The 72,089-nt window shown below is 37.4% G+C and overlaps 5 protein-coding genes and 2 non-coding genes across 7 annotated transcripts; 5 read left to right on the plus strand and 2 right to left on the minus strand.

Annotated features, from left to right (window-relative positions):
* The first annotated feature begins 5,064 nt into the window (after nt 1-5,064).
* Nucleotides 5,065-5,173, plus strand: LOC130937964 (small nucleolar RNA R71). The gene has a single exon (XR_009069151.1). It is a non-coding gene; the product is annotated as a small nucleolar RNA R71 (small nucleolar RNA).
* Nucleotides 5,174-14,469: 9,296 nt separating this feature from the next.
* LOC130934116 (uncharacterized) lies at nt 14,470-15,423 on the plus strand. Its single transcript, XM_057863706.1, has one exon. The coding sequence runs from the start codon at nt 14,470-14,472 to the stop codon at nt 15,421-15,423; it is 954 nt and encodes a 317-aa protein (XP_057719689.1).
* An 11,525-nt stretch (nt 15,424-26,948) lies between these two features.
* On the minus strand, nt 26,949-30,177 carry LOC130934118 (uncharacterized). Its single transcript, XM_057863707.1, has 7 exons — nt 30,099-30,177; nt 29,745-29,852; nt 29,527-29,659; nt 27,958-28,087; nt 27,549-27,872; nt 27,380-27,481; nt 26,949-27,305 (listed from the first exon to the last, which is right to left on the minus strand). Exons 1-7 carry the CDS (start codon nt 30,175-30,177, stop codon nt 26,949-26,951), a joined length of 1,233 nt encoding a protein of 410 aa, XP_057719690.1.
* A 4,853-nt stretch (nt 30,178-35,030) lies between these two features.
* Nucleotides 35,031-38,423, minus strand: LOC130934119 (uncharacterized). The gene is made up of 3 exons (XM_057863708.1): nt 36,070-38,423; nt 35,881-35,980; nt 35,031-35,786 (listed from the first exon to the last, which is right to left on the minus strand). Exons 1-3 carry the CDS (start codon nt 38,421-38,423, stop codon nt 35,031-35,033), a joined length of 3,210 nt encoding a protein of 1,069 aa, XP_057719691.1.
* Nucleotides 38,424-43,478: 5,055 nt separating this feature from the next.
* On the plus strand, nt 43,479-44,620 carry LOC130934120 (uncharacterized). Its single transcript, XM_057863710.1, has 2 exons — nt 43,479-43,588; nt 44,134-44,620. Exons 1-2 carry the CDS (start codon nt 43,479-43,481, stop codon nt 44,618-44,620), a joined length of 597 nt encoding a protein of 198 aa, XP_057719693.1.
* Nucleotides 44,621-50,321: 5,701 nt separating this feature from the next.
* On the plus strand, nt 50,322-51,428 carry LOC130934121 (uncharacterized). The gene is made up of 2 exons (XM_057863711.1): nt 50,322-50,960; nt 51,066-51,428. The coding sequence occupies exons 1-2, from the start codon at nt 50,322-50,324 to the stop codon at nt 51,426-51,428; spliced, it is 1,002 nt and encodes a 333-aa protein (XP_057719694.1).
* Nucleotides 51,429-65,071: 13,643 nt separating this feature from the next.
* Nucleotides 65,072-65,179, plus strand: LOC130938395 (small nucleolar RNA R71). The gene has a single exon (XR_009069562.1). It is a non-coding gene; the product is annotated as a small nucleolar RNA R71 (small nucleolar RNA).
* The last annotated feature ends 6,910 nt before the right edge of the window (nt 65,180-72,089 follow it).

Below are 72,089 nucleotides of genomic sequence, written 5' to 3' on the forward strand. Positions count from 1 at the left end.
CGTTGTCAATGGCTATATCCCATCCTCTCAATAAAAATGGTCCAAATGCTCTATCACAGCATGGCTAATCATCTGTCGGTTCTCGATCATGTCGGAATAGAATCCATTGATTCTTTTGTGTTTGTCATCACACCCAACAATCGCAAGTTTGAAGCTCGTCACAGTCATTCAATCCCTGAATCCTACTCGGAATACCACAGACAAGGTTTAGAATTTTTGGATTCTCATGAATGCCACCATCAATTCTAGCTTATACCACGAAGATTCTGATTAAGGAATCCAAGAGATATGCGCCCGGTCTAAGGTAAAACGGAAGTGGTTGTCAGTCACGCATTCATAGGTGAGAATGATGATGAGTGTCACGGATCATCACATTCATCATGTTGAAGTGCAACGAATATCTTAGAATAGGAATAAACTGAATTGAATAGAAGATAGTAGTAATTGCATTAAAACTCGAGGTACAGCAGAGCTCCACACCCTTAATCTATGGTGTGTAGAAACTCCACCGTTGAAAATACATAAGTGATGAAGGTCCAGGCATGACCGAACGGCCAGCCCCCTTGAATGTGATCAATAGTCTCCTAAAATGAATAATAGATTAAAATTGAGACCAAAGATGTCTAATATAATAGTATAATGTCCTATTTATACTAGAATAGCTACTAGGGTTTACAAAAGTAAGTAATTGATGCAAAAATCCACTTTCGGGGCCCACTTGGTGTGTGCTTGGGATGAGCTTGAGCTTTACACGTGAAGAGGCTTCTCTTGGAGTTGAACACCACATTGTAATGTGTTTTTGGCGTTCAACTCTGGTTCGTGACGTGTTTCTGGCGTTTGACTCCAGAATGCAGCATAGAACTGGGTTTGAGCGCCAGTTTACATCGTCTAATATCGAATAAAGTATAGACTATTATATATTGCTGGAAAGCTCTGGATATCTACTTTCCAACGCCGTTAAGAGCGCTCCATTTGGAGTTCTGTAGCTCCAGAAAAGCCATTTCGATTGCAGGGAGGTCAAAGTCCAACAGCATCAGCATTCCTTTGTCAGCCTTCTATCAGAGTTTTGCTCAGGTCCCTCAATTTCAGCCAGAAATTATCTGAAATCATAGAAAAACACACAAACTCATAGTAAAGTTCAGAAATATGAATTTTACATAAAAACTAATAAAAACATCCCTAAAAGTAGCTATATCCTACTAAAAACTATCTAAAAACAATGCCAAAAAGCGTTTAAATTATCCGCTCATCACAACGCCAAACTTAATTTATTGCTTGTCCCCAAGCAACTGAAAATCAAATAGGATAAAAAGAAGAGAACATACTATAAATCTCAGAATATCAATGAATATTAGTTCTAATTAGATGAGCGAAACCTATAGCTTTTTGCTTCTGTATAATTTTGGCATCTCACTTTATCCTTTGAAGTTTAGAATGATTGGCATCTATGGGAACTTAGAATTTCAGATAGTGTTATTGATTCTCCTAGTTAAGTATGTTGATTCTTGAACACAGCTACTTTTATGAGTCTTGGCCGTGGCCCTAAGCATTTTGTTTTCCAATATTACCACCGGATACATAAATGCCACAGACACATGACTGGGTGAACCTTTTCAGATTGTGACTCAACTTTGCTATAGTCCCCAGTTAGAGGTGTCCAGAGTTCTTAAGCACACTCTTTTTGCTTTGGACCTGCATGCCACAATCACATGGTTAGGGACAGCTTGATTTAGTCGCTTAAGCCTGAATTTTATTTCCTTGGGCCCTCCTATCCATTGATGCTCAAAGCCTTGGATCCTTTTTACCCTTGCCTTTTGGTTTTAAGGGCTATTGGCTTTTTCTGCTTGCTTTTTCTTTTTCTTTCTCTCTCTTTTTTTTCGCAAATTTTTTTTCGCAAGCTTTAGCTATTCACTACTTTTTCTTGCTTCAAGAATAAAATTTATAATTTCAAGCATTCATTCAGAAAACAAAAAAGTATTGTCACCATATCAATATAATTAAACTAATTTCAAGGATGAATTTGAAATTCATGTACTTCTTGTTCTTTTGAATTAGAAACATTTTTCATTTAAAAGAGGTGAAGGATTTATAGAATTATTCATAGCCTTAAGACATAGTTACTAAACACTAATGATCATGTGGAAAAAGACTCAAGACATAGATAAACATGTAGCATAAAATCGAAAAACAGAGAATTAAGAACAAGGAAGTTAGGGAATGAGTCCACCTTAGTGAGGGTGGCACCTTTTGAAGGACCAATGGTGCTTTTTGAGCTCCTCTATGTCTCTTCCTTGCCTTTGTTGCCTGATCCCTAGTGATTTTGGTGCTCCTATCCTTAGTTGCTCCTAATAATTATGTGGAGGAACATGTATCCCCTGAGGTATCTCAGGGATTTCATGATGAGGGAATTCCTCATGCTCTTTTGATGTGCAGTCAAATGCTCTATTACTGAGCTATAAACCCTTGAGATAAATCTCTCCATCTCTCATGACTCGGAGGTGGAAGCTTTTGTCTTCCCTTTCCTCTTTCTAGAGGTTTTTCCGGCTTTAGGTGCCATAAATGGTTATGGAAAAACAAAAAGCTATGCTTTTACCACACCAAACTTAGAATATTGCTCGCCATCGAGCAGAGAAGAAAGAATAGATGAAGAAGATATGGAGGAGAGGGAGAGAGGTTAGTGTTTCGGCCAAGGAGGAGAAGAGAGGGTTATGTTGTGTGAAAATGAAGAAGAATGGAGGGTTTTATATAGTGGAGTGTAGGGGTTAAGGTTCGGCCATATTGGATGGGTTTGGGTGGGAAAGAAATTTGAATTTGAAGGTAGGTGGGGTTTATGGGGAAGAGTGGATAGATGTGAGTGGTGAAGAGGTGATGGGGAAGAGAGATTGATGTGATTGGTGAAGGGTTTTAAGGAAAGAGTGTTATTGGATTGTGTGAAGAGGAGAGAAGGTGAGTTGAGGTAGGTGGGGATCCTGTGGGGTCCACAGATCCTGAGGTGTCAAGGATTATCATCCCTACACCAATGAAGCATGTAAAATGCCCTCTGCATGCAATCCTAGTGTTCAATGCCAGATTGATGCTTGTTTTTGGCGTTAAACGCCAGTTCTCTGCTTGTTTTGGGCGTTCAACGCCAGTCTACAGCATGTTTCTGGCGTTGAACGCCAGCTTTCCTCAGTGTGCAATCCTGGCGTTTAAACGCCAGATTGATGGATGTTTCTGGCGTTTAATGCCAGATCCATTCACTGTTCTGGCGTTGAACGCCAGCCAGATGCTCCTTACTGGCGTTTAAACACCAGTAAGTCCTTCCTCCAGGGTGTGCTATTTCTTCTGCTGTTTTTTATTTTGTTTTTAATTTTTGTATTTGTTTTGTGACTCCACATGATCATGAACCTAATAAAACATAAAAGAACAATAAAAGAAAAATAAAATTAGATAAATAAAAATTGGGTTGCCTCCCAATAAGCGCTTCTTTAATGTCAATAGCTTGACAGTGGGCTCTCATGGAGCCTCACAGGTGATCAAGTCAATATTGTAGACTCCCAACACCAAACTTAGAGTTTGGATGTGGGGATTCAACACCAAACTTTGAGTTTGGCTGTGGCCTCCCATCACCAAACTTAGAGTTTGATTGTGGGGGCTCTGTTTGACTCTGTACTGAGAGAAGCTTTTCATGCTTCCTCTCCATGTATAAAGAAGAACACCCTTGAGTCTTAAACACAAGGTGGTCCCCATTCAATTGAAGGACTAATTCTCCTCTGTTAACATCTATCCCAGTTCCTACTGTGGCTAGGAAATGTCTTCCAAGGATAATGCATTCATCCTCCTCCTTCCTAGTGTCTAAGATTATGAAATCAGCAAGGATGTAAAGGCCTTCAACCTTCACTCCAGGTCACACAGAGCTTTTTCAAAGGTCATGGTGCCTATGGTACAGTGTATCAAGAATTTGCCAGGATCTTGTCTCTTTTGAGGTAAGGTTTGCTGAACCCATGTATCTAGTTCACTAATGAGCAAGGGGGGTTCTCCTTCCTAAGTTTCATTACCAAACAATTTGGCATTCAGCTTCTTGATGGCTCCTAGATATTGAGCAACTTGCTCTCTAGTTACATCTTCATCCTCATCAGAGGAAGAATAGTCTTCAGAGCTCATGAATGGCGGAAAGAGGTTTAATGGGATCTATATGGTCTCTATATGACCTTCAGATCCCTTTGGGTCCTCAATAGGGAGCTCCTTCTTGCTTGAGAGATGTCCCATGAGGTCTTCCTCATTGGGATTCACGTCCTCTCCTTCCTCCCTAGGTTCGGCCATGTTGATTATGTCTATGGCCTTGCACTCTCTTTTTGGATTTTCTTCAGTATTGCTTGGGAGAGTACTAGGAGGAGTTTCAATGATTTTCTTACTCAGCTGGCCCACTTGTGCCTCCAAATTTCTAATGGAGGACCTTGTTTCACTCATGAAACTTAAAGTGGCCTTACACAGATCAAAGATTAAGTTTGCTAAATTAGAAGTGCCCTGCTTAGAATTTTCTGTATGTTGCTGAGAAGATGATGGATAAGGCTTGCTATTGCTGAGCCTATTTTTTTCATCATTATTAAAGCCTTGTTGAGGCTTTTGTTGATCCTTCCATGAGAAATTTGGATGATTTCTCCATTATGAATTATAGGTGTTTCCATAAGGTTCACCCATATAATTTACCTCTGCTATTGCAGGGTTCTCAGGATCATAAGCTTCTTCTTCAGAAGATGCCTCTTTAGTACTATTGGATGCATTTTGCCATCCATTCAGACTTTGAGAAATCATGTTGACTTGGTGAGTCAACATTTTGTTCTGAGCCAATATGGCATTCAGAGCATCAATTTTAAGAACTCCCTTCCTTTGAGGCGTTCCATTATTCACGTAATTCCTCTCAGACGAATACATGAATTGGTTATTTGCAACCATGTCAATAAGTTCTTGAGCTTCTGCAGGGGTTTTCTTTAGGTGAATGGATCCACCTGCAGAATGGTCCAGTGACATCTTAGAAAACTCAGATAGACCATAATAGAATATATCTAGAATGGTCCACTCTGAAAGCATGTCAGAAGGACACCTTTTGGTCATCTCACTTGTATCTTTCCCAAGCTTCATAGAGGGATTCACCATCTTTTTGTTTGAAAGTTTGAACATCCACTCTAAGCTTGCTCAACTTTTGAGGAGGAAAGAACTTAGCCAAGAAGGCCACGACTTGCTTATCCCAGGAGTCCAGGCTATCTTTAGGTTGTGAATCCAACCATATTCTAGCTCTGTCTCTTACAGCAAAGGGGAAAAGCATGAGCCTGTAGACTTCAGGATCTACTCCATTAGTCTTAACAGTTTCACAGATCTGCAAGAACTCAGTTAAAAACTGATAGGGATCTTCTGATGGAAGTCCATGGAACTTGCAGTTCTGTTGCAGTAGAGCAACTAGTTGAGGTTTCAGCTCAAAATTATTTGCTCTATTGGCAGGGATTGAGATGCTTCTTCCATCAAATTTGGCAGTAGGTGTTGTATAATCACCAAGCATCCACCTTGCATTATTATTTTCGGCTGCCATCTCCTCTTCCTTTTTGAAAATTTCTATAAGGTTGTCTCTGGATTATTGTAATTTAGCTTCTCTTAGTTTCCTCTTCAGAGTCCTTTCAGGTTCAGGATATGTTTCAACAAGAATATTCTTATCCTTGCTCCTGCTCATATGAAAAAGAAGGGAATAGAAAATAATAATAGGGATCTTCTTTACCACAGTAGAGAGATTCCTCTATGTTAGTAGAAGAAAAAGAGAATAGAAGAAGGAAAAGGTAAGAATCCAAACACACGGGTGAAGATAGATTCAGATTCTTGAGATGAAGAGAAGTGTTAGTAAATAAATAAATAAATAAATTGAAGAAGATGAGAAGGAGAGAATTCGAAAATTAATTTTAAAAAAAGGGTTAGTGATTTTCGAAAATTAAAGGAAGAAATAAAATTAGAATTAAAATTTGAAACAATTAATTAATAAAAAAAGAATTTTAAAAAAGGGGTGAGAAATTTTCAAAAATTAGAGAAGGAAAAGTAGTTAGGTGGTTTTGAAAAAGACAAGAAACAAACAAAAAGTCAATTAGTTAGTTGAAAAAGATTTGAAAATCAATTTTGAAAAGATAAGAAGATAAGAAGTTAGAAGGGATATTTTGAAATCAAATTTTTGAAAAAGATAAAAAGATATGATGGAAAAGATATTAAAAAAAAAAGATTTGATTTTTAAAATTAAAATTTGATTACTTGACTAACAAGAAACTAAAAGATATGATTCTAGAATTTAAAGATTGAACCGTTCCTAACAAGAAAGTAGCAAACTTCACATTTTTGAATCAATCACATTACTTGTTAGTTAAGTTTCGAAAATTTGAAATAAAATTAAGAAAATAATTTTGAAAAATGTTTTCAAATTTTCGAAAGCCATAAAAAAATGAAAAAGATTTGATTTTTGAAAAAGTTTTTTGAAAAGATAAGATTTTTAAAATTGAAAATTTGACTTGACTTATAAGAAATAGCTAAGTTTTAAAAATTTTTGACTAAGTCAACTCAAATTTTTGAAATTTTGAGTGAAATAAGGAAAAGATATTTTTTGATTTTTGAATTTTTAATGACGAGAGATAAAAACATGAAAATGACTCACAACATGAAAATTATGAATCAAAACACATGATGCATGCAAGAACACTATGAATGTCAAGATGAACACCAAGAACACTTTGAAGATCATGATGAATATCAAGAACATATTTTCGAAAAACTTTTTATGCAAAGAAAACATGCAAGACACCAAACTTAGAAATCTTTCATGTTTAGACACTATGAATACAAAAATGCACATGAAAAACATCATACAACACAAAACAAGAAAATTTAAAGATCAAACAAGAAGACTTACCAAGAACAACTTGAAGATCATAAAGAACACTATGAATGCATGAATTTTCGAAAGATGCAAGAACAAGATGAATATGCAATTGACACCAAACTTAAAACATGACACTAGACTCAAACAAGAAATACAAAATATTTTTTTGATTTTATGATTTTCCAAAATTTTTTTATATTTTATTTTATTTTTTCGAAAACATATAGGAACAAGGAAGTAATGAATTCAAAGTCCTCAATCAAAATTCCAGGAATCATACCAGGTTAGTCTAAAGCTTGATGGCCAGGCAAGCTTCAGCATACTATTTTGATACTCTAGAATTCATTCTTAAAAACTCTGGAAAATTTTTCGAAAACAGAGGGAGAAAAATTTTTTGAAAAATTTTTGAAATTTGTTTTTTGAAAACAAATGAAAAGAAAATTACCTAATCTGAGCAACAAGATGAACCGTCAGTTGTCCAAACTCGAACAATCCCCGGCAACGGCGCCAAAAACTTGATAGGCAAAATTGTGATTTCTGATAATGGCATTCATGTTCGTTCTCTCCCTGGTAATGGCGCCAAAAAGTTGTTGCACAATACCATGGTCCAAACATAACTTCACAACTTCGCACAATTAACCAGCAAGTGCATTGGGTTGTCCAAGTAATAAACCATACGTGAGTAAGGGTCGATCCCACGGAGATTGTTGGTATCAAGCAAGCTATGGTAATCTAGTAAATCTCAGTTAGGCGGATGATAAATGGTTATGGAGTTTTTGAATAAAAACAATAAATAAACAGAAAATAAAGATAGAAATACTTATGTAAATCATTGATGGGAATTTCAAATAGGCGTATGAAGATGCTGTACTCCTTTTGAATCTCTGCTTTCCTACTGCCTTCATCCAATCCTTCTTACTCCTTTCCATGGCAAGCTGTATATAGGGAATCACCGTTGTCAATGGCTACATCTCATCCTCTCAGTGAAAATGGTCCAAATGCTCTGTCACAACACGGCTAATCATCTGTTGGTTCTCGATCGTGTCGGAAAAGAATCCATTGATTCTTTTGGGTTTGTCATCATGCCCAACAATCGCGAGTTTGAAGCTCGTCACAGTCATTCAATCCCTGAATCCTACTCGGAATACCACAAACAAGGTTTAGACTTTCCGGATTCTCATGAATGCCGCCATCAATTCTAGCTTATACCACGAAGATTCTGATTAAGAAATCCAAGAGATATGCGCCCGGTCTAAGGTAGAACGGAAGTGGTTGTCAGTCACGCATTCATAGGTGAGAATGATGATGAGTGTCACGGATCATCATATTCATCATGTTGAAGTGCAACGAATATCTTAGAATAGGAATAAACTGAATTGAATAGAATATAGTAGTAATTGCATTAAAACTCGAGGTACAGCAGAGCTCCACACCCTTAATCTATGGTGTGTAGAAACTCCACCGTTGAAAATACATAAGTGATGAAGGTCCAGGCATGGCCGAATGGCCAGCCCCCCTGAATGTGATCAATAGTCTCCTAAAATGAATAATAGATTAAAACTGAGACCGAAGATGTCTAATACAATAGTAAAATATCCTATTTATACTAGACTAGCTATTAGGGTTTACACAAGTAAGTAATTGATGCAAAAATCCACTTCTGGTGCCCACTTGGTATGTGCGTGGGCTGAGCTTGAGCTTTACACGTGCAGAGGCTTCTCTTGGAGCTGAACGCCACGTTGTAACATGTTTTTGGCGTTCAACTCTGGTTCGTGACGTGTTTCTGGCATTTCACTCTAGAATGCAGCATGGAACTGGCGTTGAGCGCCAGTTTACGTCATTTAATCTCGAATAAAGTATGGACTATTATATATTGCTGGAAAACTCTGGATGTCTACTTTCCAACGCCGTTGAGAGCGCTCCATTTAGAGTTCTGTTGCTCCAGAAAATGCATTTCGAGTGCAGGGAGGTCAGAATCCAACAGCATTAGTAGTCCTTTGTCAGCCTTCTATCAGAGTTTTGCTCAGGTCCCTCAATTTCAGCCAGAAATTACCTGAAATCACAGAAAAACACAAAAACTCATAGTAAAGTCCAGAAATATGAATTTTACATAAAAACTAATAAAAACATCCCTAAAAGTAGCTAGATCCTACTAAAAACTATCTAAAAACAATGCCAAAAAGCGTTTAAATTATCTGCTCATCACCTTCCCTTTCCTCCTTCTAGAGGTTTCTCTGGCCTTAGCTGCCATAAATTGTTATGGAAAAATAAAAAGAAATGCTTTTACCACACCAAACATAAAATGTTTGCTCGTCCTCGAGCAAAGGAAGAAAGAAAGAAGGGGAAGAAGAAGAAAATAGGGGAGATGGAGGGAGAGATAGGTTCGGCCAAGGGGGTAGGAGAGTGGTTGTGATGTGTGAAAGGGGAGAGAGAGAGGTGGGGTAGGTGGGGATCCTGTGGGGTCCACAAATCCTGAGGAGTTAAGGACTTCTCATCCCTGCTCTATTTAGGCGTGCAAATATGCACTTAGAGTGCAATTCTGACGTTTAACGCCAGACTGCTGCTTGTTTCTGGTGTTAAACACCAGCTTTTATACCTTTCCTGGCATTTAATGCCAAGCTGTGCCTGTTTCTGGCATTTAACGTCATCTTGTTGCTTCTTTCTGGTGTTAAACGCCAACCTGGTGCCCATTTCTGGCGTTTAAATGCCAGTAAGTTCCTCCTCCGAGGTGTGCTATTTTTAATGCTGTTTTTGATTTTGCTTTAATTTTTGCAGTTGTTTTTATGACTCCACATGATCATCAACCTAAAGAAAACATGAAATAACATAGATAAATAAAATTGGGTTGCCTCCCAATAAGCGCTTCTTTAAAGTCAATAGCTTGACAGTGAGGTCTCCTGGAGCTTTCACAGATGTTCAGAGCATGGTTAGGGCCTCCCAACGCCAAACTTAGAGTTTGAATGTAGGGATTTTGTTTGACTCTGTATTGGGAGAAGCTTTTCATGCTTCTTCTCCGTGTGTATAGAAGGAGAACCTTGAGTCTTGAATACAAGGTAGTCCTCATTCAATTGAAGGACCAACTCTCCTTTGTCAACATCAATCACAGCTTTTGACGTGGCTAGGAAAGGTCTGCCAAGGATGATGGATTCATCCTTATCTTTCCCAATGTCTAGGATTATGAAATCAGCAGGGATGTAAAGGCCTTCAACCTTCACTAGCACGTCCTCTACAAGTTGATGCCAGGGCATCTAGGCCAGTTTTACTGACCTTTTCTTTACTATTTTAGGGTAGTTTCATGCATTTTCTTAGTGAATGAGGCAAGTTTTGGATGAAAATGCACTTACACCTTGATTCAAGCAACTATTATGAATTTTACATGATTTCATAAGGATTTTGCTAGGATTGAATGACAAATTGATGATGCATAATCTTATGACTTGGGCTAGAGCTTTGATGCACTTTATTTGCTTGATTTCAGGACAAAGGAAGCAAGGAAGAACCACGTTAATCTAGTTAACGTGACCACTAACGTGGAATGGAAATGAGCTTGCAACGTTAATGAGAAAAATGGTCACCAATAACGCCTGCGAAGCCATCATAAGCCCACGTTAATTGCCATGTTAACTAGGTTAACGTGGTAGTTAACGTGGAGATAACGAGAGCTCCAGCGTAAGTGGTAAACGTGAACACCACTAATGCTCCAAGAATTGCCAACGAGCCACGTAAAGAGTCACGTTAACTTAGTTAACGTGAACTCTAACGTGGAAGAGAGGAATAATGCCAATGTTAGTGACGCTCACCTTTGTCACTAACGTAGGATCAAGCTAGCATTGCCCACGTTAGTGGTCACATTAAGACCACTAACGTGAAAGTTAACGTGGAGCTAAGATTGATGAGCCAACGTTAGTGACACTCACCTTTGTCACTAACATTAGAGATGGCATTCACTACCACATTAGTGGCCACGTTAACTTAGTTAACGTGAGCTCTAACGTGGAGAGTAGGGGCGTTTGGAGCGTTAGTGACAAAGGTAAGTGTCACTAACGCTCTCGAAGATAGGCATGCCCACGTTAAGAGTCACGTTAGTTGAACTAACGTGAACTCTAACGTAGGGAAAGAGGGGCACAAGGCAACGTTATTGGGAAAGGTGAGTCCCAATAACGCTTGCGAAGATGAGACATAACTATGTTAAGAGCCACGTTAACTTAGTTAATGTGAGCTCTAACGTGGGGGCTAGGGGCACAAGGCAACGTTATTGGGAAAGGTGAGTCCTAATAACGCTTGTGAAGGTTTGTAAGGCAACGTTAGTGGTCACGTTAGTACCACTAACGTTGGAGTTAACGTGGCCCATGTGGTGGGAACGTTAGTAAGAAAAGTGATTGCCCCCTAACGTTCTCGAACCCACAATGTCACTCAGTGTTAACGCCACTAACGCCCCAATCCAAAGTCCATGCTTACATCACTTTCTCTCTACAAATAAAGCAGAGCCCACTGAAGATTCCCAACTGCTTCAACTTAAGATCAAAGGCCCATATCCAAGACTTGCAGAATTAACAAGAAGACCAAGAAGAGTAGTATATATAGGAGTAGTTTTGAACTAGAAGAGAGGTTGGCATATTGGAGAAAACTACACTCTGTATATTTTACTTTTCTGCAACTTCTAGAGTTAGAATGTATCTTTCTTCTTCTTCATTTCCATTTTCCAAAGCTATGAACAACTAAACCCCTTTCATTGGATTAAGGAGCTCTGTTGTAATTTGATTGATCAATCATAGTTTTCATTGTTCTTCTTCTTTCTTTTCTCTTGATCTTACTAGAAAGCTTTCGATCTTCATCTAATTGGATTGTTATCTTGGGAAAGAAACTCTCCATAATTGGATCTCCTCTGAGCCTTGGAAAAGGGATGAGGAGATCATGCTAGAAATGCTTTCTCATGTTGGACCAAATTGGGGTTTGGATGGGTATAGTGACATATAACCCTACCAACACTTTGATTTAAAAATACATGTGGTATAATCAGTGACCATACCTCATCTCTTCTCATGAGCAATTAAATCAAGGAATTGGGCAATTGTTCAAGTTTAGAGAGATTGGATTGCCAAGGAATTGGGATTCAATCACTTAAGATTGCCAAGGAGATCAATGAATGCATTGATTGAGGAAGAGATGAGAATGAACTTGATCCGGAGAATGCAATACCTCCTGAACCAAATGATTTCCCCATTTCTGATCTTACCCATTCTCTTTACTTTCTGTCATTTACTTTCATGCTAATCACCCTAATTCCTCATTTAAGATTCTGCACTTTATTTTCTATCATTTACTTTCCCGCCATTTAATTTTCTGCAATTCTATATCCACTTTTTTCTTAGCTCAATTAGAGCATTCTTCCAATTAAAATTGCTTGACCAATCAATCCCTGTGGGATTTGACCTCACTCTATTGTCAGTTTTTACTTGACGACCATTCGGTATACTTGCCGAAGGAAATTTGTTGAGAGACAAATTCCCATGCATCAAGTTTATGACGCCGTTGCCGGAGATTGATTTTGAATCAACAATGATTAAGTTGGAAGATCACTAGATTGAGGATTTTTTTCTTTTGTTCATTTTGTTTAGCTGTTTACTTTTAGTTACAATTACTTCTTCCCTTTCCTTATCTCCCCTTTTATTTTCCCGCATTATTTACAATTCTGTTCACTAACCCACTAACTGTTTGACAATTTGCACCACTCACACTAACAACCACTTTAACCATTATAATTTCTGCAATTTCTTTCTTGCTGTGAGCTGTGCTAGTTGTATGACAGGTAGAAGAAGCGGAGCTTCAACACCCTTTGATTCTGAACCTGAGAGGACCCTCCTTAGAAAAAGGAGGGAAGCAAGAGGCAAAAGAGTTGTTGGAGCAGAGGAAGAGGAGGATTTCTTCGAAATAATCATGGAGGATAACCATGAAGGAGCAACTCATAATCATGCCAGAGATGGCCATGTGAATCATGCTGAGCCAGGAAGAAGGGTTCTAGGATCTTACATCAACTCAGACCCAGGCAACTGTGGAAGCAGCATCCAAAAGCCAACAATACATGCTAACAACTTTGAGCTAAAACCCCAGCTCATCACCCTTGTTCAGAACAACTGTTCATTCGGAGGAAGTGCCCAAGAAGACCCAAATCAACATTTAACCACCTTCCTAAGGATATGTGACACTGTGAAGTCTAATGGCATCGACCCAGATGTTTACAGATTGCTCTTCTTCCCCTTTTTCACTCAGGAACAAGGCGTCTAAATGGAGTCTTTCCCAAAGGAGAGTTTAACAGCATGAGAAGATGTAGTGAACAAATTCTTGGCAAGGTTCTATCCTCTTCAAAGGATCAACAGGCTAAGAGCTGATGTACAAACTTTTAGGCAACAAGATGGTGAGACTCTCTACGAAGCATGGGAGAGGTTTAAGGATTTGACAAGAAGGTGCCCACCGGACATGTTCAATAAATGGGTACAGCTGCATATTTTCTATGAGGGACTCTCGTATGAATCAAAGAAGACAGTGGATCACTCATCTGGAGGATCTTTGAACAAGAAGAAGACCATTGAAGAAGCCATAGATGTCATTGAGATTGTAGCTGAGAATGACTACTTCTATGCTTCTGAGAGGAGCAACACTCGAGGTGTAATGGAACTGAACCATGTTGATGCACTACTAGCTCAGAACAAGATGATTGCCAAGCAACTAGCTGACCTTACAAAGCAAATGGAGAAGAACCAAGTTGTAGTAGTCACCACATAGTCATCAACCCAAGAAGGAGTAAACACAGAGGAAGGAGGTGAATGGGAGCAAGCCAACTATGTTGGTAATTCACCAAGGCAAAATCATGATCCATACTCCAAAACATACAATCCAGGATGGAAGAACCACCCCAACTTTGGGTGGGGAAACCAACAAGACCAAGGCCAAGACCAGAGACGTCAAAATCACAATCCTAACAACCATGCTGGCCACCAACAATCATCATAAAGATCATATCAACAACCACCTAACCACACTCCTCAACACCCATACCAAAACCAGCATGATCACCCTCACCCTTATAACCCAAACCCACCATCATACCCTGAGGATAGACTCTCTAGGATTGAAACCTTACTTGAAGGTCTATACAAGGAAGTTAAAGATAGCAAGGCATTCCAAGAAGAAGTGAGATCTAATATGCAAAATTAAGATGCGGCCATCAAGAAACTCGAGGCACAAATCGGCTACCTGTTCAAGCAAATCCCTAGCCAAACCAACTGTCGTAACATTAATCCAAACCCAAGGGAGGAATGCCAAGCCATCACCCTCAGAAGTGGGAAGGAATTTAAGGAGACTTCCAAGATACCGCAAACAAAAGGGAAATAAAACAAAAAGAAGATCAAGTCATCCCTCCTAATACACATCGAGAAGAAGAGGTACTGAGGTCATATCCTCCAAAAGCCCCATATCCTCAACAATTGAAGAAGAAGGGAGATGATAGCCAATTTTCAAGATTCTTGGAAATCTTCAAAAGGTTACAAATCAACATACCATTTGCAGAAGCAATAGAGCAAATGCTGCTTTATGCTAAGTTCTTGAAGGAGTTGATGACTAAAAAGAGAAGTTGGAGAAACAACGAGACGGTGGTGTTAACCGAAGAATGTAGTGCCATCATTCAGCACAAGTTACCCCAAAAATTAAAGGATCCAGGGAGCTTCCAAATCCCTTGTATCATAGGGGAGATCACAGTGGAGAAGGCCTTGTGCGATCTAGGAGCCAGCATAAATCTGATGTCTTCAGCAATGATGAAAATAATGAAGATTGAGGAAGCCAAACCGACAAGGATGGCCCTACAATTGGTAGACCGATCATTCAAATTTCCCCAGGGAATAGTGGAGGATTTGTTGGTAAAGGTGGGAGACTTTATTTTTCCAGCAGACTTTGTAGTGCTAGACATGGAGGAGGAAGCTAAGGCATCCATCATTTTGGGAAGGCCATTCTTAGCCACTGCCGGAGCCATTATTGACATCCAGAAGGGTGAACTTACTCTTAGATTGCATGATGAGAAGATGATATTCAATGTGTTCAAGGCCATGAGTTACCCACAAGACTCATTAAGAGAGTGTATGAGGTTGGATTCAATGGAAGCTATATTACAAAAAACTCTGGAGGAGGAAGAAATTGAGGAGCTAATAGAAGAAGATGAATCAACATTGAGCGAAGAGGTAGGAACAGATGAGGTTCATGACCAAGGGACACTAGAAGGAAAGAATGAAGAGAAAGAAGCACCCAAACTTGAACTGAAGGAATTGCCACCGACCCTCAAATATGCATACCTGGGAGAAAATAGAAGCTTTCCAGTAATCATAAACTCAGCTCTCAGCCAAGAACAAGAGGAGGAATTACTCCAAGTGTTACAAAAGGATAAGGATGCCATTGAGTGGACTCTGGCTGACTTGAAGGGGATTAGTTTAGCCATATGCATGCACAAGATACTGCTGGAAGATGATTCTAAACCTTCCATTTAACCCCAAAGGAGATTAAATCCAGCCATAAAAGAGGTAGTGCAGAAGGAAGTCATGAAGCTGTGGCAAGCATAGGTAATCTACCCAATTTCTGATAGCCCATGGGTGAGTCCCGTTCAAGTAGTTCTGAAGAAAGGAGGAATCACAGTAATGCCTAACGAAAGGAATGAGCTCATACCTACAGGAACTGTCACGGGATGGAGAATATGCATTGACTACAGAAAACTCAACGCATCCACGAGAAAAGATCACTTCCCACTCCCCTTTATGGATCAGATGCTAGAAAGACTTGCAGGACATACTTACTACTGCTTCCTAGATGGTTATTCAGGATATAACCAAATACTGGTTGATCTAAGAGATCAGGAAAAAATATCATTTACTTGTCCATATGGAGTGTTTGCTTACAAGCGTATGCCATTTGGGCTATGCAATGTGCCTGCAACCTTTCAGTGCTGCATGCTTTCTATCTTCTCAGGTATGGTAGAAAAGTTCATAGAAGTCTTCATGGACGACTTTTCAGTGTTTGGGGATTCATTCCCTGATTGCCTGAATATCTCCGGCTTAGTATTAAAATGATGCCAAGAAACCAACTTAGTCCTAAACTGGGAAAAATGTCACTTCATGGTGACAGAAGGAATAGTTCTCGGTCATAAGGTTTCTAAACAAGGCATTGAGGTGGACAGAGCTAAAGTGGAACTAATTGAAAAACTACCTCCTGATAGTGTTTTTGTGGAACACGAATTTCCAACACACAAATCCAACCGGCAAGTATACCGGGTCGGATCAAGTAGTAATAACTCACAAGAGTGAGGTCGATCCCATAGGGATTGATGGATCAAGCAACTTTAGTGGGTGATTAGTTTAATCAAGCTAACATTGAATGAAATGTGTGAAGTTGAGCAACAGAATGTAAATTTGCAGGGAATTTAAATTGCAGAAAGTAAAGTGGCAGGAAACTTAAAGAGCAAGAAAAGTAGATTGACAAAATCTTAAATGACAAGAAATGTAAATTGCATCAAATGTAAAGGGGGCTGGGGTGCTGGAAATTAAATGAAAGCAGTAGATCTAAGCTTAGAACAATTGCAAGGAAATTAAATTGCAGGAAAAGTAAATTCAAGGTCATAGTAGCTTAAATGTAAATTGCAGAAGAACACAAGTGCAGGAAATTAAATTGGGAGCAATGAGATGCAACAAAGAGACATAGATCATTTCTCAAGTCTCAAAGTGAAACTAACAATTTCAATGAAACAGTAAAAACAGAAGGAAAGCCAAGAGCTTAATTGCTCACTTGATCAAGACAGAAACAAAATTCAACTCATTTGTGAAATTCAGAAAAGAAATTCAAGATCTCAGGGAATCAATGAGACTAGAGAACAAGTCTAGATCTCAAGCCCTTCCTTGATCAATTCAGAGAACAATTTGCAGAAGAAAAAGAAGATGAAAGACATAAATGAAAACTCAGATTCAATTCTTAATTTTCTGAAATTATGCAGAAGAAGAACAAGAGAGGTTGCAGATAGAGAATGAAAATAGAATTCCTTCCAATCTCAATCCAAGATTCAAAACAGAAATGAAAACTAAGAGAGAGAGCTCTCAAATCCTAATGCTACCTAGTGGAGCTAGCCTCTTTTTCTAATGGAGCTTCTTTTTCTGAAATGAGAGTGATGCCTTTATATAGGCTTTTTAAAAAATGAAAATAAAATGAAATTGAAATTAAAAACAAATTCACAAAATGAAATTCCTAATCTAGCTTCTCTGTGTGCCTTTGAGTCATGTTAAGTGGGCTTTTTGATTTGGTGGAGAATGGGTCTTGGATGGCCTTGGTTCAATTGGTGAAGATTTGAGTTCAAAGGGAATTTTAATTGAATTTTGGCCCATGGGTGTTCCCAGGAGGCTGCTCTGCTCTTGTGGAGGGCAGAGCAGTGAAGCTTTGTGTGGGGATGCATGTTGCGTGCCAAGTGTGGGAGGGGCATCAGGATGCTGCCCTGCCCTTGTGGAGAGCAGGGCAGTGTTGTCATGGTGCGTCCAAGCTGCGCGCCCAAGCTCTCTTGCTGTGCGCCAAGGATGCTCGTGTCATGCATGCCCATGTGCGTGCCAAGGGGAGTTCCCAAATTCGAACCTTGGTGAAAGCATTTGGGGGAGCAATTTTCCTTGATTTTTCACGAAGAGAAGCATGACATTGCCCTGCTCTCCAAGAGGGAAGAGAAGAATAATGAGCGCTACTTTGCTTTGGAGTGAGGCTCCAGCTTCGAACCTTGGTGGAAGCACTTTGGTTTATTTTCGCTTATTTTTGGCCCTTAAAGATGCCTTTCGCTCATGCCACAATTATATGCCAAATATGGATTGCCATATATCGTTAGAAAGCTCTGAATGTCGGCTTTCCAACGCAACTGGAAGCACATCAATCGGACGTCTGTAGCTCATGATATAGCCCTTTGAAGAAGGCATGGTCATGATATCGCCCAGATTTTAACTTAGCGAAAATTTGCTTCCAACCTCACTTTGTTTCATCATGATATTGCCCTGCTCTTGGCAAGGGCAGAGCAGTGTGCGTGCTGGTTGCTTCCTCCTTTAATTTGGTCATGGGCCACGCTTTTAAAAGCGTGGCCTAAGGCTCCAAGGTGTACCCCAACTTCAAAGTGTACCCCAAAGCTCTTTTTTTCTCCTTTTTAGCTTATTTTGTGCTTCTTTGCTTCTTTTTCTTCTTATTTCCTACAAGATTTATAAAATTAAAAGATCAAGAAAATATATCATTTAATCACAAAAGCATTCAATATTTAAGCACAAATCATCAATTTCTTGTATGAAAAAGCATAGAAAAATAGGTATATGATGACTTGTCATCACAACACCAAACTTAAACCTTGCTTGTCCCCAAGCAAGAAAAGAATCATGCAATAGAAATTGACAATCCAAGGTAAGAAGAGTTGCATGTTAATGTTCATGGCAAGCTAGTTTTCTATGCATACTACAATCACAAAAGAGATGTAAATGATTGATGCTTCTATCTAGCTCATTTTATGAAATCTTTTTCTTATAAGTCTTCCTTGAAACAAGCTTTTGATTTTTTTTTTTGCTTCTCCTTTTGGGTGCTTTGCCCCATGAGTTAATAACAAAGCTACGACTTCTAAATGCTTTGTTTTCAAGTATTACCACTTGATACATAAGCACCACAAGCATTTAATTAGAGGACTTCATTAAGCTCATTTTTCTTTTCTTTTCTTGACTCTCTAATCATTGATGCTCAGAGCCTTGAGCTTTGAGGGAGTGCTTTTGCACTTGAGCCTAGCCTTGACTTCTAAGTGTTTTGTTTTCAAGCATTTGGCTTGATACATAAACACCACAAGCACTTAACAAATAAATTGCCATTGGTACTCAGAGCCTTCAGCTTTCTCATTCTTTCCCTTCTTCTTTTCTTGCTTTAATTGTATTTGCTTCTTCAAGGTTTTCATGATTTCAAAAGATTTCACAAAATGTACTAGATGAAAAACTTCAATTAAATAAAATCCAATGCAATTGAGCAACAATCAATCATACTAGCTTTCCAATACTTGTATGAACATGCTAAATTCTTCTTTAATTCCTTGTTTGTTTATGATCATGATGCTTTTTTGCTTTTGAACTCACAGGATTCAAGTTGGTAGTCATAATGGTACAGCACCATGTTATAATTCAAAATTCAAGCTATGCTTTATTCATACACACATGTAAACAGAAAAGATGAAGACAATCATGCAATTTAATTGCTGGAAACAAATGAGAAGAAAAGGAACTCTAAAACCTTGTAGTTCATCTTCATTATTGTTGTCCTTTTTCCTCTATTCTTCCTCTTTCCCTTGCCAAACTCAGAATGCTTGCTCATTGATGAGCGGATAATTTATACGCTTTTTGACATTGTTTTTAGGTAGTTTTTAGTAAGTTTCAGCTACTTTTAGGGATGTTTTTATTAGTTTTTATGTTAAATTCACATTTCTGGACTTTACTATGAGTTTGTGTGTTTTTCTGTGATTTCAGGTAATTTCTGGCTGAAATTGAGGGACTTGAGCAAAACTCTGAAAAAGGCTGACAAAAGGACTGCTGATGCTGTTGGAATCTGACCTCCCTGCACTCAAAATGGATTTTCTGGAGCTACAGAACTCCAATTGGCGCGCTCTCAACGGCGTTGGAAAGTAGACATCCAGAGCTTTCCAGCAATATATAATAGTCCATACTTTATTCGGAAATTGACGACGTAACTTGGCGTTGAACGCCAAGTACATGCTGCTGTCTGGAGTTAAACGCCAGAAAAACGTCATGATCCGGAGTTGAACGCCCAAAACACGTCATAACTCGGAGTTCAACTCCAAGAGAAGCCTCAGCTCGTGGATTGATCAAGCTCAGCCCAAACATACACCAAGTGGGCCCCGGAAGTGGATTTATGCATCAATTACTTACTCATGTAAACCCTAGGAGCTAGTTTATTATAAATAGAACATTTAACTAATGTATTTGACATCTTTTGATCACTTTAGATCTTAGGATCAGATCTCTGGACGCCTAGTCCTTAGACCTTGGGGGCTGGCCATTCGGCCATGCCTGAACTTTTCACTTATGTATTTTCAACGGTGGAGTTTCTACACACCATAGATTAAGGGTGTGGAGCTCTACTGTACCTCAAGTTTCAATACAATTACTATTACTTTTTATTCAATTCTCTTTTATTCTTATTCCAAGATATACGCTACACTTAACTTTGATGAATGTGATGATCCGTGACACTCATCATCATTCTCACCTATGAACGCGCGTGATTGACAACCACTTCCGTTCTACTCTTGGCCAGGCGCATATCTCTTAGATTCTCCAATAGAATCTTCGTGGTATAAGTTAGATAGATGGCGGCATTCATGAGGATCCGGAAAGTCTAAACCTTGTCTATGGTATTCCGAGTAGGATTCTGGGATTGAATGACTGTGACGAGCTTCAAACTCCTGAAGGCTGGGCGTGATGACAAGCGCAAAAGAATCAAGGGATTCTACTCCAACCTGATTGAGAACCGACAGATGATTAGCCGTGCTGTGACAGAGCATAGGAACGTTTTCACTGAGAGGATGGGATGTAGCCATTGACAACGGTGATGCCCTACATACAGCTTGCCATGGAAAGGAGTAAGAAGGATCGGATGAAAGCAATGAGGAAAGTAGAGATTCAAGAGGAGCACAGCATCTCCATACACCTATCTGAAATTCCCACCATTGAATTACATAAGTACTCCTATCCGTTTTATTTATTTTATTTATCCAATTTAATTCCATTTGACCCTATGGTTCCACTCACTAACTGAGATCTACAAGATGACCATAGCTTGCTTCATACCAACAATCTCCGTGGGATCGACCCTTACTCACGTAAGGTATTACTTGGACGACCCAGTGCACTTGCTGGTTAGTTGAGCGAGACTGTGAAGTTGATTTTAGACCATGGTATTGTGCACCAAGTTTTTGGAGCCATTACCGATGAATATTATTCGAGTTGTGTGAAAGTATAAATCACAATTTCGCCCACCACTCATCCTCAAGCAACAATTTGAACAATGGCTATGGGGCTAAGATGGATCATGAATGTCTTACACAATGAAATGTTAGTAGCACATGTATTTTAAGCAAGCAAAATGAAAGATAACAATCAAGGCTTCAGAGACAAAGACATTTTGATTGCAAACATAAGAAGGTGAGCACAATACATTGCATAAAAGATAAGTGGCACACCAAACTTAGTGTGACACTTTCACTTGAAATTAATGCAAGTATCTAGTAAGAATTAGAACCAAATTTTGTTGCATAGCAACACCAAACTTAGAATGCAGCCATATGTCAATTTTATTTGAAATAAAACTAAACAAAAGAAACTGTTATTTGTTGAATACAATCACCAAGCCAAAAATCTGTCATGAATGAGGATCTCTTGATGCTGTATTAACAAAAATAGTTGATAAAAGAAAACTTAAAAATAAAGAGGTGATTAAAACAAAGAGAATGCAAACGAAATGTCAAAACAAAAGAAAATAACAATGCAAAAGAAATATGATTATGCAGACAAGTGATGTTGCTGGATGAGTTGCATAGAAAAATAAGTGGCATACCAAACTTAGAATCTTAATGTGACACTTTCATGTAGAATTGATGCAATCATCCTAAGGAATTGAAAACAATTTATTGCAGGGCAACACCAAACTTAGAATGTGATCATATGCCAATTTATTGAAATTTAAACACAACAAAGAAAGAGAATAAACCAAGCAGAGAAATGAAATGTTACCTAAGGTTGGGTTGCCTCCCAACAAGCGCTCTTTTAGTGTCATTAGCTTGACATGTTGTTCTTCACTTTCTTCCTCTTCTTCCAGTTTGTTAAGAGGAATGACCTCAAGGGGGGAGAAGATTCAGCTACTGTCCCTTGTCTTGGCCTTTCCTCAGCAAGCTTCCTTTTGCAAATAGCTTGATTGATCTTGCTTGCTGGATCAGGGACAGGATTAGTGCTCTTGTTAGTTGCCTTCACTTCTTTGGATTCAAGTCTTGGTGGTTGTGTGATTGTTGGAGTCTTCTCTTCATCAAGAGTCTTTTGAATTGGTGGTTCCATGAGTCCTTCTTCTATGCAACTCTCTGCTTCAATTGAGGGTGACTTCTCTTGAGTGTCTTCCTCACTTTCTTGATCCTTCCACTTCCTCCCTTACACTCAACATTTGACTTAATAGCTTTTTCATTGAGGAGGTTTGTTGGTCTTCCCAACATTTCTTCATCTCCTCTTCATATTTCTCAATCACAGATTTAATTGCTGAGAGTTGTTGGGTCAGGAAAGTTTGTGAGAGTTGTGAGTCTTCATGTTCCCTTGTCATCTCAAGTGCAGTTTCATTTTCAACCACCTCGTTCTTCATTGAAAGTTCACTTGATACAGTAGCCTCTTCATCTTGCTCTTCCTCCATTGAAATTTCAATTGATATAGGAACCTCTTCTTCCTCTTCTTCACTCACAGATTATTCCTCATCCTTAACACTTGGTGATCCTGAATGAATCCTCCTTTGCTCTACATGCCCTTCTGTCTTCTTGAGGAGGAATTCTTGTTCTGTCCAGTGCTGTTTTTATTCTTCCATAATTTTTTCTTGTCTTTCCAATAATTCTCTGGACTTTTGAAGGGGATCCTCAGCTACTAGATCAAAGGATGAAGGTTGAGAGTAATTTTGTGGTTGGTGAGATGAATTGTATAGATCTTGGAGGGAATTTTGTGTTGAGGCATAATCAAATGATGAACACTCTTCCAAGTATGCTCTGGCAGCACAATCAAGTGATAATGTTCTTAAATAATTAGAATGTGAATCATTGCATTTCCCTTCCCAGCCATCATTTGTGTATGTGCCATAATAGTATGAGTCACTTTGTGGCTCTGGGAAATAGTTCATTTCACATGATTGTTCATACTCCTTTATTCCTTGTTGATACTCCCATCCACCATGAGGATAATGATATGAATCATTTTGTGGTGGTGGTTGGTATCCCTCATGATTCTCTTGCTCATCTTGGGGTTCTGAAGCTAATCTCCATGGATTGGAGTGCTCAGAATTTGTATCTTCTTGGTGATATTCCCAACCATCATTAGAATAATGACTTGAATCATATTGTGATGGTGGGCAATATCCCATGAAATTTGTTTGACTAAAAGATGAGGTGAACTCCATTTGTATTTTGCAAAACACAACACCATTGAAAATTGAAATTCATGTCACAGAGACAAAATTTCTTAGTGAGGCAAAAACACAAACACCTTGGTTTCAGTTTAAAATAGAGAACAAAAACAAAAAAAAATGCTTGATCTAGACTTCTCACCCACTTAATCATTGTTGATCTAATCAATTCCCGGCAACGGCGCCAAAAACTTGATGGTGTTTTTGCGGAAAAACGAATTTCCAACACACAAATCCAACCGGCAAGTATACCGGGTCGCATCAAGTAGTAATAACTCACAAGAATGAGGTCGATGCCACAGGGATTGATGGATCAAGCAACTTTAGTTGGTGATTAGTTTAGTCAAGCTAACATTGAATAAATTGTGTGAAGTTGAGCAACAGAATGTAAATTTGCAGGGAATTTAAATTGCAGAAAGTAAAGTGGCAGGAAACTTAAAGAGCAAGAAAAGTAGATTGAAAAAATCTTAAATGACAAGAAATGTAAATTGCATCAAATGTAAAGGGGGCTGGGGTGCTGGAAATTAAATGAAAGCAGTAGATCAAAGCTTAGAACAATTGCAAGGAAATTAAATTACAGGAAAAGTAAATTCAAGGTCATAGTAGCTTAAATGTAAATTGCAGAAGAACACAAGTGCAGGAAATTAAATTGGGAGCAATGAGATGCAACAAAGAGACATAGATCATTTCTCAAGTCTCAAAGTGAAACTAACAATTTCAATGAAACAGTAAAAACAGAAGGAAAGCCAAGAGCTCAATTGCTCACTTGATCAAGACAGAAACAAAATTCAACTCACTTGTGAAATTCAGAAAAGAAATTCAAGATCTCAGGGAATCAATGAGACTAGAGAACAAGTCTAGATATCAAGCCCTTCCTTGATCAATTCAGAGAACAATTTGTAGAAGAAAAAGAAGATGAAAGAAATAAATGAAAACTCAGATTCAATTCTCAATTTTCTAAAATTATGCAGAAGAAGAACAAGAGAGGTTGTAGATAGAGAATGAAAACAGAATTCCTTCCAATCTCAATCCAAGATTCAAAACAGAAATGAAAACTAAGAGAGAGAGCTCTCAAATCCTAATGCTACCTAGTGGAGCTAGCCTCTTTTTCTAATGGAGCTTCTTTTTCTGAAATGAGAGTGATGCCTTTATATAGGCTTTTTACAAAATGAAAATAAAATGAAATTGAAATTAAAAACAAATTCACAAAATGAAATTCCTAATATAGCTTCTCTGTGTGCCTTTGAGTCATGTTGAGTGGGCTTTTTGATTTGGTGGAGAATGGGTCTTGGATGGCCTTGGTTCAATTGGTGAAGATTTGAGTTCAAAGAGAATTTTAATTGAATTTTGGCCCATGGGTGTTCCCAGGATGCTGCTCTGCTCTTGTGGAGGGCAGAGCAGTGAAGCTTTGTGTGGGGATGCATGTTGCGTGCCAAGTGTGGGAGGGGCATCAGGATGCTGCCCTGCCCTTGTGGAGAGCAGGGTAGTGTTGTCATGGTGCGTCCAAGCTGCGCGCCCTAGCTCCCTTGCTGTGCGCCAAGGATGCTTGTGTCATGCATGCCCATGTGCGTGCCAAGGGGAGTTCCCAAATTCGAACCTTGGTGAAAGCATTTGGGGGAGCAATTTTCCTTGATTTTTTATGAAGAGAAGCACGACATTGCCCTGCTCTCCAAGAGGGCAGAGTAGAATAATGAGCGCTACTTTGCTTTGGAGTGAGGCTCCAGCTTCGAACCTTGGTGGAAGCACTTTGGTTTATTTTTGCTTATTTTTGGCCCTTAAAGATGCCTTTCACTCATGCCACAATTTTACGCCAAATATGGATTGCCATATATCGTTGGAAAGCTCTGAATGTCAGCTTTCCAACACAACTGGAAGCATATCAATTGGACATCTGTAACTCAAGTTATAGTCCTTTGAAGGAGGCATGGTCATGCTGTGAGCGCCCAGATTTTAACTTAGCGAAAATTTGCTTCCAACCTCACTTTGTTTCATCTTGATATTGCCCTGCTCTTGGCAAGGGCAGAGCAGTGTGCGTGCTGGTTGCTTCCTCCTTTAATTTGGTTATGGGCTACGCTTTTAAAAGCGTGGCCTAAGGCTCCAAAGTGTACCCCAAAGCTCTTTTTTTCTCCTTTTTAGCTTATTTTGTGCTTCTTTGCTTCTTTTTCTTCTTATTTCCTACAAGATTTATAAAATTAAAAGATCAAGAAAATATATCATTTAAGCACAAAAGCATTCAATATTTAAGCACAAATCATCAATTTCTTGTATGAAAAAGCATAGAAAAATAGGTATATGATGACTCGTCATCACCTCCACCTAGTGATGTCAAGGCAATTAGAAGCTTTCTCGGGAATGCTGGCTTTTACAGAAGATTTATAAAAGACTTTTCAAAAATAGCCACGTCCCTGAGTAATCTTCTTGTGTCAGACACCCCATTTGTATTTGACCAGGGATGCATGCTAGCATTTGAAAATTTGAAAAAGAAACTATCCTCAGCCCCTATCATTGCCCCACCTGATTGGAACCTGCCATTTGAGCTGATGTGTGACGCATCAAATTTTGCAGTGGGAGCAGTGTTAGGGCAGAGGAAAGATAATTTGATGCATGTCATATACTATGCCAGCAAAGTCCTTAATGACAACCCAAAAAAATTACACCACCACTGAAACACTACAAGAATTTGGTCGATTAGCTACTACAAAAAGAGTCGTAAAATCGTCGCTAATCTAACCCAAAATATAATTTGTGACGGATTAGCTACCGCCTAGCAACTAATGCTTTCCTCGCTAATTACAAGTTGCAGATCAGTGACGCAAACACAACAGTCGCTAATTCATCGGAAAGTTTTTTAGCTACCGAATAGATAGTCGCAAATCTATCACTAAAGTAAAAGCTAATTTCATAGAAGAAATACACTAAACGGTAGTCGCTAATTAGCGACAAATTCTACTGCAGCAGACTCATCGCTAAATACAAGCTAACTTCGTAGACGAAATAGAATGCTTAGTTGACGCTAATTAGCAAGGAATTTTTCTGAACCTAACTCGTCGCAAGTTGTCCGCAAATATGATCGCAAAACTGTCACATTTTGTAGTAAATCTATAGCTAATCTTTGAAAATCCTTAATTAAATTTGTAGGAATGTTGTCGCTAAACCAAAGCTATTCGAAATGAGAAAGTAAGGTTATGAAATAGTCGCTAATTTGCTAGGAAATAATATGTAGTCAATTAGTTGCAATACTATCGCAAAATGTCATCGCAAATTCCTTTTAAACTAGTAGCAAATATTTAGGTATCTCACAAATATTTCAATCGCAATAAAGTATTTAATTTGTCACTATCGTCAACAACGAGTATGTCGCTAATTTTTCTAGAATATCAGTTAGGCTTCCAATTTTGTCACTATACTTAAATAAACATCATACTATTTTTTATTTTAGTGATTGAACTAAAAGATTATAATGCATACAAATAAAATTAGTTCATCAAAATTATACATGTTTTAAAAAAATTCAAACCCAATATATTGATTAAAATAAAAATCTATTGTAACATCTCCAGCATAGACACTTCTCAAATAAAATACCAAAACAAGCTAAATCTAACAATATTAGTAACTATAAAAATCAATCTATATAATTTTTAACTAAGTAAACTACCAATAAAAGTAAGCTAACTTCTATAAAACCTGAAAATGAAACAAATTGCCCAATTACTTATCTATCAAACAAATTAACTACCTAACTAATCTAAGCCTAACAAAATGCATTAACATAAGCCACCTAATCAATATTTGAGCCAGCAAAGTCACTCTAATAGTCCTTTTCTTGGGGGAATCCTGGAATCTTAGAAAGGAGAGACAGTAGATTACTCTGTATAGCTTCATTTACAACACTAGGCAACACTTCATTTATAGCACTAGGCAATGCTTCTTTAATAGCTTGAGTGATGTCCGCTTGTGAAACCGGTTTGACTGTAGAAACACTTGTATCTTCTGGTAATGGCACATCTCTATGATCACGAATACCAATATCTAGACTGCGGCCTAACCCATGAACTCGTCCTTTCTTATTGGTTCCTGCAACTTCTGTCCACACGTCAGGATCAACTTCAGGTTGATCTAATAAATCTTCTCCATATTTTTGTGATATTGCCTCTCCATATAAATCCTACATCAGAAAAATAAGGACATATTATTAAGAAAACCGAAAGTAAATTAAACTATAAAATTAATGGCACTTACAATAATTTCCTTGGATACTTCAGAAACATATTCTCCAATTTTCTTCTTATGAACATCATCATATACTTCAAGGAAAGATACACGACGCTTCAATTTAGCTTCCTGTAACAACATTTATTAGAATATACTATCATAAATCATTTGAGATAGACAATATTTTTCTTTATACCTTTCTTCTCTTGTGTTCGCCGAAACTGATAGACCCTGCAGTGTGTAGTTTATGAGCAGGCATAGCAGCCCTATTTTTTTGACCAGCCACAGACCTATTTTTCCACTTTGAATCTAACCAGTGATCAACTAAGCCATTCCAAACATCAACTTTCATTGCTTTAGGTCCATGACCCTTAATGTCAGCAATACTAGTTGAGTTTGCCTCCTTAAAAGCTCTTTCCCTTGCTCTTTTCAAAATATCTGGATAGCGATCAAGCATTGTCCTATTCCAAACAGTTCTTGCCATAGCCTTATCATAATTTGATGCAAATTCATGTTTTTCCTAAATTTAAAGATTGAAAGACTTAGTAACTACGCAATTCAATTATCTATTAAAATCGCATTGAAGCAACATTATAATCACTTACCAGGAAACCTTTAAACAACTCGTCCTTCATGTTTGGACAATAATCCTGCCATCTTGGCGCTGGAGAAGGCATCCTACTTAACAAATCTTTTGTAATGTCACGAGTTACTGTATGATTTGTAAATCTCTTCCTACATTAAAAAATACACGATTATCAAAAATAGTTTAACACACAACAACATAGATCATCAAAGCAACAACAAATTCTAGGCTTAACTATACTACTCGCAACTTTAAAATAATTTACGAAAATAACATAGATCATAAGTATGTAAAGCTCCCAAGAGTGCATCAACTAAATTAAAAAAAAAAACCGCATCAATTAAATTAAGATCAAATCAGAAAAAAAAATCAAATATAATATTTAGTTTACTCATGAGGCATGTATTAACTGCTGGTCACATACCATTTTTATGAAACTACTGTTAACTGTATTTATGTTTTCTGTTTTGACAAAAATAAAATGATAGGAATACAAGAAATATGCACATCCATTCATCCAATATAAAAGTAAATGCAGGGATTGAGTTACTAATTGAGCAGAAGTTATAATACTGGATGAGAGGATATAAAAGAAAAGTAATGATGTATTTCTTTGAAACTATTTACTGAAAGATTTCTCTATAGTAATCTAAAATGGCCATATGTTTTGGTATTTATTGAAATGCATTTCCTGTGTTGTGAATTTAGGCTTAGATTAATATCAATGTTTTGCAAAGAAGAATATCCACATATGCAAAATTATTTTTCTGTCTATTTTATAAAAATAAATATAATAAATTAATAAACATTATAACATAAATGACACATATATAGGACTCTAACAGCAAATCTTTGTGATAAGTTGTGATTGCATGAAAAAAAAGTAGGTGCAGATTGAGTCAATTTTAATAATTTTAACATTTAAATAATCTGAGCATTAAAGCCTTGCATTAAGACTTGTTGGATCAAATTTTTTATTCTATAATTCAGATTGGTTGCAGTAGTGAAACATATACTTTTTTAGTCAATATTGTTTATGGTATATATTGTACAACATTAGCAACTACAAATAGCAAGTGCATAAAGAGAAAAAAGTTTGTTCACATTAGATGGGTTCAGCTAATGGCAGTTTTTCAAATAAAAATCAAGTTTATCAAATGCACTACAAAAGTATCATCATAAAACCAAAGACAAATTACAAACATGACTCACTGACAAATTACATACATGACTCACCCCTTTTGATTTTTGATGAAATAAAAACCTTACCCCCTATTTTTGAAATCAAGCATTAACCTTCTTTAATTCTCATATGTTATTATACTTCTTTTAAAAAATATAGCACATGCATTACTAACAAGATTAATGAATGAACAGGAAAATCAGATCCATTTATTCTACCTTTGTGATAATTTCAACATGATAAAGTGTGAAATAAATATACATAAAAGTCTCAACATAATAAGGTGTAAAATCTAGTAATAAACTAGTAAATTAAAGGTACCTTACTAAGTATTACCCTTCTTTTTTATTTTAGGTAGAAAGTATACAGATATAGCAAGGTCAAAATAATATTATAACTACTTACGGGTTATCGCCTTTCTCTACAGCTATTACCAACTTCCTGTTACCCCTAGTTTCAGTATGTGCACTTGATTGTCCAACATTAGGTAGCTCATTTTCTTCTGCGTCTAAAACAGATCCGTCAGACGAATTCACACCTACAATGAATAAGAGATAATTTTCAATTAGATATGTACTCGTTAATGAAAAATATAAAAATTTAGCAGCTGAAGTAGATCATACCATCTAATTGTGGTGACGGTTGTGATAAAGCTTGTGGAGATGGTTGTGATGCTGATCCCTCATTCAATTGTGTAAGATGAGGTTCATCGTTATTATCATTCTGTTGACCTACAGTAAAAAAGATAAAAAAAAATAGATAGGATAAAATCACTTTCTAACCTAGGATTAATTAAATCACAATGAAGCCATATAACTCAAGTGTATAGTACAACTAGATACTTAATACGTGTATCAATGGTTGAGAAGAATCAATGTCAACAGTTTGCTCACATAAACTCAATGAAATAAGCATACATCATATTTCATAAATCAAGAGCCGATAATGGTAAACTAAATTCAACGCCAAATGTATACCTGGCCTACGCGAGGAAAGTTGAGATTGATCGATACGAGTGTTTCGTACCATTCGTCCACCTCTACCTTTTGGTGCCATGATTATCTGTCTAATAAAAAATAAATTAAAAAGAAAGTGATTTTAAAATATTTTCAATACAACCTATTAAAATAATGAATTGGAAAATAAATTGCAACAGCATAAATTACTAATTTATTTGTGATATGCAGAATTTTTTTATAATTAATACCTGACTCTAGCATAATTAACAAGAACAAAACAAAATTTCTAGCAAGAATAATACATATTACTGATTTTTTGAGGGAGATTTCATAGCATAATTAACCTGCATCTGTTTTGTGTCTTGGGAGGGACTCACGTAATGCTCATTGGTTTTGCTTTTGAAATCTACCCCATATTATGTGTTCAATTCTTCTATGTACTATGGTGTATGCATATTGATTTATTGCTTATTAGTATAAACTTTGTATTGACCATATATCATGACCTCTGTAAGTTCTATCTATCCTATTATTTTAGACCACCATTCCTACAATATTATAAGACACTAATAACTCATTTTTAAAAAATATATACGAGTGAGGCTTAGAGTTTATCTAGTTTCCATATACTGAAGTGCATTACTAATCCAAATAATTAGGTTTATTTAATGTTAGTTTTGGTTTATCCTAACCTATTACTAATTTACTAGGGACTTATTAACCTGGTTTGGAGTTTAGTCACAGTTAAAGCTCTTTGATCCTCCTAGTGCGTGTTCTTAATTATTACTTGCATAACCAATATCTTCTAGAGAATAATTAGTAAAAAAACTGATAGGATATTTGCCATTCTAATCAATAATCATAAAAAATTTCGCATATTAATTTATCTTGGAGGACAAAGCTGAAATATTGTTGAACAGATGAGCAAGTAAAACCAAAATTGAGACATATTATATATAATATAATTGAAAGAAATTGTTTCTTTATACGTTGATTAATATCTTCTACTATCTTTGCTAGTTGCTACTTTCTTTCTTTTCATTCTTTGGTCAAGGTAAATTCTTGCTTTGAAGGTCGTTCATTATAAAAGTTAGATTTTAAGGCCCAGAAAAAGATATGACCATAGGCTCACTGTTGTGTGGATTAGTCCCTTTCCAACTCATGTTTTAGGTATAGCTTAACCTTCAAATCAGCATAGGAAACCAGACCCAAAAAAGAAATAAAATAAATAAATAAACAAAAAGAAAAAAAAACAAGAAAAAGAAAGAAATCAGTATAGGAAAATGGATTCAATTTTAATACACGACTTTATGCTGCTGGTAGAACTGTCATGGTATTTAAAGAACACAACACAAAGTGACAATATCTAAATTATGATCTCAAAAAATGGGTTTTAACAGTTTGTGGTCTGTGAAAGCTGCTGAATGAAAAGGACATTATGTTGAGACTTTTAAATTATATTAGTTATATAATATTATAAATTTAGAATGATATGTAAAATAACAGAGAAGTGAAGAAATGTGAAAGAAATTCTGGATTATTTGCATAGATGAACCGTGAACTTACATGATTCTATTATAAGAGAAAGTTCCAAACCCTGACTGCCAATAACATACAGGTTTCTATTGCAAATTGCAACTCTATTATCGGAGGCAATAAGTATAAGACCGTGACTCATGTAAATATGCACCAAATTTTTTTCACTGAGGTTATAACGCACTAACTCAGAAAAGATACTTATATAAATTTTTATTTTAAAATAAAATATTAATTTAAAATTGAATTTACAAAAAGGAAAAAGAACACGCACTATGGGATTGGAAACAGAATTCTAAGGTGGTAGCTTAAATTTATATTCTTAGTGGAATATAAGTTGTGAAATATTGATGCATTGTCCTTGAATAAAAAATAACAGTGCAAAAATAACATAATATCTCAATTTATTTTATTTAATCATATGACTATTTTAGTATGGAATATAATTGTACTCTTTAAGGGTTTGAGAAAAAATAATTTGGGTTTGGGAACAGATGATTTCAAAGGTTTAAAAAAAATTTTCAATCTCAGGCATGCAGGCCTCCATGAACAATAAAATTCACAGCAGTAAATATCTAATTCTACGAAAAAGCAATAATCCAAGAAAATTTTGAATGTAAGAACCATCACAATCACATTAAATTATACATAAGAACAAACATAGGAAGAGATTATCATAACCTGCGATTTGTGGAAAGGAGCAGCGGACCTCCTTCAGCTATGTCGTGGATCAGACCTCCTTGAGCTTGGACCTCCTTTAGCGAGCCTCCTTCTTTAAACAAACAGCACCAACAATATGAAAACCTTCCTTCTCCACAACCAGAAATCCTTATTTTTCTTTTTGTACGGTAGCTATGGCAGAAGAGGAGATAGTGGGGATAGTGGGGTTTTTAATTTTTAAGTTGAAATATTACAAATTGCAAAGGGCGCTGCGCGGGTTTTTTTTGTGTTTGGCTTACCGCTTTTTTTAAATTAAAAATAATATAATTGTTTTAAATTTATGTTCCTATTTTTTAATTTAAAATTTATATTTTTTAAAAAAATATAAAATTTTTAATAAAATTTAAAACAAAAAACAAGGAAACAAAAGGGCAACTTAAAAACCATCAAGAACAGAAAAGCACAAGGATGGAAGAGCTTGAACTGAAACAGCAACTCAATAATTAAAACAAATATCAACTAAAATACTAACTGAACAATTAATACAAAAAAGAACAAGAACAATAAATCACCTTAGTTTTCACACGTTCTGAAAATCAACACGGGAAGGAGAGGGAGATGAAGATTTCATACTCAATGGAGATGGTTGAACCTGGGGAAATCACAGCGGCGATTGAGAAGGTGAACGGCAGGAAAATGGCGGCTGAATGGAGGCTCCAACACGCGACCGAGCAGAGGAGTTTGGATGACGCATAGCAGCGCGCACGACAGCGGAGCAAACGCGACGGCGGTGGTGGCTGGGCATGTAGAAGAACAACGACGGGGTGAGGTTGCATGTTCTTCTATGGTGTGTTCGAAAGCAAGTCAAAGAATGTTATGCCCTTCTAGGTTTTTGGCACTGAGGTCACAAAGGTGAAGGCAGGAGAAGTTAGGTGGCTGAATTGGTTTTTCACGACTTCTTTTATCAGATTTCTTTGTATATAAAACGGCACCGCATTAAATATAGTATATCCTACATTTCTTTGTTTTTTTTTTCTTTTTTAAAATGTAGATGAATATAAAACATATTAGGACTTGCTTATTAGAAAGTTAAATTAAGTTAGACAAATATATATTATTTATATATAATAGAAATATGAAAGGTTTAGTATCCACTTTCTTTTTTCTATTCTACCTTCGTTTTTTATAATTTAAAAAAAAAATTGCTCATCCTCAATAGTAAGATTATAAAAATGGCTCCAATTATAATATTTTAAATAAAGTGATTTTTTTTAATTAAATATAGAACGAATAATTTTTTATTTTAAATTATTATCATACTATTTTAATCTAATATACTCTTGATACTTATACAATATATAATTATAATTGGTGTCTAAATTTAACTTCCAATATTACTCTTAAAGAAAAATTTATTATTAAAAAAATTCTTCTGTCAATTACTTTAAATAAAAAAATTTTTACCCAATTTTTTTTACAGTAACCTCATTAAAATATTTTTATTAAATGTAAATTATTGTTACAGATTTTTTTATTAGGATATGTTTTTAAGGAATAAAAGTAAAATAGTTCAACAAGAATAATCTTTCTTAAAAATAAATTTACACAGAATAATTTTCCTTTCAAATTATTAACGTACTCTCTTAATATACTCTAAGTACCTACACAATATATAATATCAGTTAGCATTCAAATTTAAGTTCCAATATGGTTATTAGCGAGAGAAAGGTTTATTATCTTTTTACAAATTTACACATAATAATTTTTGTGTCAATATATCATGATTCATTTTGCATGTAATATTTATTCATCTAAGTTCATGGAGTGGCTTAAAAAAATTATATTTAAGTAATTTTTTTTATCTTTTAACTATTTTATATTTTGAGATTTAAAATTTTGTATTTTTATTTTTATTCAAGGTTTATTTTTATATTTTATTTTAATTTTGTTAATCAAAACTATGAATATTAATTTTAATTTTTAATTTGTAGAATAAAAAAAAGATGAGAATTTTTCTTATAAATTAAATTATTGAAAAACTTACTTATTATAGAAGAAGTTAAGTCTATTTCTCGACTGTAAGAATTCATATCATTTACTCTTGAATGTAATCAAAATAAATATAAATTTATTCAATTTTTTAAAATTTACATTAATTATTAAAATTATGATATAATGAATGTCCTTTTATAAAAACATAAAAATGACTTCATAGCTATTTTGTTTGTTAAAAAAAATATGACTCAATAACTATAAAGTCTAATTAAAACAACTATAGATTAAATTAAATTAAATTAATTGTATTATAAATTAATAGACGACATTCAAAGCTTTTAAAGAAATACAATAGAAGCATTATCATTCTAAAAATACGCTTTATATATTTAAGCATATTTGAGAATAAAAATCTACTCTATCAAATATTTCACCTCGTATATTATCTAGAACTTTAAACTAGGACAATTTTATATTACCTTTTTATTGCGTGTTTTTATAATTTAACATTTTAAAGATTTTTTATAATAATTTTAATTTTAACAAAATATGATATAAATAAGATCACATTAATATTAAAATAAAAAAATACTTATCAAATAGTTTTGAAACAAAAAATTATATTAACAAAAAAAATAAAATTAATTTTTTATCCAATTAGAGCTCTAGCCAATTCTTTCCCCCCACCAACGATCTCATCTATCAAGCAAAATATTTGCAATTCTGATTTTCCAGCAAACAAACCAAATCTATATGAAATTAGTCTTCATTCTCATCTTCGGAACTGACACTTTCACTATCCTCACTATCAAAATCTTCATCATCGTTGATGAGCTCATCATTGAGCAAAGTGTCAATTGGACAATTTATATCTTCTACGTTTACTTCTTCCATTGGAGCATTTGCATCAAACAATGTAATAACTTCATCCTCCAAAACAACACTTTGCGCTCTTAAATCAGATACACTTTCCTGATAAAAATCATTACTATCAGCATGCTCATTATTGGGTTCTTCATTTGGATCATGCAAAGTCTCAATCATAAAGAGCTTGGCTCTGACTTTACAAGCCGCCCACCATTCTCCACTAGATTTATACCCACTATGTGGGTATTTTGTGTAATATACCTGTTGTGCTTGCTCAGCCAAAACAAATGGCTCGTTTGATTGTAGTCTTGATTTATACTTTATGTCAACTAACCCATATCTCTCGTCAACTTTTACTCCATTAATTGGGTCAAACCAGCAGCATCGAAAGATAAATACAGTATTTCCATAGCCTAAGTATGACAGTTCCAATATCTCCTCAAGAATGCCATAGTAGTCTAAGTCATTTTCCCCATAAATATTTCCTTTAACACATACCCCACTATTCATAGTAGCTTTATTTTTGTCGTGATCCTTAGTATGAAATCTATATCCATTAACTTTTAAGCCGTTGTACGAAGTGACAGACTTGGAAGGACCATGAGCTATCTGTTGAATCATTCTGCTTTCAATGTGACCTGTATCTACCTACAAATGAATATAATAACAATTGAAAGTTATACATTCTTGCAATACAAATAATTTTAATTGTTATAAATATTTAACTTCAAAAATCACTCACCTGATTCTTTATCCATCTACTAAAGTCTTTATCGCGGGCAATTAGTATTTCATCGTCGGAGATATTTGGATCTAACTCTTTCAAGGAATCCTCAAATTGTCTAATAAATAAAGTAATCAATATAACATTCAATTTAATTGTAAAATTAGTGTGTATATAATATGAATATATTAACTAGTTCTAACTTACTGGAGATAAGGTTCTATTTCTTCGCAGTTGACAAGAATGTATGTGTGGACGATATGAAACTCTTCATCAGTTAAGTATTTTTTTGAACCTCGCCCGATGGAAAGGCATGGATATCTAAAAATAGACAAGTGATTCTCATCCATATTTGAACCACCATCATCGTTCCTGGGAACTTGAGTCCGCCTTATTTGTACTGTTGACTCAAAATACATGGAAGTAAAGTTTGAAATTTCTTCCAAAATATATGCTTCACAAATAGATCCTTCAACTCTTGCCTTATTTCGAACTTTTCGTTTTAAGTATAACATACACCTTTCAAATGGATACATCCATCGATACTGCACAGGTCCTCCAACCTTAGCTTCATAGGGAATGTGGACAACTAAATGCTCCATCACATCAAAGAAAGCCGGCGGAAAAATCTTTTCTAGCTTACAAACTGTTTCAATAATGGAAATCTCTGCCTTCTCCACAGCATCAGGGCGTATTTCAGTAGCACAAATTTCTTTAAAGAACAAGCTGAGCTCTGTTAGCACTCTCCATATGGATTTTGGCAACACATCTCGAAATGCCAACGGAATTAGTCTTTCCATGAAAACATGACTGTCGTGACTCTTCATTCCGTATATCTTCCCATCCGCTAGATTAACACATCGTGAAATATTTGATACATAACCATCAGGCTTTATCCACTCACATACTATCCTCCTTTGTTGAGAATCTAGGACATATGTGGCTTTTGGTTTTTTGTATTTTCCATTCTCGAATACCAACTCCAAGTTAGGGCGTTTGCATATTAGCTTCAAATCTTCTCTTGCATTCGCATTGTCTTTTGACTTTCCCTTTACCTCCATAACAGTATTAAAGATGTTGTCAAAAACATTTTTTTCAATGTGCATAATGTCCAAATTGTGTCTTATCAAATTAGTTAACCAATAAGGCAACTCCCAAAATATGCTTTTTCTCACCCAATTATGAATGGTACCAAAGCCACCCTTTTTTCCTCTCGAATTTGCCCCAAAGTTAGCTTCCTCAAGTTTGTTCAACTCATTTAAGATTTCAACTCCACTCATTCGTTTTGGTGGAAAAGAGTTTTCCACAGTTGACTTTTTAAAAGAGTATCGATCACGACGAAATGCATGACCAACAGGTAAGTACTGTCGATGACAATCAAACCAACAGGGTTTAGCACCATGTTGTAGTCGAAACGATTTAGTGTTCTTCATGCAAATCGGACATGAAAGTCGACCATGAGTGCTCCAACCAGACAACATTCCATAAGCCGGAAAATCGCTTATAGTCCACAATAATGCTGCCTTCATGTTAAAATTTTTCTTTTCCCATGCATCGTAAGTAGTAACACCATTGTCCCACAAAACCTTTAACTCGTCAATCAGCGGTCTAAGATAAACATCTAATCTTTTTCCGGGAGACTTTGGTCCAGGGATCAAAAGACTGAGGAATATGTACTCTCTTCTCATGCACATACTTGGAGGAAGATTGTAAGGTGTAACAAACACAGGCCAACATGAGTATGGAGTCTTCGAGCCAGAAAATGGATTAAAACCATCAGTACAGAGTCCAAGCCTAACATTTCTAGGTTCTTGGGCAAATAGTTCATGGGTGGCATCAAATTGTTTCCAAGCATCAGCATCAGCCGGATGTGTGATAACTGATTCATCGTGGCGTACTCCATCCACATGCCACTTCATATATTGCGCAGTAGTTTTAGACATAAACAAACGTTGAAGTCTTGGAGTAATAGGAAAATATCTCAATATTGAGTATGGCACATCTCTACTGCTATTAACTGTATCCCCTGCCTTTGGCTTAAATCGTGGGTGTCCACACATTGTGCAGGCTACATAACTAGTCTTGTCACTTGTTTCTTTATAATATAGCATGCAGTGATTAGGACAAGCATCAATTTTCTCATATCCTAATCCCAATTCTTGAATCATTGTCTTTGACCGGTAGAAATCTTCTGGCAACTTCTCTGATTCTGGGAGCATGCTCTTGATTATGACAACCATTCGATTATAACAACTCTCACTCATGTTGAATTCTGATTTCAAGTTCACTAGCTGGGTTACAGCTGACAATATTGTGTGCTTGGTGCAGCCATCCCACAAAGGTTCGTCAGCACTCCTCAGCAACTTATAAAACTTCAACGCAGATGGATTTGGAACCTCTTCTAAACCTTCCATTACGTTTAAGTTATCACCTGCAGCATCAATTACCATGTCTACATATGGATTTGTAATCTCTTCTTCATGTTCTTGGGTAACATTTGTTGCGTCCTGTTCAACCCATCTTTCCTCACCATGAGCAGTCCAGTTTATATAACCCTCCATAAACCCACGATCACACAAATGCTTTTCAACCCAAAATATTTCATCCCTAATCCTGTTCTTACATTTTGTGCATGGACAAAGAATGCGACCTAAACTATCAACAACTGTCGGGTTTCATTCTACAAAATCTACGAATTCCATAACACCTTTCTTAAATTCCTCACTTAGATGACCAGTGCAATCTTGCCTTCGTGACATCCAACTCCTATCAGGCGCCATGATTATCTGGACTAAAGTTTCATTTTAGTTGTAATACCAATGTTTAACATGCATATAAATCACATAAACACTAACAAATTCAAGGTTCCAGCAACAAATTTCAGCAACACATTCAATTTTCAACAAAAATTCAACCTTCAACAACAAAATCAAATTGCATTCAAGTTCAATCCGTGACAAATTCTTTCGGCAATGAACAAATTTAAGTAATCATTTTGGAACAGCAACCAATTCAAAGTTCTAATAACAAATTTCAGCAACATATTCGACTTTCAACAACAAAATCAAAGTGCATTCAAGTTCAATCAGTAACAAATTATTTCAGCCATTAACACATTTGAGTGATCATTTCAGAACAGCAACAAATTCAAAAGGTTTCAAAAACAAATATCAGCAACTAATTCAATTTTCAACGACATCATCAAAGTACATTGATGAATTACAGCAACACAACTAAAACAAAAAGAAAGGGGAAATTAATTATATTGGAACTGACCAAATCGGGGTGCGCCGCAAGAAGCTGACGGCGAGGCTCAAAGTAAGATGACGAATGAAAATCCGCCCACCGGGACCTGCTACCTCTGCTGCCGGTGACGACTTGCACAGGGACGACGTGCTTCTGTGGACGAGGGGATGACGAGACAGAGAGCCCGGGACCTTCTTCCGCGGCTGGGTGTGATATGGTGACAGTGAAGAAAGCTAACCAACTGGCGGCAGCGACTGAGCTTGAGGGAGAGAGTGGTGTGAGCGTGGTGAGAGAGCTGGAGGGAGAGGTGGCGTGAACAAGGTGAGAGAGCTTGAGGGAGAGAGACGTTGGAGTTCTTTCAGATCAGGATGGGGTCAGAATAAAAAATTAATTTTTATGTTTTTTAAATCATAAATTTAAAATAAAGAATAATAATTTTATAAATAATAAATTATTAATAAATAAAAAATAAAAATAAAAATAAAAATTTTATGAGTTATTTAATTTTTTGGGCAAAACACCTCAATAAACTAAATACACATCAATGTTATCTGAATGTCTCAAATAATCAGAAAATACAACGTCAAAGTCTAAAAGCATATTTCTATATAAATCGAATTGATTAAATTCGATTTAACGAAACACGTAGTAAATCGAATCCTTCGGAATTAAGTGAAAAACATTAATGGAATGAAATTCGAATCAAGTGGATTCGAATTAAGTGCATGGTTAAAATGTTAATAAATTAAATGGATTGACTTCGATTTACATGTTTGTTTCGTCACGCGTAATTCGAATCTAATAGATGCATGAAATTTTGGCTATAAAGTTTATGTTTTGAAAAATAATTTATTAAATTATTTTTTAGAAGATAATTTTTAAATAAATTTTTAGTATTTATTTTTGATAAATTAAACTAAAAATAATTTTCAATAAGCACAACTAATAATATTTATATTTAATAATAGTTTTTTAATTTTAAAAATATTATAATAAATATAATATATAAAAATTAAATAAAGTTATATATTTATCAATCTATAAAGTAAAATTAAATTTTTTAATTTCAATAAGAACAAATTAAAAACTTGCAGGAATATTTCTATAAGAAAGAGAAATAAAAATATATTATACCCACTTGATTATAGATTTATTCACTCAACATACTCTTTTAGTACTCTTTTTAAGTATTCTCAATAATAATAATAATAATAATAATAATAATAATAATAATAATAATAATATTATTATTATTATTATTATATGATCAATTTTTTATTTATTTTGTACAAAAAAATTAACAATTCATACATAATAATCTTATTATTGAGAGTACCTAAAAAGAGTACTAAAATATGTTATTTTATATGTTATAAATATTTATAAGACTTTTTTTTAAGTACTCTTTTTAGGTACTCTCAATAATAAGATTATTATGCATAAATTGTTGATCATTTTTAGATAAAATAAATAAATAATTGATCATATAATAATAATAATAATAATAATAATAATAATAATAACAATAATAATAATAATAATAATAATAACTTTTTAAGTGGTAAAAGTTTATTTAAAAATTATCTTTTAAAAACTAATTTAATAAATTATTTTTCAAAACAAACACTTTATAGCACAAAGTCCAATCAGTAACAAATTATCTCAACTATGAACACATTTGAGTGATCATTTCAGAACAGCAACAAATTCAAAAGGTTTCAAAAATAAATATCAGCAACAAATTCAATTTTCAACGACATCATCAAATTACAATGATGAATTACAGCAACACAACTAAAACAAAAAGAAAGGAAAAATTAATTATATTGGAACTGACCAAATCGGGGTGCGCCACAAGAAGCTGACGACGAGGCTCAAAGTAAGACAACAAATGAAGACCCGCCCACCGGAACTTGCCACCGCTACTGCCGGCGACGACTTGCACAAGGACGGCGTGCTTATGAGGACGAGGGGATGACGAGACAGAGAGCACCCGGAACTTTTTTATATATAATATCTTAAATCATCTTTAATATCTTTTTATATTTAATGTCTTAAATCATCTTTAGTTTTATTATTCTTTTAAAGTTTTAAATTTTTTTTCGTAATTTTTTTAACCATTTTTCATACGCATATCTATCGTTATCTTTTTTCATTAAGTCAAAGATAGAAAAGAGTACTACATGTACTCATTAGAATAAAAAAAGGACAACAAGAATAAAAGTTATGTATAAAATAAAAAAGGTAACGGTAAAAACAAGGAAGAAAAATTAATTGATAATTATATTTTTGACCAATTTTTAAAATGCTAGTTCTATTAATCAGAGACAATAATAGTTATATATGTATATGCAAGGATAAGAGAAAATGGCAGTGTATAATATGATGAGATAATTTAATAAAAATAAAAATTAAATAATTTTTAAAAATATAAAAATTAAAAAAATGATTTCGATAGGATTTTTTAGCTATTAGAATTATGGATGGAGATAAAGAATAATTTCGATATAAATTTTTAAATTTGTTTCTAATAAAACAAGATTGAGTAAATAAATAAATTTAATAATATTTATAAATGACTAATCTTTATATAATATTAATAAGTGTTTATATTCATTTTGTTACATATAATAATAACAAAATATTTTTTTCATCTTGTTTTTCAATAAAATTTATTTATTTTACACAATTTACATGTTAAATAACTGAATGTATTTTTTTAATATTTATTTTTAATTATTAAAACTAAATTTATAATTTTAAAAATAAAAATATAAAATTAATTTCTTAAATTCAATAGAAAAGCGGCTGAACAGGCACGTGAGCCACTAGTTAAAGTAGTGAGAGAATAAAGACTAACGTATTTCCTCACAAATTAGTAGCAACATGAAATAAGTGAGGAAAGTCTATCAGTTGTTAAGCGGCCGCTAATTCCTCACTAAATAAGCTTTTGATTAGTGACTCAATTGCGACCAATTACTTCTAACATTTTCTCGGTTAGCTTTGGATTTACTACGATTCTGCGACGGATTTCCAACGAGATTAGCGAGTAATTTGCTACAAATTAGGTAGGATATAGCTTTTGCTTTGCGACAATATTGCCATTGCTAAGTCGCTCGCTAAATTAAACTTGCGACAACTTAGCGACAAATGTATTTCACTCGCTAATCAGCGACTTGAAATCAGCGAATGAAGTGTGTCGGTTGTTAAACGGTCGCAAATTTCTCACTACTTAGGTTCTAGGCATTCAATATCTGTATTTCCCCTTTAGCGACTAATTAGCAAGGAACACTTCCCTAGCTGAATGATTTTCCGTTGCGACGGGTTAGCGACGACTGTTTTCTGTCACTGAATTTTTACAATATTATGCGACAAATTAGCGAGAAACTAGTTGCTCGCAAAAATAAAAATTTTGGTGACGAATTAGCTAGGGATTTGTCAATCACAAAATGCATTTCAAGTCTTTGTGACGGATTAGCTAGTAACATTGTTCCTCACTAATTAGCCTTTTCGCACAAAGTTTATTTAGCGACGAACTAGTGTGTGAATTATTTCTCGCTAATTGTATATCAAACACTTGCGACAGAATAGTGACAATAATATCCCTCGCTATTTTTCTTTTATTCGATTGAACTTTTAAGTGACTGATTTGCTAGAACATTGTTACTCGCTAATTATTTTGTGACAAATTAGCGAGAAAATTTTTCTCGCTCTTTTTTTAGCTACGAAACTTAATTTGCGAGAAACAAACTTACTCGTAAATCTCTCGCTAATCAGTAGCTTTTCTCAAGTTCAGCTATTTTGTGACCGCTCATTAATTTTGTCGTTAGTACGTCACTATTTTCTCGCAAGTTAGTGACGGATTAGTGACAAAAAATATTTCTCGCAAAAATTCGTCGCTAATCTGTCAAATTCTTGTAGTGAAAAGGAATTGCTGGCAGTGGTTTTTGTATTTGACAAGTTTAGATCATACCTTATTAGATCTAAAGTAATTGTTTTCACTGATCACACAGCACTTAAGTACCTGTTTGCTAAGCAGGATTCAAAACCAAGATTGATAAGGTGAATTTCGTTGTTGCAGGAATTTAATATTGAAATCAGAGACAAGAAGGGAGTGGAGAACAAAGTGGCAGATCATCTGTCTAGAATCCCTTGTGAGAAAAGCAGCACACACAAAGCAAGTGTAAATGAGTTCTTTCCAGATAAACAATTAATGCTGGTTCACAAGGCACCCTGGTTTGTAGACATTGCAAATTTCAAGGCAACTGGAGATCTACCCCCAGGAATCAACAGACATCAAAGAAGAAAACTCATTAATGATGCTAAGTATTTCGTGTGGGATGAGCCATATCTTTTCAAGGAGTGCTCAGATGGAATTCTTAGAAGGTGCATTTCAGAAGAAGAAGGACGAGAAGTCCTATGGAATTGCCATGGCTCTTGCTATGGGGGTCACTTCGGAGGAGAAAGGACTGCAGCCAAGGTATTGCAGTGTGGGTTTTTCTGGCCCACTCTTTTCAAGGATGCAAAAGAGCTAGTGAAGGGCTGCAATGAGTGCCAAAGGGCTGGAAATCTACCCAAGAAAATGAAATGCCACAAAACTTCATCCTAGAGCTCGAATTGTTTGATGTGTGGGGAATCGATTTCATGGGACCCTTCCCAACTTCCTATTCAAACAAATACATCCTAGTAGCAGTAGATTATGTATCTAAGTGGGTGGAAGCTATTGCAACCCCAACAAATGATAACAAGGTGGTCATGAACTTTCTCAGGAAAAATATCTTTAACCGATTTGGAGTCCCACGAGCCCTTATCAATGATGGAGGAACCCATTTTTGTAACAGACCCCTAGAAGCCCTCCTCATGAGATAGGGGTGAAACATAAGGTTGCTACACCTTATCACCCCCAAACAAGCGGGCAAACTGAGATATCCAACAAAGAGTTAAAGAGGATCTTAGAAAAGACTGTGGGAGCATCCAGAAAGGACTGGTAAAAAAAAAATTGGATGACGCTTTTTGGGCATACAGGATAGCCTTCAAAACACCAATAGGAATGTCCCCATATCAACTGGTATATGGAAAAGCATGTCATTTACCTCTGGAGTTGGAGCACAAAGCCTTTTGGGCTCTCAAACTGCTGAACCTTGATAACATTGCTGCTGGTGAGAAAAGAATTCTGCAGTTGCAAGAACTGGAGGAATTTAGGTCTCAAGCCTATGAAAACACCAAGATCTATAAGGAAAAAGCAAAGAGGAGGCATGACCTCAAACTGGCTCCAAGGAGCTTCGAAGAAGGGCAACAAGTACTCCTCTATAACTCCAAACTGAAGCTATTCCCTGGAAAACTCAAATCAAGGTGGTTAGGACCCTTTCTTGTCACAAAAGTCTCACCTTATGGACACATAGAGATCATGGAGGAAGATTCAAAGAGGACGTTCACGGTGAATGGACAAAGACTTAAACACTACCTAGGCAACATAGGGGAGGGCCCCAAACTGAAGTACCATCTTAACTAAGGAAGCAACTGTCGAGCTAGCGACATTAAAAAAGCACTTTGTTAGGAGGCAACCCAACCAAAGGTAATTTTCTCTTCCTAGTAGTTTAATAAAAGAGTGAAGTGGCTTCTCTGTATTGCAAGGAGCTAAGTTTGGTGTTCCACACCATAGCAATCCAAAGGTGAATGTGTGATTCTAAGCTGGTACTCCATCAAGGAGTGTGTTAAGGAACACATCTGAACCCTTGGATTGACTAGTTACTAGCTCCAACCAATAAGGAAACCACCTAACAATAGTTTAATGTCTGTTTTGTAGTCAATTGCTCAATAAAAGCACATGAGGTTCCTTGCATGAATTTAATCTATTTCAGTAGGTAGGAAACTAAGTTTGGTGTTCACACACCAATTGAATTCCAAGAACTTTTAAGCATACATGCAGGTTAACGAGATCTCAAGCGTTTGGGAGGACAAACAACTTCCACTCAAATTCTCTCAAGAATTCAATTAATCTCTTAAAACATCTACATCCAAAAGGCAGGAAGGATGCTGACGAAAAAGAAATAAGATATCAATAAGAGGTTGTATTGCACTAAACTCTGCTGCATTATAATGTTTAGAGTGGAAGTAGGAGTTCCTTCTTGTTCTCTACCTTTTCAAGCTTTAAATAAGGAAAATCATGTATAAAATAGAACATGCTTCCATAGTAGTTTAGGATTTTCAATTCTGCATTTAAGTTTTATTGTTGTTAAAGTCTATGATTACTAGTCTAGTGTCCCTGGTTTTCAACTTCATCTTGCTTATTTGTATGTGTGTCCCTCTGAGCCAAATGAAAAGAAATGATATGAAAAACAAGAGTGGAGTTATTTTGTGAAGTGAATCCTATATGTTTGTAGTAGGAAGATTAGTTAGCTAAGTTGGTTCACCAACAAGGAAAGAAGGCAACTATCTATCCTGAACCCTATGCTTGAAACACATCCTATGAGACTAACTAAATAATAAGATCCCAATAAGAAAAGAAAAAGAGCAATAAAAGTGAGAAGGAAGGGAACACAATAAGAAATAATGCTAGGCACCAAGGGTTTTAAGATGGAAGCATGTGTCTGTGGTGCTCATGTATAGGGGATATACTTGGATGAATAAGCTCTCAGGAGTGCCTTATCACTTGGTAACTTGGGTTAACTAACTCGGGATTATCAGCTGAAAGTCCACTATCAAGAGTAACCCTTGCTACAGAACACTTAGTAACCCAAAGAGGTGCTGGACACCAAGGTCTCAAGAAAGAAAAATAACAAACCATGTGCCTGTGGTGTGTATGTATGAGGGAAAGAGACTTGAGGGAGTAAGTCCTTAGGGGTGTCTCAACACCTAGCACCTTAAGCCAACTGGTTCAGGAGTGTTGACTGAAAGCTTATCATAAAGAGTCGCCCTCTTACAGAGCACTTAGCCAAAGGAAGAATGTAATAAATCTTGAGAAAACAAAAGAAGGAAGGATCAATAACTAGGAAGTCTCAGAGGATGTAAGTAAGCAAGTGTTCAAGAGTATGATAAAGGTCTGAAACCTGGTAAAGGAACGAACCTAAGTTGCTATGCATGAAACTCCATAAGATTCATTCCACTTGCCTTTTCATTCATCATTCATGTTTCAGTATTTTCTTAGGGACAAGCAAGCTTTAAGTTTGATGTTGTGATGCCAGGGCATCTAGGCCAGTTTCACTGACCTTTTCTTTACTGTTTTAGGGTAGTTTCATGCATTTTCTTATGAAATAAGTAAGTTTTGGGTAAAAGAACACTTACATCTTGATTTATACAAATATTGTGAATTTTACATTATTTCATGAGAATTATGCAAGGAATGAATGTTAAATTGGATAATGCATGATTTCATGACTTGGATTAGAGCTTTGATGCACTTTATTTGTGTAATTTCAGGACAAAGGAAGCAAGGAAAAGCCATGTTAGCATCCAAGTTAACCTAGTTAACGTAGGTACTAACGTGGAATAGGGATAAGCTTGCAGCGTTAATGAGAAAAGTGAACACAAGTAACGCCCTCAAAGCCATCATGAGCCACGTTAATTGCCACGTTAACTACATTAACGTGGTAGTTAACGTGGAGACAAAAAAGGACTCCAACGTTAGTGGTAATTGTGATCACAACTAACGCTCCAAGATGTGGCAATGAACCACGTTAAGAGCCACGTTAACTAAGTTAACGTGGACTCTAACGTGGAAGAGAGGAACAATGCCAACGTTAGTGACACTCACCTTTGTCACTAACGTTGGATCAAGCTTACATTGCCAACGTTAGTGCTCACGTTAAGACCACTAACGTGAAAGTTAACGTCGAGTTGAAATTAATGAGCCAACATTAGTGACACTCACCTTTGTCACTAACGTTGGGATGGCATTCATAACCACGTTAAGAGCCACGTTAACTTAGTTAACGTGAGCTCTAACGTGAGGACTAGGGGAACAAGCAACGTTATTGGGAAAGGTGAGTCCCAATAACGCTTGCGAAGATGAGAAATAACTACGTTAAGAGCCACGTTAACTTAGTTAACGTGAGCTCTAACGTGGGGGCTAGGGGCACAAGGCAACGTTATTGGGAAAGGTGAGTCCCAAAAACGCTTGCGAAGGTTTGTAAGGCAACGTTAGTGGTCACATTAGTACCACTAACGTTGGAGTTAACGTGGGCCATGTAGTGGGAACGTTAGTAAGAAAAGTGATTGCCACTAACGTTCTCGAACCCACAATGTCACTCAACGTTAACGCCACTAACGCCCCAAGCCAAAGTCCATGCTTACATCACTTTCTCTCTGCAAATAAAGCTGAGCCCACTGAAGATTCCCAACTGCTTCAACTTAAGATCAAAGGCCCATATCCAAGACTTGCAGAATTAACTAGAAGACCAAGAAGAGTAGTATATATAGGAGTAGTTTTAAACTAGAAGAGAGGTTGGCATATTGGAGAAAACTACACTCTGTATATTTTACTTTTCTGTAACTTCTAGAGTTAGAATGTATCTTTCTTCTTCTTCATTTCCATTTTCCAGAGCTATGAACAACTAAACCCATTTCATTGGTTTAGGGAGCTCTGATGTAATTTGATGGATCAATCGTAGTTTTCATTATTCTTCTTCTTTCTTTTCTCTTGATTTTACTAGAAAGCTTTTGATCTTCATCTAATTGAATTGTAATCTTGGGAAAGAAACTCTCCATAATTGGATCTCCTCTGAGCCTTGGAAAAGGGATGAGGAGATCATGCTAGAAATACTTTCTCATGTTGGACCAAATTGGGGTTTGGATGGGTATAGTGACAAATAACCCTACCAACACTTTGATTTAGAAATACATGTGGTATAATCAGTGACCATACCTCATCTCTTCTCATGAGCAATTAAATCAAGAAATTGGGCAATTGTTCAAGTTTAGAGAGATTGGATTGCCAAGGAATTGGGATTCAATCACTTAAGATTGCCAAGGAGATCAATGAATGCATTGATTGAGGAAGAGATGAGAATGAACTTGATCCGGAGAATGCAATACCTCCTGAACCCAATGATTTACCCATTTCTGATCTTACCCATTCTCTTTACTTTCTGTCATTTACTTTCATGCTAATCACCCTAATTCCCCAGTTAAGATTCTGCACTTTATTTTCTGTCATTTACTTTCCCGCTATTTAATTTTCTGCAATTCTATATCCACTTTCTCTTAGCTCAACTAGAGCATTCTTCCAATTAAAATTGCTTGTCCAATCTATCCCTATGGGATTCGACCTCACTCTATTGTGAGTTTTTACTTGATGACAATTCGGTATACTTGCCGAAGGAAATTTGTTGAGAGACAAATTCCCATGCATAAAGTTTATTTTCTGCCATTTACTTTCCTGCCATTTAATTTTCTGCAACTCTTAAACTATATTCTGTTTAGCTCAACTAGCATACTCTTCCAACTCAAGTTGCTTGACCAATCAATTTCTGTGGGATTCGACCTCACTCTATTGTGAGTTTTTTACTTGACGACAATTCAGTATACTTGCCGAAGGGAAATTTGTTGAGAGACAAGTTTTCATGCATCAAGTTTATAGCGCCGTTACCGGGGATTGATTTTGTATCAACAATGATTAAGTTGGAAGTTCACTAGATTGAGCATTTTTCTTTTGTTGGTTTACTTTATTCAGTCATTTACCTTCAGTTTATTTAGTTTCTTCCTCATCCCCTATACCCTCTCTATTTTCTTTCTTTTATTGTTATTTATAATTCTGCTTACTAACCCACTAACTATTTGATAATTTGCACCACTCACACTAACAATCACTCTAACAAGAATAATCTCTTCATTTTATCTCTTGCTGTGTGCTTTGTTAGTTGTATGACAGGGAGAAGAGGGGGAGCTTCAACTTCCTTCGATTCAGAACCTGAAAGGACCCTCCGGAGACTAAGGAGGGAAGCAAGAGGGAAAAGAGTTGTTGGTGCTGAGGAAGAGGAAGAGTACTTTGAAACAAACATGGAGGAGAATTTGGAAAACAATCATGAAGGAGAAGCTCACAACTATGCTAAAGAAGGCCCTGCAAATCATTCTGGGCAAGAGAGGAGAGTTCTAGGCTCTTACATCAATCCAAATCCAGGAAACTATAGAAGTAGCATCCAAAAGCCCACCATACATGCCAACAACTTTGAATTAAAACCCCAGCTCATCACCCTTGTTCAGAACAACTGCTCATTTGAAGTAAGTGCCCAAGAAGACCCCAATCAACATCTGACCTCCTTCTTGAGAATATGTGACACTGTTAAGTCTAATGAGTGCACCCGGATGTCTATAGGCTGCTTTTGTTCCCTTTTTCACTCAGGGACAAAGCATCCAAGTGGTTGGAGTCCTTTCCAAAGGAGAGCTTAACAAATTGGGAAGATGTGGTGAACAAATTTTTGGCAAGATTCTACCCTCCTCAAAGAATTAACAAGCTGAGAACTGAGGTGCAGACTTTCAGGAAACAAGATGGTAAAACTCTCTATAAGGCATGGGAGAGGTTCAAGGACTTAACAAGAAGATGCCCACTGAACATGTTCAATGAATAGGTTCAACTTCATATTTTCTACGAATGTCTCTCTTATGAGTCAAAGAAGGCTGTAGACCATTCCTCAGGGGGCTCTCTAAACAAGAAGAAAACTATTGAAGAAGTCATAGATGTCATTGAGACGGTAGCTGAGAATGACTACTTCTATGCCTTTGAAAGAAGCAACACTCGAGGAGTAATGGAGCTGAACCACATGGATGCATTGCTGGCTCAAAATAAGATGATCACCAAGCAGCTAGCAGATCTTACCAAGAAGGTAGAGGAAAACCAAGTTGCAGCAGTCATCACTTCATCACCAGCTCAAGAAGGAGTGAATATATGATAAGAAGGTGACTGGGAATAAGCCAATTATGTTGGGAACTCATCTAGACAAATCCATGATCCGTACTCCAAAACTTACAACTATGGATGGAGAAATCACCCTAACTTTGGGTGGGGGAATCAACAAGACCAAGGCCAAGACCAGAGACGCCACAACCACAATCCCAACAACAATGCAACCCACCAACATACCTCATAGTGATCCTATCAACACCCACCTAACCACCCTTCTCAACCACTTAATCCCACCCCACCATCACTAACCGTGGATAGACTTTCCAAGATTGAGACTCTACATGAAAGCATATGTAAGGAAATCCAAGACAATATGGTGTTTAAGGATGAAGTGAGAGCCAATATCAAAAACCAAGGGGAAACCATCAAAAGACTGGTGTCCCAAGTAGGGTATCTATCTCAACAAATTCCCAAACCCACTGATGGATTTCTCAGCGACACAGAGAAGAATCCAAGAGGAGAAACAAGGAAAGTGAGGTGGGAAGAATGCAAGATGATCACCACAAGTGATGAGAGGAGTATGGAGGAAGTAGAACACCTCCAAGACAGTCCAAAGGAAAATCATGAAGAAAGAAACCATGCACCCCAACCCACACTCAGGGAAGAGCTAAAGAAAAGGGAGATCCTAAACCCATATGCACCCTTTCCCCAAAGGCTTAAGGGTGGTGTAGTAGGGAGAATGTATTCAAGGTTCCTCGACATGTTTGCATCTCTTGATGTAAATATACCATTCATTAATGCCCTCCAGCAAATGCCCTCCTACATCAAGTATATAAAGGAGCTACTTCCCAAAAAGAGTTCATTGAAGGGTGGACAAACAATAAAGATGAATAGGGAGTGCAGTGCTATTATCCAAACAGGGCCACCTACAAAGAAGAAAGATCCAGGGAGTTTCCATATTCCCTGTGCTATAGGAGAGACAATGATTGATAAAGGGCTCTGTGACCTGGGAGCAAGCATCAATTTAATGCCTCTGTCCCTCATGAAAAAGCTTCAAATCAATGAGCTAACACCCACATATGTAATAATCAAACTGGCTGACAAAACCCAAAAACAGGCAATAGGAGTGGTTGAGAATGTGTTAGTGAAGGTTGGGAACTACTTTCTCCCCACAAACTTTGTTATCTTGGAAATGGAAGAGAATCCTCTTCACCCCATCATTCTGGGAAGGCCATTCTTAGCCACAGCCAGAGCACTTATAGATATGGAGCGAAGGGAGCTAGTATTGAGAATACATGATGAACAGCTCACCTTTAATGTTTTCAAACCCTCACAAGAAGCCAATCATGATAACAAGGAGTCAGAGGAAGAGCACAAGAAAGAGTTGATGAAAGAGCCAAACAAGGGAACACAAGTACCACATCTGAAAACCCCATTGGTAATAACCAGTGTGATCAGAAGGAGCAACAACCAAGTGTAATCCAAGAGGAACTAAACTCATCAGAGTCATATGAGACAAGCAATAGAACCCTCCTGAAAGAGGAAACCACAAGGAACAAGTTGACATCAAGGGACACAAGAAAAAAAGTCCCAAGGGGATGGAAAAACAAGAAAATCCCTACAGAAGATTTCTCTCCAGGAGATGAAGTGGTCTCTACATACTTTCTATTTATACCACCTCACCTCCCCACTATTCCATCCCAGCTACCACCAGTGTATACATCAACAAAATCTTGTTCTTAGAACATGTGGAACTTCTTAATAAAGCCAATGGAAACAGATTCACTGCAAGGGGGGAAGATTTGAAGCACTACCAACCACCCTGACAAGGACCAAACGTCAAGCTAATGATGCTAAAGAAGCGCTTCATGGGAGGCAACCCATACTCTATACCCTTTCTTTTTAATCTCTAATAGTAGTAATAAAGCAAAGTTCATGGATTCTAAATCAACTTTGACAAACAATATAAGAATCCCTACATGCAACATATAGTACATCATAAGTTTGGTGTTCAAGGCATACCAAGAAGGGCTTGAACACACTTCATGATATGAGATTCTTTGGAGTTTTGTTACACCATATGATCACAAACAAGTTTGGTGTTACCAACGTTGCATGCATGGAAAATTTAGTGGTTGATTGATTTACATTCATGAAAAGCATTTAGTTATTTCAAAAACAAAAGAAAAAGATTTTAATAGTAGCTATTTCACACTTTAATTTTTCCCACCAAGAATTCAATTGACCAGTTTGCATTCTTTTTTGTCTTGTATAGGAAATCAAAAAGGGTATTGATGGCACTTGATAGGACAATCAAAGAAGGAAGATTCGGCCATTATGCCAAGGAACTTATACACTTGTCTTCAAGGGGAGTATCTTGGAAAGTGTTGCCATGCAACATTGGAAGTTGGATAGCCTTGGAGACCGAACCAAGAACCTCATAAAAGAGGTAATCCTTGTGCTCATCCAAGGTCAAGCCCCAACCGTCCATCACAAAACAACAATAGCAATCCACACCTTTCAAACACCCATCACTCTTCTATATAAATGATCCCCATTCTACAACCTCTCCGTACACACTTCTTGTTCTCATTCATCTTCCTCCCTTCTCTCGAACACATACACTTCATCCTCCACCAAAAGTTCCATACACACCCTCTTAGCCACATTTTGCGTGCCGTAAATATACCAACCACCACTCATGGCATCATCGAGTTCTAAAAGAAGAATAGGGAAGGAGCCTATGGAGCAGCCTCCTTCCAATGCTGGAAGATTCAAGACCGCCTTTCATGAGCTTCAATATGAACGGATAAAAAACAAGAAAATCTTGCCAGAATTGACGTTTGGTGGACGAAATTGTGATCACATACTCTTTGTATTTGTATGAAATTTAATAATTGGCTCTATTTGAAGTCACAACTCCGTTCAACTAACCAGCAAGTGCACTGGGTCATCCAAGTAATACCTTACGTGAGTAAGGGTCGATCCCACGGAGATTGTTAGTATGAAGCAAGCTATGGTTATCTTGTAAATCCCAGTTAAGTGGACTCATAAAGTCAAATGTGATTAGATTGGATAAATAAAGATAAATAAAATAAAAAGGGATAGAAATACTTATGTAAATCAATAGTGGGAATTTCAGATAGGCATATGGAGATGCTGTACTCCTCTTGGATCTTTGCTTTCTTATTGCATTCATCCAATCCTTCTTACTCCTTTCCATGGCAAGCTGTATGTAAGGCATCACCGTTGTCAATGGCTACATCCCATCCTCTCAGTGAAAACGTTCCTATGCTCTGTCACAGCACGGCTAATCATCTGTCGGTTCTCAATCAGGTTGGAATAGAATCCCTTGATTCTTTTGCGTTTGTCATCACGCCCAGCCTTCAGGAGTTTAAAGCTCATCACAGTCATTCAATCCCAGAATCCTACTCGGAATACCATAGACAAGGTTTAGACTTTCCGGATCCTCATGAATGCCGCCATCTATCTAGCTTATACCACGAAGATTCTGTTGGAGAATCTAAGAGATATGCGCCCGGCCTAGAGTAGAACGGAAGTGGTTGTCAGTCATGCGCGTTCATAGGTGAGAATGATGATGAGTGTCACGGATCATCACATTCATCAAAGTTAAGTGTAACGTATATCTTGGAATAAGAATAAAAGAGAATTGAATAGAAAGTAATAGTAATTGTATTGAAACTTGAGGTACAGCAGAGCTCCACACCCTTAATCTATGGTGTGCAGAAACTTCACCGTTGAAAATATATAAGTGAAAGGTTCAGGCATGGCCGAATGGCCAGCCCCCATGATCTGAGAACTAATCGTCCCAAGATGTCTAATACACTAGTAAAAAGTTCTATTTATAATAAACTAGCTCCTAGGGTTTACATGAGTAAGTAATTGATGCATAAATCCACTTCCGGGGCCCACTTGGTGTATGTTTGGGCTGAGCTTGATCTATCCACGAGCTGAGGCTTTTCTTGGAGTTGAACTCCAAGTTATGACCTGTTTTGGGCGTTCAACTCCGGATCATGACGTTTTTTTGGCGTTTAACTCCAGACAGCAGCATGTACTTGGCGTTCAACGCCACGTTACGTCGTCAATTTCCGAATAAAGTATGGACTATTATATATTGCTGGAAAGCTCTGGATGTCTACTTTCCAACGCCGTTGAGAGCGCGCCATTTGGAGTTCTGTAGCTCCAGAAAATCCATTTTGAGTGCAGGGAGGTCAGATTCCAACAGCATTAGCAGTCCTTTTGTCAGCCTTTTTCAGAGTTTTGCTCAAGTCCCTCAATTTCAGCCAGAAATTACCTGAAATCACAGAAAAACACACAAACTCATAGTAAAGTCCAGAAATGTGAATTTAACATAAAAACTAATGAAAACATCCCTAAAAGTAGCTTGAACTTAATAAAAACTACCTAAAAACAATGCCAAAAAGCGTATAAATTATCCGCTCATCAACATTCCAGTTCAACGAGGATGAGTGCCTTAAGATCAGAGAGAAAATTGCACAGAGGGGTTGGCAAAAGCTCACCAACCCAGAGACAAAGATAAATGCAAACCTCATCAAAGAGTTCTATGCAAATGAGGTCAGAGAAGACAGTACTAGGGACCCCACCTTCAAAAGTTATGTAACAGGAACAAAGGTAGACTTCAGCCCCAACGCTATAACAAGTACTCTTTGATGTGCGGAAAACGATCCGACACAAAACTCACCTTCAAGTGTACCGGGTCGCATCAAGTAATAATAACTCACATGAGTGAGGTCGATCCCACAGGGATTGAAGGATTGAGCAATTTTAGTTTAGTGGTTGATTTAGTCAAGCGAATTAAGTTTTGGTTGAGTGGTTTGTATTTAACAGAAGCTAAATTGCTTGGAATGTAAAGGGAGAGGGGTAGAATTGCAGAAATTAAAAGAAACTGAAAGTAAAAGGACTGAATCTTAAAGAGCAAGAAATTAAATGACTGAATCTTAAAGTGCAAGAAATGTAAATTGCAGAAACTTAAAGTGCAAGAAATATAAATGGCTTGAATATAAAAGGGATTTGAGGACAGGGATTTTAGAATTTAAGCAAGAGAAATTGAATTGCAACAATCAATAGAGCAGAAATTGAATTAGAAACAATTAGAACTCAAACAGTGAGGAAATTAGGTGCAGCAAAGGTTCACAGAAGAACCAAAAGTAAATTGGGATCTCAGGACTCCAGAGACTAGGTAGCAAAGCCTAGATCTCAATTGCCTTCCCGGATCCAAGTTCACAAAGCAATTGACAAGAAATAGAAGAAGAAGCAGTAAAGGAAATGTGTTTGAATTCAATTATGCAGAAATGAAATCAAAGAGATTTTGAATGGAGATTGAGACAGAATTTCCTCAATTCTTCACACCCAAAACTCAAAACAAGAAAAGTAAAAGTGCCCAAGCAAGAACGAGGAAGAAGAGAGATCAATTCTCCTCCCTAATTCTCTGAAATCTCAGTGAAGTCCCCAAGAGAAGTTTCAACAGCTCCAAATAAAAGCAAAGGTTCAAAGGAAAATTCAAAGTTCAAAAGCAAAGCAAAAGGTCCTAATTACATCAAACTAGCTCCTATTTATTCACTTTCCATTCTTGGATCTTAGGATTTGGACGGGCTTTTGATTTGGTGAAGAAATGAATTTTATTGGATTTTTAATCTAATTTTAGCCCATGAAGGATTGCTTCCAGGAGGCTGCCCTGCCCTTGCGGAGGGCAGGGCAGAAAATTGATGCGGCTGCCCCATGGTGCGTGCGCGTGGTGCGAGCTTGGTGCGCTGGATGCTGCCCTGCCCTCGCGGAGGGCAGGGCAGAAAAATTTGGTGCGCCAGATTGGTGCCTTGGTGCGCTGCTGGTGCTGCCGAATGATGCCCTTGGTGCGCCAGGTTGGTGCGCCTGTGTGCCACATCAAAAATGCTGCCCTGCCCTCGCGGAGGGCAGGGCAGTGTTTCCAAACTGAAGTCCCGCGTTCGAGACATGGCTGAAACACACGCTACTTATTTTCCTTGGCTTTCTTGGCACCATAATCAAGCCTAGTTCCTTGCATCTTCATTGTTCCGTGTTCGACTCTTGTGGCATGCAATGGTGGGCTTTTTCTTTGAATTTTTCCTTTTGGAGAGCCCGATACTGCCCTTGTGGAGGGCAGGGCAAGGTTTTTCCTTCCTTTGATCCAAGGCACCATTTTGTGCTCTGCCCTTGTCGTGGGCAGGGCAGAGTTGCCTCTTCTTGGCTTACTCCCTTATGTTGCCCTCCTAGAGGGCAGTGTGCCCTTGTGGAGGGCAATGCTTGCTTCCTCCATTCATGCGGCACACTTTTCCTTCCTTTGGCCACGTTTTCTTCTCCTTGGGCCACGCTTCCTTAGGCCACGCTTTTCCTTTTTTTTTCTTTTCTTCACCTACAATAAACCAAAACAACCACTCAAAGTATCACTAAATTCAAGAGGCTTATAAATCAATTAAAATTCAATTAAATTTAGCTTAAACCTCATGAGTTAACATTAATTTCATGGTGGTTGTTTGATTTAAAGAAGTTATGCATTTTCATTCCAAATCACTTACTTAGGATGCAAGAAAGTGCATAAAGACTAACAAAACAAGTAAAATTAGCTTGAAAAATGGGTATATGATGACTTGTCATCACAACACCAAACTTAAATCTTGCTTGTCCCCAAGCAAGCATCAAAACTGAGAGAAATTGAAATGAACAAGAAAAGAACACATATCCTTATTAGGCATATAGCAGAACTTGATTTATGGGGTCTTTATGCAGACAATGATAACTCAAGTTATTGTTTGCTGTTACATAGTATACATTTTTCATCAAAGGCTTGCTAAACTTGCTGTTATAAGACTTACTCCCTTGCTAACTTTTTTTTCTTATAATGCTTAACAAGCTTATTCTTTTGGAGGTTTGGTGTCTAATGTTGCAGTAGTAGCCTTTGGCTTTATTGTTTTCTTTCTTTTACTCAACATCTTTCCACCACAGACACATGGCTCACTATTTCTTCCTAGGATCATTGATGCCCAGCATCTCTTTGGATAACTAAATGTTCTGTATCTAAGTTGCTCTTTATTGTGGACTTTCAATTGGCCATCCCAAATCAGTTGATCTAAGTGACCGGGTTTTAAAATACCCCTCAGAATTTACTCATCCAAGCATATCTTAGTACAAGAACACCACAGGCATATGTCCTAGGGTCCAAGCTATTGGTGTCCAACCTTTATTCTTTGTTTTTCTTGCCACTTTGGCTTTTTCTTCTTCCTTTTCTTTCTGTTTTTGTTCTTGTTCTCAAGGGCTTTTTATTTATTGATGAGGATCTTTATAACAGCAAGCTAACTTACACTTGAATGAAAATGATATTATGCAGCAATTATTTCATGAGTTATGCATTTAATCAAACACATACACCACCATTAACTTCCATACTACTTATGCAACATTGGATATTTACTTTTCAATTCAAACAATTCTCTTTTATTCAAGCATATGGGAAACAAAACAAAATTAAAGCTAAGTGATGAATGACAAGCATTATGCAGATCATACATAATCAAACAATTTCACTTGCAACTAAATAAACACTTTAGCAGGATATAATATGGTTCCCATGTTCAAAATAATACACAGCAGCAAGGATTAAGTTTAGATACAACCTTTGAAGTTGCAGCCCTTTGATTCTTCCTTCTGTTGTGTTCTCTTTGAGTTAAGATGCATAATATCTTAAATTGTTGACTCATGCCCTGCATATTTCTCAAAGTTGCTTGCTTCTCAAGCCCTTAAGTGTATGGTTAGTATGCATAAATAGAGTGCGACTCGTGGATTTGTTTTGGTGTTTGAACACCAAACTTAATTGTTTGCCACTGTCTCAGATGCAACAAGTTAACCATATTTGAAACCCTGTGTCCTTGCTAAAGGTTATGGAATAAAAACTAAAAAGCAGTTAAATAGTTGAATAATTTGTCTGATTGCTTGGAGCTAGCATTATGCAAGAAGTGAGAACGTGCTTTTAAGTGAGATTTTTGGTGGAACACCAAACTTAGAATCCTTCATTCTCCCTTAAATTATTTTGGTGTGCAACATCAATCTTAGCTCCTTGCAGTGCATACCAATTATTCAACATTTTTATTGAAAAAGCTATGAAAAGAAAACTACCTCAGGTTGGGTTGCCTCCCAACAAGCGCTTCTTTATTGTCATTAGCATGACATCTTCTGTTTGTACTTCAAGAAGGATTTAGATTCTGAACCTCTTTTTCCTTGTTCCATTGTCCCCCTAGGTATGGTTTTGCTCTGTGGCCATTTGCTGTAAACCGACTCTTTGTTGCTTCATCTAGCAATTCAATACTCCCATAAGGAAAGACCTTAGTTACCAAATATGGACCAATCCACTTAGACTTAAGCTTGCCGGGGAATATCTTGAGTCGTGAGTTGTACAAGAGTACTTGTTGTCCGGGTTTAAATTCTTTCTTCAAAATCTTCCTATCATGCCATCTCTTGGCTTTTTCCTTGTATATCTTGGTATTTTCATAGGCTTCTAGCCTAAACTCATCTAGCTCATTTAGCTGTAACAACCTTTTCTCTCCTGCTGCTTCAGAATCAAGGTTTAGAAGTTTAGTGGCCCAAAAGGCTTTGTGTTCAAGCTCTACAGGGAGATGACAAGATTTGCCATATAACAGCTGAAAGGGGGATTTCCCAATGGGAGTTTTGAAAGCTGTTCTGTACGCCCAAAGTGCATCTTCCAACTTCCTAGCCCAATCCTTTCTTGTGCTACCTACTGTTTTCTCTAGGATTTTCTTCAATTCTCTGTTTGCTAATTCAGCCTGCCCATTAGTCTGAGGGTGGTTGGTGCACGAAATTGTGATCAATACTTTTCCAAACATAAACAATCCCTAGTAAGGGCTCCAAAGACTTGGTGCTCAATACCATGGCATAAACACAACTTCGCACAACTAACCAGCAAGTGCACTGGGTCGTCCAAGTAATAAACCTTACGCGAGTAAGGGTCGATCCCACGGAGATTGGTGGTATGAAGCAAGCTATGGTCATCTTGTAAATCTCAGTCAGGCAGACTCAAATGGGTATAGTGATAAACGAATAAAGCATGAAGATAAAGATAGAGATACTTATGTAATTCATTGGTGCAAGAGCTTCAGACAAGTGTATGAAAATGCCTTCTCTTCCGCCTCTCTGCTTTCCTACTGTCTTCATCCAATCCTTCTTACTCCTTTCCATGGCAAGCTCGTGTAGGGTTTCACTGTTGTCAGCAGCTACCTCCCATCCTCTCAGTGAAAATACATCCCTGATGCTCTGTCACAGCATAGGCTAATCATCTGTCGGTTCTCGTTCAGGCCGGAATAGAATCCATTGATTCTTTTGCGTCTGTCACTAACGCCCTAGCCTGCTAGGAGTTTGAAGCACGTCACAGTCATTCAATCATTGAATCCTACTCAGAATACCACAGACAAGGTTAGACCTTCCGGATTCTCTTGAATGCCGCCATCAGTTCTTGCCTATACCACGAAGACTCTGATCTCACGGAATGGCTGGCTCGTTTGTCAGGCGAGCACTCGGTTGTCAGGCGATCAACCATGCATCGTGTATCAGTAATCCAAGAGATATTCACTAAGCCTCTTATGCTTGTAGAACAAGAATGGTTGTCAGTCACCTTGTTCATAGGTGAGAATGATGATGAGTGTCACGGATCATCACATTCATCAAATTGAAGAACAAGTGATATCTTGGTCAAAGAACAAGTGGAATTGAATAGAAGAACAATAGTAATTGCATTAATACTAGAGGTACAGCAGAGCTCCACACCTTAATCTATGGTGTGTAGAAACTCCACCGTTGAAAATACATAAGAACAAGGTCTAGGCATGGCCGAATGGCCAGCCCCCCAAATGATCTAAGAACTAGATGTCCAGAGATATCAAATACAATAGTAAAAGGGTCCTATATATAGAGAACTAGTAGCCTAGGGTGTACAAAGATGAGTAAATGACATAAAAATCCGCTTCCGGGCCCACTTGGTGTGTGCTTGGGCTGAGCAATGAAGAAATTCGTGTAGAGACTCTTCTTGGAGTTAAACGCCAGCTTTAGTGCCAGTTTGGGCGTTTAACTCCCAATTAGGTGCCAGTTCCGGCGTTTAACGCTGGAATTTCTTGAGGTGACTTTGAACGCCGGTTTGGGCCATCAAATCTTGGGCAAAGTATGGACTATCATATATTGCTGGAAAGCCCAGGATGTCTACTTTCCAACGCCGTTGAGAGCGCGCTAATTGGGCTTCTGTAGCTCCAGAAAATCCACTTCCAGTGCAGGGAGGTCAGAATCCAACAGCATCTGCAGTCCTTTTGAGTCTCTGGATCAGATTTTTGCTCAGATCCCTCAATTTCAGCCAGAAAATACCTGAAATCACAGAAAAACACACAAACTCATAGTAAAGTCCAGAAAAGTGAATTTTAATTAAAAACTAATAAAAATATAATAAAAACTAACTAAAAGATTCTAAAAACATACTAAAAACAATGCCAAAAAGCATACAAATTATCCGCTCATCACAACACCAAACTTAATTTGTTGCTTGTCCCCAAGCAACTGAAGATCAAATAAGATAAAAAGAAGAGAATATGCAATGAACTCCAAAAACATCTATGAAGATCAGTATTAATTAGATGAGCGGGGCTTTTAGCTTTTTGCCTCTGAATAGTTTTGGCATCTCACTCTATCCTTTGGAATTCAGAATGATTGGCTTCTTTAGGAACTCAGAATCCAGATAGTGTTATTGATTCTCCTAGTTAAGTATGATGATTCTTGAACACAGCTACTTATTGAGTCTTGGCCGTGGCCCAAAGCACTCTGTCTTCCAGTATTACCACCGGATACATACATGCCACAGACACATAATTGGGTGAACCTTTTCAGATTGTGACTCAGCTTTGCTAAAGTCCCCAATTAGAGGTGTCCAGGGTTCTTAAGCACACTCTTATTGCCTTGGATCACAACTTTATTTCTTTCTTTTTCTTTCTCTTTTTTTTTTTGATTTTTTTTTCTCTTTTTTTTTTGTATTCACTGCTTTTTCTTGCTTCAAGAATCATTTTTAATGATTTTTCAGATCCTCAGTAACATGTCTCCTTTTTCATCATTCTTTCAAGAGCCAACATTCATGAACCACAAATTCAAAAGACATATGCACTGTTCAAGCATACATTCAGAGAACAAAAGTGTTGCCACCACATCAAAATAATTAAACTGTTATAAAATTTAAAATTCATGCAATTCTTTTCCTTTTTCAATTAAGAACGATTTATTTAAGAAAGGTGATGGATTCATAGGACATTCATAACTTTAAGGCATAGACACTAAGACACTAATGATCATAAGACACAAACATGGATAAACATAAGCACTAAAATTCGAAAAACAGAAGAATAAAGAACAAGGAATTTAAAGAACGGGTCCACCTTAGTGATGGCGGCTCTTTCTTCCTCTTGAAGATCCTATGGAGTGCTTGAGCTCCTCAATGTCTCTTCCTTGTCTTTGTTGCTCCTCTCTCATGATTCTTTGATCTTCTCTAATTTCATGGAGGAGAATGGAGTGTTCTTGGTGCTCCACCCTTAGTTGTCCCATGTTGGAACTTAATTCTCCTAGGGAGGTGTTTACTCCCAATAGTCTTGTGGAGGAAAGTGCATCCCTTGAGGCATTTCAGGGATCTCTTGATGAGAGGGGTCTCTTGTGTACTCCATCCTTTTCTTGGTGATGGGCTTGTCCTCATCAATGGGGGTATCTCCTTCTATGTCAACTCCAACTGAATAACAGAGGTGACAAATGAGATGAGGGAAGGCTAGCCTTGCCAAGGTGGAAGGCTTGTCCGCCACTTTATAGAGTTCTTGGGCTATAACTTCATGAACTTCCACTTCTTCTCCAATCATGATGCTATGAATCATGATGGCTCGGTCTAGAGTAACTTCGGACCGGTTGCTAGTGGGGATGATTGAGCGTTGAATGAACTCTAACCATCCTCTAGCCATGGGCTTGAGGTCATGCCTTCTTAATTGAACCGGCTTGCCTCTTGAATCTCTCTTCCATTGTGCGCCCTCTTCACATATAACTGTGAGGACTTGGTCCAACCTTTGATCAAAGTTGACCCTTCTTGTGTAAGGATGTTCATCTCCTTGCATCATAGGCAAGTTGAACGCCACCCTCACACTTTCCGGACTAAAATCCAAGTATTTCCCCCGAACCATAGTAAGATAATTCTTTGGATCCGGGTTCACACTTTGATCATGGTTCTTGGTGATCCATGCATTGGCATAGAACTCTTGAACCATCAAGATTCCGACTTGTTGAATGGGGTTGGTAAGTACTTCCCAACCTCTTCTTCGGATCTCATGGCGGATTTCCGGATATTCACCCTTTTTGAGTGAAAAGGGGACCTCGGGGATCACCTTCTTCAAGGCCACAACTTCATAGAAGTGGTCTTGATGCACCCTTGAGATGAATCTATCCATCTCCCATGACTCGGATGTGGAAGCTTTTGCCTTCCCTTTCCTCTTTCTAGAGGTTTCTCCGGCCTTGGATGCCATAATGGTTATGGAAAAACGAAAAAGCAACGCTTTTACCACACCAAACTTAAAATGGTTGCTCGTCCTCGAGCAAAAGAAGAAAGAAGAGAGTAGAAGAAGAAGAAATGAAGAAGAGGGAGATGGTGTTGTATAGGGTGTGTGAAAATGAAGAAGTGAAGAAGGGTATTTATAGGAGAGAGGGGAGATGAGGTTCGGCTATTATGGGTGGGTTTGGGAGGGAAAGTGGTTTGAATTTGAAGGGTGAGGTTGGTGGGGTTTTATGAAGGATGGATGTGAGTGGTGAAGAGAAAGATGGGATTTGATAGGTGAAGGGTTTTTGGGGAAGAGGTGTTGAGGTGATTGGTGAATGGGGGAAGAAGAGAGAAAGTGGTGGTGGGGTCCTGTGGGGTCCACAGATCCTGTGGTGTCAAGGAAAAGTCATCCCTGCACCAAATGGCATCAAAATTCACGTTTTGAGCCATTTCTGGCGTTAAACGCCGGGCTGGTGCCCATTCCTGGCATTTAACGCCAGGTTCTAGCCCTTTTCTGGCGTTTAACGCCAGTCTGGTGCCCCTTTCTGGCGTTAAACGCCCAGAATGGTACCAGACTGGGCGTTAAACGCCCAACTGCTACCCTCACTGGCGTTTAAACGCCAGTGAGTTCTTCCTCCAGGGTGTTCTATTTTTCTTCCTGTTTTTCATTCTGTTTTTGCTTTTTCAATTAATTTTGTGACTTCTCATGATCATCAACCTACAAAATAACAAAAAATAACAAAAGAAAATATATAAAATATAACATTGGGTTGCCTCCCAACAAGCGCTTCTTTAATGTCAGTAGCTTGACAGAGGGCTCTCAATGAGCCTCACAGATACTCAGAGCAATGTTGGAACCTCCCAACACCAAACTTAGAGTTTGAATGTGGGGGTTCAACACCAAACTTAGAGTTTGGTTGTGGCCTCCCAACACCAAACTTAGAGTTTGACTGTGGGGGCTCTGTTTGTCTCTGATTTGAGAGAAGCTCTTCATGCTTCCTCTCCATGGTGACAGAGGGATATCCTTGAGCCTTAAACACAAAGGATTCTTCATTCACTTGAATGATCATTTCACCTCTATCAACATCAATCACAGCTTTCGCTGTGGCTAGGAAAGGTCTGCCAAGGATGATGGTTTCATCCATGCATTTCCCAATCTCTAGGACTATGAAATCAGTAGGGATGTAGTGGTCCTCAATCTTAACCAAAACATTCTCTACAAGTCCATAAGCTTGTTTTCTTGAGTTGTCTGCCATCTCTAGTGAGATTTTTGCAGCTTGTACCTCAAAGATCCCTAGCTTCTCTATTACAGAGAGAGGCATGAGGTTTACACTTGATCCTAAGTCACACAGGGCCTTCTTGAAGGTCATGGTGCCTATGGTACAAGGTATGGAAAACTTTCCAGGGTCTTGTCTCTTTTGAGGCAATTTCTGCCTAGACAAGTCATCTAGTTCTTTGGTGAGCAAAGGAGGTTCATCCTCCCAAGTCTCATTTCCGAATAACTTGTCATTTAACTTCATGATTGCTCCAAGGTATTTAGCAACTTGCTCTTCAGTGACATACTCATCCTCTTCAGAGGAAGAATACTCATCAGAGCTCATGAAAGGCAGAAGTAAGTCTAATGGAATCTCTATGGTTTCATTTTGAGCCTTAGATTCCCATGGTTCCTCATTGGGGAACTCAGTGGGGGTTAGTGCACACCCATTGAGGCTTTCCTCAGTGGCGTCCACTACCTTTCTTTCCTCTCCAAATTCGGCCATGTTTATGGCTTTGCACTCTCCTTTTGGATTTTCTTCTGTATTACTTGGGAGAGTACTAGGAGGGAGTTCAGTAATTTTCTTGCTCAGCTGTCCCACTTGTGCCTCCAAATTCCTAATGGAAGACCTTGTTTCAGTCATGAAACTTTGAGTGGTTTTGATTAGATCAGAGACCATTGTTGCTAAGTCAGAGGTATTCTGCTTAGAACTCTCTGTCTGTTGCTGAGAAGATGATGGAAAAGGCTTGCTATTGCTAAACCTATTTCTTCCACCATTATTGTTGTTGAAACCTTGTTGAGGTCTCTCTTGATTCTTCCATGAGAAATTTAGGTGATTTCTCCATGAAGAATTGTAGGTGTTTCCATAGGGTTCTCCTAGGTAATTCACCTCTTCCATGGAAGGGTTCTCAGGATCATAAGCTTCTTCCTCAGGTGAAGCATCCTTAGTACTGCCAGGTGCATTTTGCATTCCAGACAGACTTTGAGAAATTAAATTGACTTGTTGAGTCAATATTTTATTTTGAGCCAAAATGGCGTTCAGAGTGTCAATCTCAAGAACTCCTTTCTTCTGACTAGTCCCATTGTTCACAGGATTCCTTTCAGAAGTGTACATGAATTGGTTATTTGCAACCATTTTAATTAGCTCTTGAGCCTCTGTAGGCGTCTTCTTCAGATGAAGAGATCCTCCAGCAGAGCTATCCAAAGACATCTTGGATAGTTCAGAGAGACCATCATAGAAGATACCTATGATGCTCCATTCAGAAAGCATGTCTGAGGGACATCTTCTGATTAATTGTTTGTATCTTTCCCAAGCTTCATAGAGGGATTCTCCATCCTTCTGTCTGAAGGTTTGGACTTCCACTCTAAGCTTACTCCATCTTTGTGGTGGAAAGAACTTTGCCAAGAAGGCATTGACTAGCTTTTCCCAAGAGTCCAGGCTTTCTTTAGGTTGAGAGTCCAACCATATTCTAGCTCTGTCTCTTACAGCAAAAGGGAATAGCATCAGTCTATAGACCTCAGGGTCTACCCCATTAGTCTTGACTGTGTCACAGATTTGCAAGAATTCAGCTAAGAACTGATGAGGATCTTCCATTGGAAGTCCATGGAACTTGCAATTCTGTTGCATTAGAGAAACTAATTGAGGTTTAAGCTCAAAGTTGTTTGCTCCAATGGCAGGGATAGAGATGCTTCTCCCATAGAAGTCGGAGTAGGTGCAGTAAAGTCACCCAGCACCTTCCTTGCATTGTTGGCATTGTTGTTGTTTTCGGCTGCCATGTGTTCTTCTTCTTTGAAGAATTCGGTCAGGTCCTCTAAAGAGAGTTGTGCTTTGGCTTCTCTTAGCTTCCGCTTCAAGGTTCTCTCAGGTTCAGGGTCAGCTTCAACAAGAATGCCTTTGTCTCTGCTCCTGCTCATATGAAAGAGAAGAGAAAGAGAAAATGTGGAATCCTCTATGTCACAGTTATAGAGATTCCTTGAAGTGTCAGAGGAAAAAGAAAAATAGAAAGAAGAAGGAGAAGAAGAATTCGAACTTTAATTAGGTAAGGTTCGAATTGTGCATTGAGAAGGAGTGGTACTCCATAAATAGAAGGATGTGAGAAGGAGGGGAGTAATTTTCGAAAATTAATTAGAAGATTTTGAAAACATTTTTGCAAAACACTTAATTGATTTTCGAAAATAAGAGTGGAAAAGAAATCAAGTGATTTTTTTGAAAAAGATTTGAAATTAGAAGTTAAAAGGATTTGATTGAAAACTTAATTTGAAAAAGATGTGATTAAAAAGATGTGATTGAGAAGATATGATTTGAAAACAATTTTAAAAGATATGATTTGAAAACAATTTTTTTAAAAAAATTTGATTTTAAAAATTAATGACTTGCCTAACAAGAAAAGATATGATTCAAACATTTAAAACCTCTCTCAACAGAAAAGGCAACATACTTGAAATGTTCAATCAAATCATTAATTGTTAGCAAGAATCTTTGAAAAAGGAAAGAAATTGATTTTGAAAACATTTGATTGAAAAGATATGATTTGAAAAAGATTTGATTTTGAAAAACTTTGAAAACTTGAAAAAAAAAATTGATTTGAAAACAAAATCTTCCCCCTAGCACCATCCTGGCGTTAAACGCCCAGAATGGTATACATTCTGGCGTTTAACACCCAAAATGCTACCTTTTTGGGCGTTAAACGCCCAACCAGGTACCCTGGCTGGCGTTTAAACGCCAGTCTGTCTTCTTCACTGGGCATTTTTTGAATGCTCAGCTTTTTCTGTGTAATTCCTCTGCAGTATGTTCTGAATCTTCAATTCTTGGTATCATTGACTTGAAAAGACACAAATTAAAAATATTTTTGGATTTTTAATAATCAAAATGCAACAAGAATGAAATAACAATGCATGCAAGACACCAAACTTAGCAGTTTGTATACTACTGACACTATAAAACACAAAAACACTCAAGCCAAAAGAATTCAAAGATCAAAACAAAGAAATACATGCATGGATTCGAAAAATATAACAAAAACATGCATTTGACACCAAACTTAAGATGAGACTCTAGACTCAAACAAGAAATATTTTTTTGGATTTTATGATTTTAAATTTTTTTTTGTGTTTTTCGAAAATTAAGTGGAAAAAGATATCAAAATTCTTAATGAGAATTCCAGGAATCAGTGCAATGCTAGTCTAAGACTCCGGTCCAGGAATTAGACATGGCTTCACAGCCAGCCAAGCTTTCAAAGAAAGCTTCGGTCCAAAATACTAGACATGGCCAAAGGCCAGCCAAGCCTTAGCAGATCACTGCTCCAAAAGCAAGATTGATAAAAATCATCAAGCTCTTGTGATGATAAGTTGAAACCTCGGTCCAATGAAATTAGACATGGCTTCTCAGCCAGCCAGATTTCAACAAATCATCATGAAACTCTAGGATTCACCTTCAAGAATTTCGAAAAAAATAAATGCCTAATCTAAGCAACAAGATGAACCGTCAGTTGTCCATACACAAGAACAATCCCCGGCAACGGCGCCAAAAACTTGGTGCACGAAATTGTGATCAATACTTTTCCAAACATAAACAATCCCTAGTAAGGGCTCCAAAGACTTGGTGCTCAATACCATGGCATAAACACAACTTCGCACAACTAACCAGCAAGTGCACTGGGTCGTCCAAGTAATAAACCTTACGCGAGTAAGGGTCGATCCCACGGAGATTGGTGGTATGAAGCAAGCTATGATCATCTTGTAAATCTCAGTCAGGCAGACTCAAATGGGTATAGTGATAAACGAATAAAGCATGAAGATAAAGATAGAGATACTTATGTAATTCATTGGTGCAAGAGCTTCAGACAAGCGTATGAAGATGCCTTCCCTTCCGTCTCTCTGCTTTCCTACTGTCTTCATCCAATCCTTCTTACTCCTTTCCATGGCAAGCTCGTGTAGGGTTTCACTGTTGTCAGCAGCTACCTCCCATCCTCTCAGTGAAAATACGTCCCTGATGCTCTGTCACAGCATAGGCTAATCATCTGTCGGTTCTCGTTCAGGCCGGAATAGAATCCATTGATTCTTTTGCGTCTGTCACTAACGCCCTAGCCTGCTAGGAGTTTGAAGCACGTCACAGTCATTCAATCATTGAATCCTACTCAGAATACCACAGACAAGGTTAGACCTTCCGGATTCTCTTGAATGCCGCCATCAGTTCTTGCCTATACCACGAAGACTCTGATCTCACGGAATGGCTGGCTCGTTTGTCAGGCGAGCACTCGGTTGTCAGGCGATCAACCGTGCATCGTGTATCAGTAATCCAAGAGATATTCACTAAGCCTCTTATGCTTGTAGAACAAGAATGGTTGTCAGTCACCTTGTTCATAGGTGAGAATGATGATGAGTGTCACGGATCATCACATTCATCAAATTAAAGAACAAGTGATATCTTGGACAAAGAACAAGTGGAATTGAATAGAAGAACAATAGTAATTGCATTAATACTCGAGGTACAGCAGAGCTCCACACCTTAATCTATGGTGTGTAGAAACTCCACCGTTGAAAATACATAAGAACAAGGTCTAGGCATGGCCGAATGGCCAGCCCCCCAAATGATCTAAGAACTAGATGTCCAGAGATATCAAATACAATAGTAAAAGGGTCCTATATATAGAGAACTAGTAGCCTAGGGTGTACAAAGATGAGTAAATGACATAAAAATCCGCTTCCGGGCCCACTTGGTGTGTGCTTGGGCTGAGCAATGAAGAAATTTTGTGTAGAGACTCTTCTTGGAGTTAAACGCCAGCTTTAGTGCCAGTTTGGGCGTTTAACTCCCAATTAGGTGCCAGTTCCGGCGTTTAACGCTGGAATTTCTTGAGGTGACTTTGAACGCCGGTTTGGGCCATCAAATCTTGGGCAAAGTATGGACTTTCATATATTGCTGGAAAGCCCAGGATGTCTACTTTCCAACGCCGTTGAGAGCGCGCTAATTGGGCTTCTGTAGCTCCAGAAAATCCACTTCGAGTGCAGGGAGGTCAGAATCCAACAGCATCTGCAGTCCTTTTGAGTCTCTGGATCAGATTTTTGCTTAGATCCCTCAATTTCAGCCAGAAAATACCTGAAATCACAGAAAAACACACAAACTCATAGTAAAGTCCAGAAAAGTGAATTTTAATTAAAAACTAATAAAAATATAATAAAAACTAACTAAAAGATTCTAAAAACATACTAAAAACAATGCCAAAAAGCATACAAATTATCCGCTCATCAGTGGTATGGTGTGGCCACTTTATGGATAACTCCATATTTGTGAAGAAGTTTCTCCATTTGTTTGTTACAAAAATGACCACCACCATCACTGATAAGACCCTTGGGTACTCCATATATAGTAAAGATATGCTTCTTTAGGAATTGAAGGACAATTTGTGCATCACAGGTAGTTGTAGCTATGGCTTCCACCCACTTTGAAACATACTCCACTGCTACCAAGATATATTTGAAAGAATGAGAAGGGGGAAAGGGTCCCATGAAATCAATGCCCCATAGATCAAACAATTCTACTTCCAAAATGAAGTTCTGTGGCATCTCATTCCTTCTTGTCAATCCTCCTGCTCTATGGCATTCATTACATTGGTGGACAAATTCTCTGGCATCTTTGAAGATAGTTGGCCAATAGAAACCACTTTGCAATATCTTTGAAGCTGTTCTTTCTGGACCAAAGTGTCCACCATACGCAGAGCCATGGCAATGCCATAATATATCTCGCATTTCACTCTCAGGGACACATCTTCTAATTATTCCATCAGAACATCTTTTGAACAGATAAGGTTCATCCCACAAGAACTTCCTTGCTTCATTGATTAGCTTCTCCACTTGTTGCTTAGTGAATTCTTGAGGTATCTTCCTCCCCACTTTGTAGTTAGCTATATCAGTAAACCATGGTGTTTGTTGGATCAGCAAAAGATGTTCATCTGGGAAGCTTTCATTCACAGGTTGCGATGCTTCTTGGATTGTTTCTTGTGGCAACCTTGACAAATGGTCAGCAACTCGGTTCTCAGTGCCTTTCCTGTCCCTTACCTCAATGTCAAACTCCTGTAGAAGTAGTATCCACCTGATAAGTCTTGGTTTAGCATCCTGCTTTGTCATCAGATACTTGAGGGCAGCATGATCAGTATAAACCACAATTTTAGATCCTATCAAATATGATCTAAACTTATCAAATGCATAGACTACAGCTAACAATTCCTTCTCTGTTGTAGTGTAATTTTTTTTAGCCTCATTCAATACTTTACTTGCATAATATATGACATGATGCAAATTTCCCTTTTTTTGTCCAAGTACAGCACCAATTGCAATATCACTTGCATCACACATGAGTTCAAAGGGTATGTTCCAATCAGGGGGTGTGATAATTGGTGCTGTTGTGAGTTTATGCTTTAAAGTTTCAAAGGCATGCTGGCAATTTTCATCAAAAACAAAAGGTTTATCAATCATTAACAAATTACTCAAAGGTTTGGCTATTTTAGAAAAATCCTTGATAAACCTTCTATAAAATCCTGCATGCCCCAAGAAACTTCTAACAGATTTCACATTAGTTGGTAGAGGGAGCTTTTCTATTATTTCCACTTTTGCCTTGTCAACCTCTATCCCTCTTCTTGAAACTTTATGACCAAGAACAATCTCCTCAGGCACCATGAAATGGCACTTCTCCCAGTTCAAAACCAAATTAGTTTCTTGGCACCGTTTCAAAACAAGAGTTAGATGGTTCAGGCAAGTATTGAAATTATCACCAAAAACAGAGAAGTCATCCATAAAAACCTCTAAAAATTTTTCAACCATATCTGAGAAAATGGAGAGCATACACCTTTGAAAAGTGGCTGGGGCATTGCATAGTCCGAATGGCATTCTTCTATAAGCGAAAACTCCAACTGGGCATGTGAATGAAGTCTTTTCTTGGTCCTTTGGATCTACCACTATCTGATTGTACCCAGAATAGCCATCCAGGAAGCAATAATAAGCATGGCCAGCCAACCTTTCAAGCATCTGGTCAATGAACGGAAGTGGGAAGTGATCTTTGCGTGTAGCATCATTCAACCTCCTATAGTCAATACACATCCTCCACCCTGTCACAGTCCTTGTGGGAATGAGTTCACTTTTCTCATTAATAATGACTGTCATTCCACCCTTCTTTGGTACCACTTGGACTGGGCTTATCCATGAGCTATCGGAAATAGGATATATTATTCCTGCATTCCACAATTTCATCACCTCCTTCTGGACGACTTCCTTCATTGCAGGATTTAGTCTTCTCTGAGGTTGAATTACTGCTTTGGAATTGTCCTCCAAGAGAATCTTATGCATACACACTGCAGGGCTAATGCCCTTCAGATCATCAATGGTCCATCCTAATGCATCTTTGTGAGCTCTGAGAACATCAAGAAGCTCTCCTTCTTCCTTCTTTGTCAGGGATGAATTAATTATCACTGGGAAGCTCTCTGAAGTGCCAAGAAATGCATATTTGAGATGAGAAGGTAATGGCTTTAGTTCTTGCTTTTGCGTTTCTTCTTTCTTGCATGATTCCACCTCTTTGTCAATGGAGATCTCAGCTGCGTGTTCCTCTGTTTCTTGATTTTCTTTTTCTTGCTCATGCTGATTAGTGTCTAATATTTCTTCCACCAGGCTTTCTATCATATCCACTCTCAAATGATCTTCTTGCTCAGGAGGATGTTGCATTGATTTAAAAACATTTTGATCATTTGCTCATTGTGTACTCTGAAAATCATTTCTCCTTTTTCCACATCTATAATGGCTCTTGCAGTTGCTAGAAATGGTCTTCCCAAGATGATTGAATTGTTACCTTCCTCGTCAGTGTCTAGGATTACAAAATCCGCAGGGAAGATAAACTCTCCAACCCTCACTAACAAATTTTCCACAATTCCATTAGGTATCTTGATTGATCTGTCGGCCATAACTAGTGACATCCTGGTGGGTTTGAGATCTTCTATAGCAAGCTTCCTCATCATGGACAAAGGCATTAAGTTTATACTAGCTCCAAGATCACAGAGAGCTTTGTCCAAGGCTAGTTTGCCTATGGTGCAAGATACTACAAAACTCCCTGGATCCTTAAGCTTTGGTGGAATTCCTTTTTGAAGCACGGCGCTACATTCCTCACTGAGCATTACCGTTTCCTTCTCATTCCAGTCTCTCTTCTTGTTGATGAGCTCCTTTAAGAACTTGGCATACAGAGGCATTTGCTCCAATGCCTCAGCCAAAGGTATGTTGATTTCCAGCTTCTTGAAAGTTTC

Source organism: Arachis stenosperma, chromosome 6 (genome assembly GCF_014773155.1).
Source record: "Arachis stenosperma cultivar V10309 chromosome 6, arast.V10309.gnm1.PFL2, whole genome shotgun sequence".
In the NCBI taxonomy this organism is placed as follows: domain Eukaryota; kingdom Viridiplantae; phylum Streptophyta; class Magnoliopsida; order Fabales; family Fabaceae; genus Arachis; species Arachis stenosperma.

Coding starts and splice junctions, on each gene's coding strand:
- LOC130934121 (XM_057863711.1), top strand. CDS start 50,322: ATGGTGTTTAAGGATGAAGTGAGAGCCAATATCAAAAACCAAGGGGAA. Junction 50,961..51,065: donor AAGGGCTCTGTGACCTGGGA/GCAAGCATCAAT, acceptor ACCCAAAAACAG/GCAATAGGAGTGGTTGAGAA.
- LOC130934116 (XM_057863706.1), top strand. CDS start 14,470: ATGCTGCTTTATGCTAAGTTCTTGAAGGAGTTGATGACTAAAAAGAGA.
- LOC130934119 (XM_057863708.1), bottom strand. CDS start 38,423: ATGGAGGGTTATATAAACTGGACTGCTCATGGTGAGGAAAGATGGGTT. Junction 35,981..36,069: donor GAAATAGAACCTTATCTCCA/GTAAGTTAGAAC, acceptor TTTATTTATTAG/ACAATTTGAGGATTCCTTGA. Junction 35,787..35,880: donor GTAGATGGATAAAGAATCAG/GTGAGTGATTTT, acceptor ATTCATTTGTAG/GTAGATACAGGTCACATTGA.
- LOC130934118 (XM_057863707.1), bottom strand. CDS start 30,177: ATGGCACCAAAAGGTAGAGGTGGACGAATGGTACGAAACACTCGTATC. Junction 29,660..29,744: donor ACCGTCACCACAATTAGATG/GTATGATCTACT, acceptor TATTCATTGTAG/GTGTGAATTCGTCTGACGGA. Junction 28,088..29,526: donor GTAGAGAAAGGCGATAACCC/GTAAGTAGTTAT, acceptor TTTTTAATGTAG/GAAGAGATTTACAAATCATA.
- LOC130934120 (XM_057863710.1), top strand. CDS start 43,479: ATGGAATTCTTAGAAGGTGCATTTCAGAAGAAGAAGGACGAGAAGTCC. Junction 43,589..44,133: donor GAGAAAGGACTGCAGCCAAG/GTATTGCAGTGT, acceptor TTGGGCATACAG/GATAGCCTTCAAAACACCAA.